Source organism: Polypterus senegalus, chromosome 8 (genome assembly GCF_016835505.1).
Source record: "Polypterus senegalus isolate Bchr_013 chromosome 8, ASM1683550v1, whole genome shotgun sequence".
In the NCBI taxonomy this organism is placed as follows: Eukaryota; Metazoa; Chordata; class Cladistia; order Polypteriformes; family Polypteridae; genus Polypterus; species Polypterus senegalus.
Window position 1 is genome coordinate 189,176,391 of NC_053161.1, and position 72,089 is coordinate 189,248,479.

The 72,089-nt window shown below is 40.8% G+C and overlaps 1 protein-coding gene across 4 annotated transcripts; it reads right to left on the bottom strand.

Moving 5' to 3' along the window:
* Nucleotides 1–9,044: 9,044 nt before the first annotated feature.
* Nucleotides 9,045–36,924, bottom strand: LOC120534533 (ribonuclease inhibitor-like). 4 transcript variants are annotated; one of them, XR_005634783.1, is made up of 6 exons: nt 36,884–36,924; nt 32,716–32,889; nt 13,683–13,796; nt 12,373–12,654; nt 10,004–10,201; nt 9,045–9,657 (listed from the first exon to the last, which is right to left on the bottom strand). XR_005634783.1 is itself a non-coding variant. In XM_039762135.1 (3 exons), the coding sequence occupies exons 1-3, from the start codon at nt 36,886–36,888 to the stop codon at nt 31,120–31,122; spliced, it is 282 nt and encodes a 93-aa protein (XP_039618069.1). In that variant the 5' UTR covers nt 36,889–36,918; the 3' UTR covers nt 30,987–31,119. The 4 variants fall into 4 exon arrangements, 1 of the variants encoding a protein (XP_039618069.1); XR_005634785.1 differs by lacking the exons at nt 32,716–32,889; nt 36,884–36,924 and adding an exon at nt 14,182–14,310; XR_005634784.1 differs by lacking the exons at nt 32,716–32,889; nt 36,884–36,924 and adding an exon at nt 13,982–14,310.
* Between the last annotated feature and the right edge of the window lie 35,165 nt (nt 36,925–72,089).

The following is a 72,089-nucleotide window of genomic DNA, read 5'->3' on the forward strand; positions in this document are numbered from 1 at the left end:
ATACATCAATACCAAGCAATACATTGCTAGCATCTTACAAGGTGGCACATAGAATCGCGCTGACTTCTCTCATTCATGCAGGCTGGCTGGCTGGCTCGTCCTCTTTTTTCATCCCAATGCTGCACTCTCCTTCTCCAAGCCTTTTTCCTTTCTTTTTCATCTCCTTTTTTTTCCCTCTTCTTCTGTGCCAGCCCGTTCTAATATGGTTCCGTGGGTGCAGTGTCTCAATCACGAACTGCAGGAAGCCAATTAAGAAACTGAGAACGATCACACCCTCATGTGTAGGTGTGACTCGCCCCAATTACTCCATCAACTCATCGCGGCTGTACGATCGCGCCCACGGAGACTGACACGGCAAATGGATTATTTAAAAGCCACCAATCTTTTGTAGCCACAGACCTGCTACACCACAGTCCCACTAATTATAACTAGTTGAATTTGTTCAATTACATTTTTTTGTGATCTTAAATATGTATTTTATGTATTTTTACTTAACCCTTAATTTAAAAAACAATATTTGCTATTTTGCAAACTAGAATTTGAATGGTTTGGTAAGTGCCCCGAGAATCAAAAAAGTTTGGGAACCAGTGCCCTATACATTAAGTCATGAAGAAAAGAATATTGTAATTGTAATTTAATGACAAGATTTCAAGACATTTCAAAATCACTTTCTATAAAATTGCCTATTCTTTCAAAGTGACATTCTGTCTGTTATAAGATATCTTGAAATATATTTAAGGTATCTGAAAATGGAAAGGAAGCTGTTTTGGAAACATCTGGAAATGTATTTCACATGTCTTAAATTGTATTGTAGACCACTGAAAAAGCTATTCAGACAGCTTAAAGTAAGTTAACTTCTTTTTAAAGCTATCTCAAAATGCATTTGAGATATATTGAAACACATTCTAAGATACTGTATCTAAAGTGGAGTAGAGACCCATTTAAAGATATCATGAAATGAACTTGAGATCTCTAAAAATGTATTTTAGGTCTTTCAAATAAAAGTGAATTTCAAGATATCTTAAAATAACTTCCCATATGGTGGGCCAAATGAACACTTAGAGATATCTGGAAGTGCATTTTAGATATCTCACAGTGAATTAAAGATATATGAAAATGCATCTATTTCAAGATATCTGAAATGCATTTGATTTAATTATTTTCATCATATCTTGAAATGATATGCTGTACATTTAGAGATATCAGAAACACTTTTTAAGATATGTGAAATGCAATTTGAGATATCCTGAAATAAGTTCCTTTCAATTTTGAGATCTCCTAAATACATTTTGAGAAAAAAAAATTAGGGTTAGTGTTATTAACCCTAACCCTAAAATACATCCACAGGCATGTTAATATATCTAAAATGAATTTTATGATATCACAAAATAACCTTCTGCGTATTTCAAGATATCTCAAATACATTTAAAGATCTTACGAAATCACCTCCTGTAAAATTACTTATTCTTTCAATAGGACTTCCTGTCTATGTTAAGATATTTCATAATGTATTTGAGATATTGTGAATTGCACAGGAAGTTATTTCAAGATATCTTGAATTGTATTTGAGAAATATTCAAATGAGTGGGAAGTTATTTTAAGATATCTCAAAATATAATTATGATCTAATTAACAACTGATATACGACAACTTCAGAAATCTGAAATACATTTCAAGATATCTCAAAATAAATTTCTGCACATTCCAGAATATCTGAAACACATTTTAAGACCTCTCAACTAACTTCCTGTGCATTTCAAGATATATCAGATATATTTTGAGATATCTTAAAATAGACTGGATGTCCCATTGAAAGAATAAGACATTTTACAGGAAGTGATTTCCATATTGGATCATTCGAGGCCCAGGTTAACAATGACCACCACCAGTACTGTTAGCTAACAGGGTGCTGGCGGAAATTGGGCTACTGTTGGCCAAAGAAGAACAAGAAGAAGAAGAGGGGGAGATGTGTCTGGAGGAAGGAGGAGAGGAGGAAAGTAAAGAGAGTGGCACAGAGGGTAGGAACTTTGAATGTTGGCAGTATGACTGGTAAGGGGAGAGAGTTAGCAGATATGATGAAGAGAAGGAAGGTTGATATATTGTGAGTGCAAGAGACTAAATGAAAGGGGATTAAGGAGAGGTGGATTGGAGGTGGGTTCAAATTGTTCCATCATGGTGTGGATGGGAGGAGAAATGGGGTAGGGGTTATTCTGAAGGAACAGCATGTCAGGATGGTTTTGGAGGTAAAAAGAGTGTCAGACAGAGTGATGATTATGAAGCTGGAAATTGAAGGTGTGATGATGAATGTTGTTAATGCATATGCACTGCAAGTCGGGTGTGCAATGGATGAGAAAGAAGATTTTTGGAGTGAATTGGATGAAGTGATGAACAGCATACCCAAGAGACAGAAAGTGGTGATTGGAGTGGATTTCAATGGTCATGTTGGTGAAGGGAACAGAGGAGACAAGGAGGTGATGGGTAGGTATGGTGTCAAGGAGAGGAATGAAGAAGGTCAGAGGATAGTGGATTTTGCCAAAAGGATGGACATGGCTGTGGTGAATACATATTTTAAGAAGAGGGAGGAACATAGGGTTACATACAAGACTGGAGGAAGATGCACACAGGTAGATTACATCCTATGCAGAAGAGTCAGTCTGAAGGAGATTGAAGACTGAAAAGTGGTGGCAGGGGAAAGTGTAGTTAAGCAGCATAGGATGGTGGTCTGTAGGATGATGTTGGAGATCAAGAAGAGGAAGAGAGTGAGGGCAGAGCCAAGGATCAAATGGTGGAATTTGAAAAAGGAAGACTACAAGGTTGAGTTTAGGGAGAAGGTGAGACAGGCACTGGGTGGTAGTGAAGAGTTACCAGACGGTTGGAAAACTACAGTAGATGTAGTAAGGGTGACAGCAAGAAGGGTACTTGGTGTGACATCTGGACAGAGGAAGGAGGAAAAGGAAACCTGGTGGTGGAATGGGGAAGTACAGGTGAGTATACAGAGGAAGAAGATGGCAAAGAAGAAGAAAGTAGACAAGAGTACAAGAAGATAAGGTGCAAGTTGAGAGAGAGGTGGTGAAGGCTAAAGAAAAGGCATATGATGTGTTGCATGAGAGGTTGGACACTAAGGAGGGAGAAAAGGACCTGTACCGACTAGATAGACAGACGGACTGAGCTGGGAAAGATGTGCAGCAGGTTAGGGTGATAAAGGATAAAGATGGAAGCGTACTCACAAGTGATGAGAGTGTGTTGAGCAGATGGAAAGAGTACTTTGAGAGGCTGATGAATGAAGAGAATGATAGAGAGAAGAGTTTGGATGATGTGGAGATAGTGAATCAGGAAGTGCAATGGATTAGCAAGGAGGAAGTGAGGACAGCTATGAAGAGGATGAAGAATGGAAAAGCCGTTGGTCCAGATGACATACCTATGGAAGCATGGAGGTGTTTAGGAGAGATGGCAGTGGAGTTTTTAACCAGATTGTTTAATGGAATCTTGGAAAGTGAGAGGATGATGAGGAGTGGAGAAGAAGTGGACTGATGGGCCGATATTTAAGAATAAGACGGTTGGGAGACAGAGTCAGAGAGGCGAGATTGCACTGGTTTGGACATGTGTAGAGGAGAGATGCTGAGTATATTGGAAGAAGGGTGCTAAGGATAGAGCTGCCAGGCAGGAGGAAAAGAGGAAGGCCTAAGAGAAGGTTGATGGATGTGTTGAGAGAGGACATGCAGGTGATGGGTGTAACGGAACAAGATGACGAGGACAGAAAGATATGGAAGAAGATTATCCGCTGTGGCAACCCCTAATGGGAGCAGCTGAAAGAAGAGGAAGAAGACAGGAAATGATTTTAAGATATCTTGAAAGGGTTTTGATATGTCATGAAATGCACAAGGAGTTATTTTAAGATATTTTAACATGTATTTTGGATATCTTGAAAGGCATGTGAGATATTTTAAATTTTATTTCAGATATCTTATAATGTTAGAGAAATTATTTTAAGATATATCAGAATGAATTTTAGATATCTTAGAAAATAAATTGCATTTTAAGATATCTGAAATTAATTTTCAGATATCTTTAAATGTTAATTTGGCTTGCCATAAGTAGATGTATTTTAAGATATCTCTAAATGTATTTGAGGTTTCTCAAAATACACAGGATCTTATTTCAACCTATATTGAATTGCATTTCATATACCTCATTTGCCAACTCACTTAGTCCTGAAAAGGGTTACAGGAAGTTCTGGATCCTATCCCAGCTTGCACAGGGTACAAGGCAGGAACAAATCATGAACAGGATGCCAGTCTATTGCAGGTTTAACACACACACACCCCAACCACACACACGAGCCAATTTAGTATCACCATTGCACCTAACATGCACATCTTTGGACTGGGCGTGAGAACCAGAGCACTTAAAGGAAAGCCACACAGACACAGGAAGAGCATGCAAACTGCATGCAGGGAGGATCCCGGATTAGAACCCTGGTCTCCACACTGAGAGACAACAGTATTGCCACTGTGTTACCATGCTACACATATCTTGAAATGCATTTCAGATATCTCAAAATACACAGTGTATTATTTCAGGATATCTTGAAATCTGTCTGAGATATCATAAAATGCATTTCAGATATCATAAAAAACATTTATAGTTATTTCTAAATGTTAATTTGGCTTGCCACAGTAGTTGCATGCATTACCCAGGTTGGTGAATCTCCAGTTCTCTGACACAAGGATACTTGTCCCTCAACACCCCATTGTGCACATTACTGGGTTTTCTCAGTAAACTCAGAACATGGAAAGTTATTGATTAAACAAGAACCCTCTCCACCATCATCACCCACCTAGCTGAGGATATGCAAACTTCATTTTTTTAGAGATTTTTAATTAAATAGTAAATGGCATGCAGAAAAATTCAAAATGAATGCAAGAAAAGGTAAACAGTTAAACTAAACCTATTTCTTCTTGTATGAATGGAGTGAATTTAGCTGAAAGCAAAACACAATTTATTTATTTTTTTGTTATAAGTGAAACATTGAGATTTTCTTGAAATTCAATTGTTCACATCATTTCACTCCTCACTATTTGACACTAATGTCAAAATGTGTCTGAAATCCTCATGAATAAAGAGAGGTTTGGGAACTCAAAGTGCCAACTGCTGATTGTGAGCTCAATGGCTCGATGGACTCTCAGGAACTGGAGGGCCTGTCGATGTCACACATGCTCTGTTGTCCCGCCAGCAGAGAGGACATTGAATTTCACAATGTAGTCTGCTCTGTACCACAGATGTGTGTTGTTACATGACATTACATGACAACTGGACTGGATGTAATGCTGAGACTGAGACGTACTGACGTCATGTTTGAAAATGGATGAGAAGCGGCTGAGAAATTTGTGCTCTGAGGTGTGAGAGTTAATTAGCAGTACATTTTGATCCTAAAAATTGTGTTTTGGTTTCCACTAAGTAGCCATACAGGAATTTTAAAATAGTTTTTTCCCTGTTAAAAGGTTTATTTATGCCTTTCATTCTCGCGCACAGGAGTAAAAAGTGCCGAGAGTATGGGGGAGGATTTGGAAAAGTTACTTATTGTTGTTCTTGTTATTTGTATTCCAACTTCTGTCGCCAAGGCAGGGCAGTAAGCAGCAGTAGCTGACACTGACATCTCTGTATGTAAATGACCGGCATCACATAAATAACAGAAGAAAACAATTCATTAGTGGGAAATAAAGGCAATGGCTGACTTGAAAGCAATAAAGAGAAGGGCTCAGCTGACAGGCGAGTAGCAGTAAGACGTCGATCAGACACAAGTGGTTGTAGGAGTAGACGAAACAATAAGAAATGAACCAGCAGTGGATATTCAGTAAATGTGTTTTTACATACAATAACGCCAGTGCAGTGAGAATTGTGCAAATAATACTACCATCAAAGTGACGTGTGGCACATAATATTAAACATAATTTGACAAATACTAAATTGAGATAACATTAAAGTAAAATAAAATAAAGTGACATGCCTTATGCTGATAGAGTAACATGTTTGAAGTGACCTATAAAAAATGAAAACAACAAAAAAAGGTCATACAGTAGTGACCAAGATGTGAGATATCAGATGTGGTGCCCAGCTAATACAGTCAATACAGCTTAGGAGGAGAGAAGGAGCGTCAGGCCCAGAACTCAACCACCACCCCTTGTTATGAAGAGTTAAAGAGTCTAATGGCTCTGAGGACTAAAGATCTCTGGAATCTGTCCATATTGCAGTTCTGTGATAGCAGGTTACCACCAAACAAACTCCTCTGTTTAATTATGGTGGTGTATAGTGGGTGATGTTCATTGTCTATGACAGATAGCAGCCTGGACAGTGTCCTTCTCTCTGCCACCGTCACCAGAGAGTCCATTTCCATGTCAGCCACAGATCCTGCTCACCTGATCAGCTTGTCAATACACTCAGCATCTTTCTTCTTCAAGCTACATGCAGCACACCACAGCATAGAAGAGAGTACTGGCAACCATTGACTGATGGAACATCTGTAGGAGTTTATTACATTCATATGTTAAAGGAGCTCAGCCTCCTTAGAAAACAGAGCCAGCTTTGCTCTTCCTGCACAGAGCCTTTGTGCCCTCTGACCAGTCCAGCCTGTCATCCAACTGCACTCCAATGTATTTATAGGTCTTGTTGGAGAAGGTTTATGGATGTGGTGAGAGAGGACATGCAGGTGATAGGTGTAACAGAGCAGGATGCAGAAGACAGGAAGATATGGAAAAAGATAATCCACTGTGGTGACCCCTAATGGGAGCAGCCAAAAGAAAAAGGAGGAGAAGAAGAAGACCCACTCCACATCAACCTCTTCATTGCAGGCAGGTCTCAGTGGTGGTCTAGACCTGCAGTAGTTCACAACCATCTCCTTAGTTTTGGAAGTGTTCAACCATATTTGGTTTGATCAACATCATCCCACAAAGTCATTCACCAGACCCCTATACTCCTCCTCCTGTCCACCCCAACACACCATACAATGCAGTGTCATCTGAGAACCTCTGCATGTTGCATATCCATGAGTTGTAACTAAAGTCCAGTATGTATAGGGTGAAGAGAAGAGGGGAAAGAACTGTCCACTGTGGAGCTTCAGTGCTACTGATTACAGTCTGTAATGTGCAGTTCCCCAGCTGAGGTCTACCGTTGAGGTAATCTGTAATCCAGTTCACTAGTTGTGAGTCCAATCCAATCCTGGATAGTTTGGCCCTCAGTAGGATGGCCTGGATGGTGTTGAAGATGAAGGAAAAGTCAAAGAACATGATCCTCACAACACTACATCCTTTGTCCACATTCAAGTGGGACCAGTGGAGAAGGTAGAGAATGGTATCATCCACACCCACTTTCTCTTGATTGGCAAACTGCAGGGGGATTGTGCATGATTCACCTGTGGTCTGAGGAGATAAAGAAGTAGTCGCTCCAGGGTCTTTATGGTATGGGATGTTAAGGCCACTGTTGTGGAGTCATTGGGTTCACTGGATTTCACTTTCTTGGGAACGGGGATGAGACATGAGGTCTTCCACAGTGTGGAGACCCTGCTCAGTCACAGGCTCAAGTTGAAGATCTACTTAAGGGGTTCTTCCAGTTCAGCAGCACAGGCCTTTAGAAGTCTTGGGCACACTTTATCTGGGCCAGCTGCCTTCCTGGGACGCAGCCTTCATAGTTCTCCTCTAACCTCATTAACAGTTTTGGTGTGAGAGACAGGAGACCGAGAAACAGGGGGGCTATTGGCATCTTCTGATATGCTGCCATGCTGGTGGGAGGAGAGGGCTATACAGTCTATATTGGCATCTTGGGGTGGGGTGGGTGAGTAGCTCTACATGGTCCTCTGCTGTACAGCTGCTCCTTTGATTATAAACTGTAATGGTCTTCATACCATCCCACATCTCCCTGATGTTATTTTGCTGAAGCTTATGCTCTTCCTTCATCCTATAGGACTTCTTAGCCTTCATTAGTTGAACCTTAAGTTCCTTCTGTAAACTCCTCAACTCTACCTGGTCCTTCTTTATGAAAGCTCTCTTCTTCTTGGTAAGAAGGTACTTAACATCACTGGTAATCCAGGACTTATTATTAGCAAAGCAACACACAGTTTTAACAGGAGTAATAGTGTCACCCATAAAGAAGTTCAGGTAGTCTGTCATGCAGTTTGTAATTCATATTCTCTCCATGTGGTTCCTGCTGAACACTCCAAGTCGGTTGACTCAACACAATACCTAAAGACCATTTTCAGTTTCAGATGACCATTTCCTGAAGGGATGTGTAGTTGTGGGTTGTCTTTGAACCTTTGACTTGTACTGAAGCTGTAGGTACACCAGATTGTGGTTGGGGGAGGAGAGTCTCTTGGTAAGCATCCTTCACATTTGCATACAGAAGGTAAATTGTCCTGTTCTTTCTGGTGGGACAATCAACATACTGAAAGAAGGAAGTCAGAGTCGAGTCCAGTGTAGTATGATTTAAATCATCAGAAATGGCAAAGAAAGATTCTTGGTGTTTTATCTGAAATCTCACGAAGATTGCGAGTATGATGTCACACGCCATCTTTGTGTCGCCTGTGGTGGAATGTAAACAATGACTATGACAGCATGAGAAGACTCCCTGGGCATGTAGAGTAGATGGACACCCAACCACTTACAGTTCAATGTCCAGACAGCAGATTGTTTCCTTAACTGTTACATGTTCTGTGATACACCGTTTAATATTATTAAATACTGCGAGTCCCCCTCCTTTGCCTTTGCCACAGCGTTTAGCGTCCCTGTCAGCTCTTTCAATTCTGACCCTAGAATGTCCAAACTTGCATCAGGAATGTTGTTGGTTAGCCACGTCTCCATCAGACACCACAAACTCAGTGGGAAATTTGGCAATAGAGATAATTATTAAATATAACATAAGAGGAATTACAGTAATAATATTTGAAAATAATACATGATAACACACACTTCTAGCATAATAAAATGTAAAGAATAATTTAACATAACTACAAATAAAAGTAATACAACAAAAAGCATATATAAAGCATACATTTTTGGGGCTCTGAAGCTTAAACTTTAATTTTAAGTAATATTTTGTATTGAATGCCACTATTTAATTGTTATTATAATGTTTTAAACCCCCTTTTTCAAACAGCAGACACCCAATCTTTTTATTCAAGTGTCTAAAGTCCCATCTGAGCCCTGAAGATTAAACTTCATTACTTTCATAAAAGATCTGCACCTGTATGTAATAGAAATTAATTTTCAAAGCATAATTTATACAAATATAAAGAAATAATTAATAATTTTAAAGTGATGATGAAGAGAATTAAAATAGGTAAAAAGTATACAGTGTAATAAAGGACACAGAAACAGATAAAGGTTTGGGGTTTCCGGCCCTGTATACTTTGCAGATTTTCAAAAAAACAATAAACACAGTCAGTGCTATGACTTGAGGTCATTACAAGAACAACATTGCATGGGATGGAGGGAACTTATATGAGGAGGGAGCGGAAACTGATGACTGGATTGCTGGGAAGAAACCGAGGTGTTGAATGGGAGTCATGACGACATCAAGATAGGACCAGAGGAAGGGATGGAATGCGGAAGTAGCAGCGCGTGGTTTAGTGAGTCCGGGGAAAGTTATGGTGGTGTTGTTTCTGTCTTTCTGTGGGAACAAAAGAAAAAAAGGTTAGTACCCCGCCTTGATCCCCTGGCACGATATGTTACGCTGCTCGTCGGGTCTTTTTGCGGCTCCCCATGTGTGCGTGCATGACAACAGTTATAATAAACTATAAAATGAAAGATAATTACAACAGTGAACAGATAAAATGGACATAATTAAGGACAATACACACAATCCAAACAGACAATATTGGTCTGCTGATGTGTTGACTGGAGGACAGACCTGCACAAGTTGCTTTGTAATGTCGGGGCACCAACTGGGTGTCCCCCTTTAATGAAGTCAAATGAAACAAAACAAAAGTGGACGTGATGGCCCCAACAAAACACACCTTTTCAGCCCAATAGACAAATTTACTGTACAGTTGTGTGAACACGATGGCGCTTGCTTCATGTTATGTTTCTGGGTCCAACAGCAGACTCCATCCACTGGGGGGCCGGCAGCTTTTCAAGAGTCCCACCCAGAAGGACAAGGGCAGCTCTGGGCACTGCGGCTGAGTCAGTTCCCCTCATTTGGTTTCTTCTCAGAGCTGCATGTGGATAAGGAGAGACAGTCAGTGTGAGCGCCCCCTCTCGTCTCAGAGTGGTATCACTTACCTCACAGAGACAGGAAGGTCATCTCCAGGTGGGCACACATGTGTGACAATACATAGAACTGGCCTGCTCATTTGGTTGCACTGCTTGTATTGTTGTATTCAGCAGCACTTTGAGAATTGATTCTCATTACATGTTTATTTGCACTTCATTTTTGTTCATCTTTGTATTAACATGGAGTTCATAGTTTGGAAATGTAACAATAAATGTAATAAATGATTCCTGTAAATTTAAGAAATAGCAAATGTACATTTGGTGTTAAACACATTATGACTTCTTTGGGACTTGAAATTTAAGACTTGACTCAAAACCTGCCTGACTTGACTTGGAAATTGGGTGTGAAGAGGAAAAGAAAAAGGAGAAGAAGTGAGAGATGGAAATAAATAGAAGGAGAGCAGTGACCGGGCGTCACCACCAGAGGGCAGAGCTGAGCAGAGCAGAGGACTTGGGGACCTGCAGGTTTGGTGACGTCTGTGTGACTGATGGCCTTTGGTGTGCACTCATAATTTGAACTCAAGTCCATTGATTTTACATTTTTAACATTTTGTTTGAATATTTCTGATATTATTTTTAAAAGCTTGTAAAGACCCCACCATCTTTATTCCACCCCCTTATTGTCCACTGGCCTGTCCTGACTTTTACAAACAGTCATCATTGAAAAGGCAGGACATAAAGAAATGAGCTGCTGTTGTGACAAATTTAAACTGTGATGACACAAACATGTCACTCCTGTGACCCCCACACGTCCTGTGAAGTCAGCTGATAAAGTGCTGTGGATTTCCTTTGCTGTCATTTTGATCAAATCACTTATTGGCAGAGCTGGGAATGGACAACAGTGGTCAGCAGTCATGGGGGTCTCTTCACAGTCCACTCAGACCACCTCTGTGCCCACTGGACTGGACTTTGGGACACTGACAGTCCATTTGAAGCTCGTCCTCCTGCTTTATTACAAATTAGTAGAAGGAATAAGAAAACTGAGCTCAGCACCACTGAGGTGTTTAGTGGACAAAAGTCAGCTGGTCAATGTCACCAGTCAGTATGTGAGGTCTGAGTGGCCGGGGACAGAAGTGTCACATGTCAGTCTTGTCCTCCATGTCCATTATGTCATCACTCCTAAAGTCAGGCCCAGTGTTTGTCCTTTTAAGGTGTGTCCACTCCAGCAGGGGCGCTAAAATTATTTCATAATTGTGGTGTGTTACATAACCCGAATCTTGATAGATATAACATATAAGGTGATACCCCTCCCTAGTGATACACTGGTAAGAAATCACATAGGAGTAATAAACGCCTTGTTTTATGTCGGCTTTCACTGTATATCAGACAAATGAAGTCAGTGATAAAACCCAGTTCGGGAGTGGCAGCCTGAGGCGTAGAGTCTGCCTGTGTCGTCGGTGCAGTGGAAGGCATTTTCAGGAACAGGTGGTGGTATCTTATATCCATTCGTTGGCTCCATTCGTAGGTGTGTTTGGCACTGTTCCAAGGCTTTATACTGTTTTTTCCACATGCAGACCCCACTTAGGCGAACATGCAATTACAAAAAAGGCAACGAAGCTTAAAACAGGATACAATTCCATACACTTAACAGATAGAAACAGCACACAGCATCTCACAGTCTGACTGCACTCTGTCCTTCTGTTCTAATCTGTCTTATGTCATATTACTGGCCTAGCAGTTCTGTGTAATCCCCTGTGCTTAATTTGTCTCTGTGTCTGCTGTGCATGTGAGCAGAAAAAAGCAGATTTAATATATATATTTGCACAGAACACAGTGACATATTAAACTTATGCCTACATAAGCCAACAGAGTGTCATCGTCATCATCTAATTACTGTAACGTGAGGAGTGTCCATCATGACAAACAGCTGAGTGTTAAGCTCTGCAGTGACCAGAATGTCTCACAGTTGTCTTTCCATGATGTCCTACAAATCAGACAAAATGTTTACACATCCTGAGTTCTGAATGACACAAAGAAATCCCACTTTGTCAACCCCCATTGTCATCTTTTACAAGTCGTTGTAGCCTCTCAAGTGCAGGATGCTGTCAGTCTCATTTCTTTGAGGTTCATGTCCAATATTAATGTCCGTGTGTCCGTTTCAATGACTTCTCACCTGTCAGTACAGCATGAAGGCAGGAGACCCTCTCAGGTGTTTGGTGCCTTACTTATAAGAACAGCGGTGGTCTCGGGTTCAAACAGACTCAGTAAAAAGTAAAAATGCCAGCAGTCATTGAGCCTTTGAGCTCTGTGGCCTTCTGTCTGTCTGTCCCTCCTCATGTCCTCACTTCTCTTTCATTATCTCCACAGCCTGTCTGATTGTGGTCTCACCTCCAGATGTTCCTCATCTCTCTCTTCAGTCTTCTCTTCTCCACACTCACAGCTGACTAAACTGGACCTGAGAAACAACAAACTGGGATATTCAGGAACTCATCAACTGTGTGAGGGTCTGCAAACCACCAGCTATAAATTAAAGACACTGTGGTGAGTAAACAGGGTGAGATGTGTGGGGTTATGAAGTCACAGCTGACCACCTGATGGACAGACTGATCACAGGACACCACATGGACTGACTGAAGGAAGGAGAAGGACAGGCAGTGGGACAAGAAGGACAAAGAGCAGTGGACAAGTAGAGCGGGACAGATGTGATAGAAAGGAAGGACAACAAAGAGGAGTAGTATGAGATGAGCTGAGAAAAGGAAGAGGAGAAAAGGTGGACAGGAGCTGTAGAAAAAAGGGGACAGGATCAGGACAGCAGGCAGAGTGGACAGGGTTATGGGGGTCACTTGGAACTAACAAGACAGAGAAGAACCAATGTCAGTGGACAGGGTGGTGAGGGGACAACAAGAAGAAACAATAAGACAGAAAATGAGAGAAGACATGAGAGTGAGGAGGAGTGCGAAAGAAAATAATAAAGAAAGAGAGAGACTGAACATTAACTAAGAGAGCAGGACACAGGAAGTGACCACAGAGGGGTCAACACCATGTCACCTGGACAGACCACCTTCTGTTGTGATTGCTCTACCAGTACAATATAACAAAGGGGTGAGGCCTCTAGAAAAGCCCACCAAACAAATGTCACCCCCAGACAGGCCCACCTCAGGCAAACAGGAGGCTTCAGGCCTGACTAGGCCTCAGAAAGGAGCTCAGGCTTTTAAAATCAAAATAAAATCAAAAAGAGTCTCAGAGGCGTGAAGTGAGTCAGACCAGAGGGAGAACCATGAAAACTCCAGCTGGAGCAGAGACAAGTCCACAAGTGGTCTTCATAAAAGACGAGGTTTATTAACAAAAGAGCCAAAGGGGCTGGCAAAGGCAATCCAAAGCTAACAACATTTAAAAAGCACAAACTGTAAGAGAATCTGAACTCAAGAGCCAAAGGTTCAAAGACAATAATCAGAATTAAGAACAAAAGAGCAAAATACTCACAAAGACCACCAATAACCAGAGCGCAGTCAGATGAGCCACAGCCTTTAGAGAGTTGGGGGGCAGGGGGTCTTGCATCTTGGGTTCAAACCACAAAATACGAGGAACGTGAGAGAACTGCAAGAAACACACAGAGATACTCAATAATAACTAAATAGAATGAGAATAACAGATAATACAGAATTAAACAAATTATAAATGAACAGAACAATGTTATAAAACAATGGAAAACAATGAAGGAGAATTAACAAAATAAAACTGTCACTAGGAGCCACGGAAGACCCCCTGTCTGACTAGAACACCTTCACTGAGATGAGATGAAACCAAAAGGCCTTCAGAGGACGGTGACCTGACTGGACAGTAAACTGAGTGACCGGCAGGGTGACACACATCTCATGTGACTTAGGGACACTGTGGAGAATTCTGGGAAGTTGACCTAAGTGGGCGTGTCACTGTGATAGTACAATGTGTGAGGTGGGGTTCTCTTATGTTTTTAACTCACACTTGTGTCCTTCACAGGCTGCAGTTAAATGACATCAGTGAGAGTGAGAAGAAAAACCTGAGGACACTACAGGCAAAGATGAACAGGACTGGATGGCAAGTGAATTTAAAGATATGAGAAGACTGAACATGCTGATTAACTGACCACTCCCTCTAAATTCTTCTCTTTATTCTTTTATAATGTCCTTAGGTCTTCTCCACATTTAATGAACTCTCCGTGTCTTCTTTTCAGCCTGTGTGCTTCTTATTTAAACTCACTTGTGTTTCTCCACCCTGTGACTCTGAAGTGGTCACCGAACCACAAATTCAGACCAGAAACCCCTAAGTTTCTCCAGCCAGAGAACCACAGTGAGAACTGTCCTCTGAAACCAATGGGGGTCACAAAGCCCACTGAGTGGATCAGCGAGAGCAAACATGGGTGGACAGTCCAGTTGTAGGGTGATGGAGAGTGAGGCTAATCCTTGCATTGGTGACAAATTCTGGATAGATACCGGGCTATCACAGGTCAAGATGATGGTGGTCTGATCAGAAACCTCATAAACCTACTGCTCCTCAACATCATGTAGTGTTGTTTGAACCCGTGTCTGCTCCACTCCTTGTTCACTGCCTCGTTTGCACACAATTCATGTCATCTTCTGTTTGTATTCTTGACTCATCATTAGATACGGGGGTCTTCCCAAACGGTCTTAAGACTGCTGTAGTTAAACCCCTGCTCAAGAAAAAATAAGCTTGACTCCTCTACTTTTGAAAATTTTAGCCCTATTTCAAATCTGCCTTTCTTAAGTAAAATCCTAGAGAAGACAGTCATTACGCAGCTAAATGACCACATGAATAAACTTGCTGTTCTTGATAAGTTTCAGTTGTGTTTTAGAACAAATCACAGCACAGAAACTGAGCTAGTTAAAGCACCAAGGAGTGCAAACGAGAATCTGAATGATTCCATGTACAGCGCATCCTTTACATTTATTCTTGGGAGATATGACCTCGTGTGTTCCTATTGCTGTGACTTTTTTGGAGCAATTCAAAGACTTTATACGATATTTTCTCCGTCAGTGGACAGATGGTCAATTCTCACTAAACATTTCCCAGAATTAACGCAAAATAACAACTAGATGGGAATGTAAATTTTGTGAAGCAGATTCATTTTCATTTAAGTCAAATTTGTAAAACATTTGAAGAAATCAGTGAATCGACCAAAGATCCAAAAATTAGACATGAGCCCCATTCTTTGATTCAATATGAATTAAATTACGAATTTGTTTTAGCAACAGTTCTATGGTACGAAATACTCATCGCTGTTAATAAAGTTAACAAAATTTTACAAAATATGGATGCTGATTTAAAGACTTAAACAACGCATTTAAAAGGTTATAAACGATTATTTAATTTAATATTGAGATAACGGATTTGAATCAATAAAAGAAAAGGCCAAACTAAGACGCTTTTATGATATGAATTAAAGGATGAATCTATAAAAGATCCTAAGAAGAAATGTTATACTGGTTATTTTTTTTTAAGAATCATTGATCAACCAACGATGTCAACTGAATAAAGATTTCAGCAATTAAACATATATAAGAATTACTTTGGATTTCTGTACAATATTCTAAAATTAAAATTTATGGCAAATGAAGAACTTTAAAAATATTTCTTGGATTTAGATATTTTATATTAACAGATGGAAATAGTCGTGATATCAATTAGAATTATTTGAAGAAATAAAATTATTCTGTCAAATTATGAATACACCAACGAACTGTAAACCCCCAGATTGCCTAAAAATATTCCAAAATGTAAACGTGTCTTATCACAATTTAGTTACTTGCTTGTGAATATTATTAACTATTCATGTAACGACAGCTACAGCTGAGAGAAGTTTTTCGAAGCTGAAAATAATTAAAAATTATCTACGAGCCACACTAGGACAGGAGAGATTGTCAAGTTTAACACAACTCTCAATAGAAAACGAATTATGTGAAATCATTGGATTTGATGATATAATAAATGATTTCGCGGAAAAGAAAGCTCTAACACTAAATTACAAATAAGGTTTTAAAACCCAATTTGTTGTACTGTAGTTTTGTATTTCTTCCTGCATTGTATTTTTCGTATTGTAATTTTTCGTAATTATTCATTAAATAAAGTTTTAATGAAATTTTATGTGTGTCGTTTTCTTAATTCTTAGCTAATATAGTATATATGATTAATTTCTATTATTAATATTTTTTTTAATATCCAGAGCCGTAGCAGGGTGGTGCTAACTGTACACCCGCACCATCGACAACGTGGTGGTTTCGGGTTAAAAAAGAAGAAAATAATCAAAAATAAAATACATTAATGTCACTGAAAATGAGTAAAACTTTTACCGACATTTCCCTTTACTTTTTATGATTTTGTTAACAACTTGCACATGGAAATATGTTTATATTGTATTTTACAATCACAGCCGAATTATTGGAAATAAAAGTGGAATTCTAAGTAAAATAACAATGAGAATGACGCAATGCTTGAAAACCGCCACGCCCACTAATATGTAAACGAACAGCTGAGCGGTGCGCGCCTTTACTGTCGGAAGCACGAGGCCCAGCCAGTCAGTAGGCTCTCCTAGTGATCCTCTGTCTACGCTCTCGGTGTATTTCTGCTGTTATTTAAGGTAAGTTAATTTTGTGTAGTGTATTACTTTTTATCGTTTTAAAGATTTGAATTTTGTTCTCTCCCGAATCTTTATTTTTATATATTCTGTTAACTTTATCAAAAGTATTGTATTTTGTTTATGTAACTAAATAAAATTCAAAAATAATATATATATATATTTTTGTTTTCTTTGTGGATATTGCTTTATCCATTTTCAATGAAGAAGGACGCTCATTCTCCCTATCGGCATCATTTTGCCACGCTACGGCTCTGGTAATATCTCCTTCAAGTCAGATGTCAATTGTAAATTAAATTAGGGACCCCATATTAGGTTTTGTACCGGGCCCTGCGCATGCTAACGGCGGTCCTGTCCCTTCGTATTTCCATCCATGTTTCTAGAGCGCTTATCCTGAGCGGGGTGGCGGGCAGCTGGAGCTTCTCCGAAGAAGCATCAGGCGCAGGGCAGGCCAGTCCATCACAGGGTGCGCCGCTTATCTTCGAAACGGAATTGCTAATGATAACAAAGCAAATTATGAACGATTCATATTTTATAACATTTTGTTCACAAGCGTTTTTAATCTCCAAAAATTGTTATTTTTTGTAAAAATGAAAAGTCGCTTTCAAAACGCAGTAAACACCGAAATCGCATCAGACTTAAAAGTTTATTCACAGCTATTAAACTTGTGTTACTGTAGCCAAATATTTAATATTATTATTATTATTATTATTATTATTATTATTATTATTATTATTATTATTATTATTATTTATTAACGTAAACGTCAAGTCTTGTACAGAAGGTCTACAGACAGCAATTCACAGATTTCCTCTTTTAAGGTCAACACCCAATGTGCCTTTTACGGCTCAGATTTTATGTTGTATTCAAATTCAGCTCCTTAAAAATCGTTGAAATGTGTCAGTCCTGCAGGGTTTGATTCCTTTCCCAATCCTCATCGCAGTTCTGTGTGGCATATTTTCATGCTGTCATTGGGAGGATTTTTTTTTTTTTTTGCATACCTGCCATTTGAGATGCGAGGCTGTAGCGGCAGAATCATAGATTTAGTAAAAAAGTAAATGCGCATCAAGCATTGACCTAAGGCATTGTAGACCTAACATAGTTAGGCACTTAAAAAAATAAAGAGTTATAAAAATATATCAGAATGAACGAATGTCTTATTGTTACTCACTTTATGTGTAATTTGATCCATTATTTATTTATTTAATTATTTATTTATTTATTTATTTTAGGACCATTTTGGAAAAAAGAACGCTTGTGAACAAAATGTTGCAAATTTGAATTAATGTGCAGTTGGTTTTGATGATATTATGATTTGCCTTTAGGAAATACGGAGCTTCAAAGTGCGTGTCAAACGAATGTCGAACGTCAGACTAAATTAATTCGGTGATTAACCTTCACTTTTTAGAAACTTTATTTGTTAAGCATGCTATAAATTGGTAAATGAGATTTAAGAAATGTAGAAGAGGTAGGGGAAGTGATGGCGAAGTTGGTAGGGATGAGAATGACGCCCATATACATGCGCAGCACGGCCGCCCTATACTGACCACTGCCGAAAGTTGATTCTACAATAAAATAAAAAATAAATAATAAGAGGAATAACCTTGGGGGTCAATCATCACCCGAGAGTGGACAGTAGACGTCACTTAATATATGTCTGCTAAATTTCAGGTCAGTATGGCAAAAGGTTTGCGAGATACAGGTGATTTAAAATCATGGACAGACAAACAAAAAGCCACGGCAACATATTCTATACGATTTATTTATTTATTAATTATTTGTATTCAGTAAGATGTATTTTAGGTTGCTCGTTCGTTTTCTCATCTTGGCACTTGAGAGGATTTGTATTAATGCTGTCACATTTTACTCATTCTCATTGTGCAGTATGTGTGTTGTGTAATTTGTATAAGACATCACTGTACATTGTGTTGATTATTTCATGTCTCGTTAAACTCAAATGCTTGTTTTAATATCTGATCGCTAAACGGCACTTCCCTCTTAGGACAATTCGCTATAAACAGTTTCAGCCAATCAGCGCCTTCCAAACATGCAGCAGGACAGCGTGAGCCTTCATTGTTAGCGACGTCAGACGAGCTCTTCGTTTCATTGTCTTATATTGAGTTGTTAGACTATTTACTGTTAAGTGCTGTTTGAGTTACCATTTAGTACAACAGGTGGCTTACTTAGTTTTTAAATCGATACTGAAATACACACACAAGCCTCCTAAACTATTTATTGAAATGCCTACGTTTCCAGTATCTGTTGTAGGATGTTGTAGTTTTTACTTGTTCCCGTTATTATGAATTATAATTCCTCAGTGTCACATATTATTCGTTACTAATCATGAGTCCCGCTCCATTGAGATTCTGTTTTATACTCATGAAAACATTTTAAATGGAACGTTTAATGAACTGACTATAGAAGACTTGTCATCTTCATTTCTATGATATTGACAATTAATAATAAGGTCGATTTTGGTCTCATGCGTTGCGAGAGATGGATGTCTGAAGCTGAGCTCTGCTAGCAGTGGTATTTTTCATTTTATCTTCTTATTATCCTGAGATATCCTGTATTTATCCAACCTGATGGTACTACTACAGTATATGCACGCATATATAAACATGGCCAACAAGAAAGGGGGTCAGAAAGAAATGAAAGAAATGAAAACTAAAGCTACATCCAAGCTCAGACCAACAAGTCCAAGTTCAAGCTCAAGGTACAGCCTTTCAGAGACTGACCTGGATCAGATGGGCGAAAGCCCAGACTCCTCGGGACCACGGTCCACAACATCATCTCTGGCTGAGAGCGAATATACGAGTGCGAGTGACGCAGGTCACGATAGCTCGCCGATTGGAGAAGATCATCTGAAACTGGAAAAGGCCTTGCAGTCCATGCTTTCAACTACTCCATGAGAGCTGGGAACACCGGCTGCAGCAGAGCCCACCACCTCACCTACGGTGCATGAAAGCAGAATTGATCTGTCTGAACTGAAGGTGATGATCGCTGAGCTCATGCAAGAGATAAAGAAAAGCGAGAAGGCAAATGAGAAGGTAATGGGAAAGGCAAATGAGAAGCTGCGACAGGAGCGGCAGCAGGATAATAAAGAATTGGAGAAATGTATATGTGTTCGGTTTGAGGCAGTCTTTAAAGATATGCTGGGTAAATTTGAAGAGCACATTCAGGAAACCTCGTTTAAACTGAGCACACTTGCTGATCAACTGGAGGATCTCAAGGAGACATTCATGATTCGGATTGAAACAGCTGAAAATCTAGCTGCCAGTGCTGAAGAAAAAGCAACAGCTGAGAGCTCTGAATACAAAAAACTCAGAGACAGACTTGAAGATGGGAGTAGAAGGAATAATATCAGAAATGAAGGTCTGCCTGAGAATCGAGAAAGTCCAAACCCAGTGAAATTCACAGCTGAACTATTTTCTAAAGTGATTGGAGAGGACTTTAAAGCAGATTCTGAGATAGCAGCAGCTTATCGCGTACGCAGATCAAATACCGTTAGACCTAGATCTTTTATTATTCGCTTTGAGAGATTATTATTTAAGCTAGAGGTGATGGCACTCCTCAGACACAAGCAAGAGATTATGTATGAAAATAACCACATTTGTATCTTCCCTAATTTCTCTCCAGCAACAGCTACTAAACGCGCAGCCTTCTACAACATTAAACAGCGGTTATGGCAAGCCAGTGTCAAATACAGCCTCTTGTATCTGGCCACTGAAAGTGGAATTGCAAGGTTAATTCTTTGTCTTCGCCAGCAAAGAAGAAGCAGAAAAGGAATTAAGAAAGCTGATCCCGGGACTATTCTGAAACACAATAGTGAGTCATAGCCTGTCATGATATGGCAAGGATAAATAACCTACTGCTTGATCTATTTGTTAAGATACGGGTTTTTATAATTATATATCCTCATTGTTATTCGGACACTGTCTGTTTATGTTTTAATTACAGTTATAGACGTTTGTGCCTAATTTTTATTTTTTTTAATCATATTTTAATCTTTATTTATTTATTTATTTTTTTTACCCTAAAGGAGACTGTTTAACATTATACCCTAAGTTTATTGTTATTGTTATTGTTATTATTGCATTAAGACTTACTGTGCTTATTCTGGACCACTTTCTAACACTATTGCCGGGGTTTATTATCTCAATACATTAAGATTGCTGAAGATTAAATATATTTTAGGTTCATAGTTTGTTAATGATTATATTTTAGGCATATAGTATTTAGACTATATTGGTAATAGATATCTCTATTTTTTAATCCTAAAACGCCGCTGCATGGGGGCTTGTTTTGCTTTGGACGTGCTCTGTCTCTGGGTATGTCAGAGGACCGGGACTGTGTGAAGTGGGGTCCAGCCTCACTTGGGGAGGCAAAATGGAAGGGTGGGGGTTAAGGGGGGAAAGAGTGCAGGCTATATCTATACCTAATCTATCCTTTTAATCTTTATAATTATAACTGCCAACGTAATAATAAACTGCATGGCAACAACTCTTGGGGAAATAGGAAATTAAGGTTAAAGCTGTGTCACTTCCAGTTAAGACTATAAAATGACATCAAAAACTCAGAATCAGTGTCTTCATGTTGGGACAGTTAACTTTGTGAGCTGGAATGCTAAAGGCCTGAATCACGAATTAAAAAGAAAAAAAAGTACTTTCTCACCTAACAGGTCTAAATGCTAAAATAGTATTTTTACAGGAAACCCACTTACTAAGTAAGGACCAGTTCCGGCTGCAAAAGACTGGACTGGCCAAATGTTCCATTCTAGTTTTACAAAGAAAACTCGAGGTGTGGGAATTCTCATACATAGAACAGTACCATTTGTAGCATCAGATATAGTATTGGATCCTGAAGGGAGATATGTGATGGTCATGGGAGACTTATCTAACTGTAAAATGATTTTGATAAATGCTTATGCACCTAATGTCGATGATAAGGAATTTATACAAAATTTATTTGCATCCATTCCCAATCTGAACACTCATAAAATTATAATGGCTGGGGACTTTAATTGTGTTTTAAATCCACTCTTAGATAGGACTTCTATCATAGGGGGGGCGACATCTAACACTGCAAACATAATTACAAAGTTTATAACTGATCACAACTTATCAGACCCCTGGAGGTTTCTAAACCCAAATTCAAGAACATATTCTTTCTACTCACCAGTACATCATTGCTACTCAAAGATTGATTATTTCTTTATAGATAATAATTTCTTGCCAATGATTAAATATTGCAAACATGATGCTATTGTTATTTCTGACCATGCACCTCTGATCTTGGAGCTAAAGTTACTAAGCCCCACACCCTCACCTTGCAGATGGCGTCTCAACCCGCTTCTATTAGCAGACGAGAATTGTACAGAATTTATATCCAAACAAATCATTTTCTTCCTAGAGACAAATACATCCTCAGAGATTTCTGCAGGAATACTCTGGGAAACTCTTAAGGCCTTCTTAAGAGGACAGATTATCTCATATCTTTCCCACAGAAATAAATTAGAAACCAAGAAAGTAGCAGAGATAAAAAGTGAAATTACTAGAATAGATGAAGAACATCATGCCAGACTACCAAGCGAGACTCTACATAGGAAAAGGCAGACTCTGCATTCAGAACTCAACCTCTTGACAACTAAAGAAACTGAACTACTAATTTATAAATCCAGACATCATTACTATGAACATGGAGAGAAAGCTAATAAGCTTTTAGCTCAACAAATCCACATGCAAGAAGTCAACAATAAGGTCAAAAATCGAAGGAGGCTATGAGGTTGTATGGACTGTGCTGTATTTTTGTATTCATGACATCGTCTCAGTAGAGAGTGAGTGACGTTAACAGTACATTCTGTCCAAAATGACAGCGCATAAGCTTTCTGATATTTCCTATTATTGGATAAGGCCAATGTGTCTCAGTTTGTTCATTAATATATATTTGACTGTGTTTTATTTAAATTTAATATGAATTATCATAACCATACTACCCATATTTGTTTCCCGGATTGGTGAGAAAAAATAAAAAAGTAGCAACACATACAGTAGTTATGGTGCATTGTTTATAATTAACAGAACTCATCATTTGTCAGAAATGTTGTACTTTGTATTTTTACGTTTGTCAATGAAATGCTTCAGTGTACAGTCAATTTATTCCATTTCTGAAGGTGTACATTGTCAGTATTTACTGATTCCCACTGAAAGCCTTTGGCAAGATGACTTCACAAGAGAAGGACAAAATCAGGTACTTTTTTGAAAGTTTGGCTCCAGATGTGCTTATCCAGCTGTTCGTTCTTGTCAGTACTTGAGTGATCTTTATGTCCTCCTCTGGATGAATTCACAAAGTTTCTTTCAACTCTTTTTTTCTCATTAATGCGGAAGTCCTGAGGTTTTCCCTAAATTGCAGAAGACGCTGTCAATGGCACTGATTCTGTTTTAAAGACAGTTGTAATTAGTTATGCACCACTCGCTTTTACTGACATTGCTTTTTGGAAATCAATAATACAAATCAGCTACCAATCTATTATCTACTGAGGGAATTCACTGCTGTGTTTTTGGCCGCTGTTTACATCGCATCGTGAGCTAACTCCACGGCAGCGCTCGGCAAACTCGATGACGTCATCAGCGCCTTAGAGACGGCTCATCCCGAAGCTGTTTTTATCGAAGCTGGCGACCTTAATCAATTCAATTTATGGACAGTACTTCCTAAATACCACCAAAACGTGAACATTCCCTTATAAGTGGCCAAATAGGCCATAAATCATATATTTATGTGTGTAATCTATTGGTTTACGTGTGAACACTATTGGTTCATGAATATTTACTATTGATTTGCATGCATACTTAATTGGTTTGCCTGCGTACAATACTGGTTTCATTCATATGAACTATATTGGTTCGTGTCCGTATATTATCGGTTTGTGCATGAACTATATCCGTTTGTACGTGCATATCACTGGTTTGCTTATGAACTATATTGATTTGCATGTGTATATCACTGGTTCCAGTAAGTTTGTTATTGGTTTGTGAGTGAACTGCATTGATTTTCGGTTGCATGTTATCGGTTTGCGTGTGAACTATATTGGTTGTTCACGTGATCGTCAAAGGAAATGGGCGGGGCAAGAAACAGGAACTCAAGGGCCGGTAGAGTCACGGAGTATAAAGAGAAGTGTCTAGGAGATGCATCTGCGTTTAAACGGCACTGTATATTTTTTTCTGCACCATACGTTTGCGAAATGACTTGGTGGTAATTATTACTATTTAACAGAATCTACCCTTGAGTCTGTAATGAACACAAGGCTTAAGTTGGGTATCTATTCGGCCATCTTCTTATTCGGTCCCATCTACATGCTTGCTTGCAACCCACAGCTGTACTTGTTCACACAGTATTTGCAAAACTGTTACTTATTCTAAAGGCAAAATATTCAACATTTATGATTGACGTCTTTATGCAACATAACATTTAGTTACTACTAGTTAGATTTATTATGCCTGGCGACCCGCACCGCACCACACAGACAGGTTAAGTGATTTGCTCAGGGTCACACAGTGTAAATCTCGGGACTTGAACCCACGAACAAAGGGTTGAAAGTGCAAAGCCCTAACCGCAATGCTTGCACATCTATAACATGTATATTAATTGACTGAACATGCCAGTTCTTTGAAAAGCTAAACATTTAACATTTAGGACCTGCATGGGTCAGTTACATCATATTGGGCTACCTTACCTTTCACAGTTTTGTGAAAAGACAGATGCGTTTTTTTAAGATGCTGCGGAGTTTTGCTCTGCCCAGCTGCTTTGAAGGTCCCAATGAGCACAGTGGCCTCCATCATCCATAAGTGGAAGAAGTTTGAAACCACCAGGACTCTTCCTAGAGCTGGCCGGCCATCTAAACTGATCGATCGGGGGAGAAGGGCCTTAGTCAGGGAGGTGACCAAGAACCCGATGGTCACTCTGTCAGAGCTCCAGAGGTCCTCTGTGGAGAGAGGAAAACCTTCCAGAAGGACAACCATCTCTGCAGCAATCCACCAATCAGGCCTGTATGGTAGAGTGGCCAGACGGAAGCCACTCCTTAGTAAAGGCACATGGAAGCCCGCCTGGAGTTTGCCAAAAGGCACCTGAAGGACTCTCAGACCATGAGAAAAAGAATTCTCTGGTCTGATGAGACAAAGATTGAACTCTTTGGTGTGAATGCCAGGCATCACGTTTGGAGGAAACCAGGCACCGCTCATCACCAGGCCAATACCATCATTACAGTGAAGCATGGTGGTGGCAGCATCATGCTGTGGGGGGCAGGAACTGGGAGACTAGTCAGGATAAAGGGAAAGATGACTGCAGCAACGTACAGAGACATCCTGGATGAAAACCTGCTCCAGAGCGCTCTTGACCCCAGACTGGAGCGATGGTTCATCTTTCAGCAGGACAATGACCCTAAGCACACAGCCAAGATATCAAAGGAGTGGCTTCAGGACAACTCTGTGAATGTCCTTGAGTGGCCCAGCCACAGCCCAGACTTGAATCTGATTGAACATCTCTGGAGAGATCTTAAAATGGCTGAGCACCGACACTTCCCATCCAACCTGATGGAGCTTGAGAGGTGCTGCAAAGAGGAATGGGCGAAACTGGCCAAGGATAGGTGTGCCAAGCTTGTGGCATCATATTCAAAAAGACTTGAGGCTGGAATTGCTGCCAAAGGTGCATCGACAAAGTATTGAGCAAAGGCTGTGAATACTTATGTACATGGGATTTCTCAGTTTTTTTATTTTTAATAAATTTGCAAAAACCTCAAGTAAACTTTTTTCACGTTGTCATTATGGGGTGTTGTGTGTAGAATTCTGAGGAAAAAAATGAATTTAATCCATTTTGGAATAAGGCTGTAACATAACAATATGTGGAAAAAGTGATGAAGCGCTGTGAATACTTTCTGGATGCACTGTAACTTCAGCCTTTTGATCATTTCAGAAAAATACTGGTAAAAAGAATTACCACCAAGCCCTTTCACAAACATACAGTAACGTGCAAAAGTATTCAATCCCTTTAAAAGTCATCCTAATTTTCTGCATGACAAAAGATTTGTCCACATATTTATCTTTTTGATATTTTTAATGTGAACTCTTGTGCTGTAATAAAACGTTATCAAACTCCAAAGAAAAACTCCAAAGTGATTGTTTGCCTCTAAGTATTCAAGCCCAACATATTCATACTTTGTCAAGAACCTTTTTGCTGCAGTAACAGCCTTCATTCTTTTGGGGTATGTAAATACGCTCCAGTTCTGCACATTGTTCAGGTGCGATTCTTCTCTATTCTTCTTGGCATGATTTCTTGGTACCCTCTATGTTGGTGGGATGGTATCTCTGAACAGCAGTTTTCAAACAGTTCCCCAGATTCTCAACAAGGTTAAGATCAGGGCTTTGACTTGGCCATTCTGAAACATTCACCTGTCTGTTTTTGAGCCATCCCAGAGTCACTTTGGTCTAATGCTTAGGGTCATTGTCATCTTGAAAGATGAATCTTCTCCCGAGCTTTAAATTCATAGCAGACTGGAACGAGTTCTCCTGCAGTATTGTGTGGTATTTGGGCCCATCTATTGTCCCTTCAACTCTGACAAGATTCTCAGTCCCAGCACATGAAAAATATCCCTATATTGCTGCCACCACCCATATTCCACTGTAGGTCTGGTGTTTCTTGTGGCATGGGCAGTGTTTGTTTTATGCCACACATTCTGTACCTCTTTGAAGTCTGAGAAAAAAAGTTCTATTTTGATTTCATTTGACCATAAACCCTTCGTCCCACATCTTAAATGGGAAAATGCGATATGTGTTTTTATGTGGACCATCTTAAGGAATGGCTTCTTTCTTGCCACCCTCTTGTAGAGGCCTGTATAATGGAGAGCTCTTGAAATTGTGGACCCCTGCACCTTCACTCCAGTTTCAGCCAAAAAGCATTGCAAACATCTGAGAGTGACGGTTGGATTTCTAGTCTCCTCTCTCACCAGTTGATGTCTAACTCTGATGTTCAGTCTTGCGGGACGGCCTGTTCTAGTAAAATTCTGGGTGCTGTGATGAACCTTCCACTTTCTGATGATGGATCCAGCAGTGCACAATGGGACATCAGACTCTTGATATTTTTATAATTATTTCCTGCCACCTTGTGCATTTCAATAACTTTGTTTCTCACATCAGCAGAATGCTCCTCTGTCTTCATTTTTTTCAGTGACTGTCCACCAAAGACTACAGCCGCTATGAAGGGGTCTTTTTATATCCAGAGAGAAAGTAGCAGCTCATTATGTTTAATATGACTGTCAAATGTCTGCCACCTTTGTAATTAATTTGTCATTGGTGTAAACCTGGAGCTTCCAAAGCACAACTGCAGAGGTTTAAACACTAGCTTTGGAGATTTTCTTCTTCTTCAATGAAATGTCTACATAAAATAGTTTATTTTGAATTTGGAAATGTTTTGTTACAGCATAAGTAAAAATACAGAATGAATAAATGTGTACAAATATTTTGTCTTGCATACAATTATGAGAACTTTTAAGGGGATTGAATACTTTTACACGTCACTGTATATTTGTGAAAGGGTTTGGTGGTAATTATTTTTAAGTTAGGTGCGCATTCAGCTGCCTTTTTATTCACTTCTAGCTACATCCAGTATAAGTTTACAGTCAGCTACTTATTCACAAACCTTCTTCTATATTAACAGCAAGGCAAAATATTCTACAGTGTGTATATTAATCCGCAAACTGATCCATTATTTGAAAAAATAAATATTCCAGATTTTCAACCAAAATTTGAATGGGTTGAAAATGTTAAACTCAACTTTAACAATGGAATCTGTCCTGGACAAGTTTATATTATGCCAATTAATATACACGTTGTAGACGTGCAAGCATTGTGGCGTAGTGTTTTAAGACTGCACTTTCAAACTGAGTTCGTGGGTTCAAATCCTGATAATGACACTATGTGACCATAAACAAGTCACTTCACCTGTCTGTGCGGCACTGGGCAAATCTAACCAGTAGTATCTAAATGTTGTATGCTGGATAAAGGCGTTAATAAATGTAGAATATTTAGCCTTCAGAAGAAATAACTGGTTTCAAAAGTTGTGTGAAAAAGTACTGTGGCTGGGTGCGAGCAAACATGATCCAGGAAGCGAATAAGAAGACGGCCCGATGCGTACCTAACTTCAGCCTTGTGTTCATTACAGACTCAAGGGTAGATTCTGTTAAATAGTAATAATTACCACCAAGTCATTTCGCAAATGTATGCGGAAAAAAATATATAGTGCTGTTTAAACGCAGATGCGTCTCCTTGCCACTTCTCTTTACACTCCATGACTCTACCGGCCCTTGAGTTCCTCTTTCTTGCGCCCATTTCCTCTGAAGATCACGTGAACAACCAATATAGTTCACACGCAGAACCGATATAGTTCATACACTGAGTTGCGATAGGGTGCGCACGATAACCAATATGTCTCATACGCGAAACCGACATAGTGCACACATACAACCAATCGAGTTCAAGCGCAAAATCGACAGGTTACCCACATGAAACCAGTATAAGATGTGCATGAAACCAATATAGTGCATACGCAAATCCATTGTTAGACCGACACAGAACACAAGCCAATATAATTCATACGCAAACCGATAACATGCAAGCGTAAACCAATGCAGTTCACTCACAAACCAATAACAAACGTACTGGAACCAGTGATATACACACGCAAATCAATATAGTTCATATGCAAAACAGTGATATGCACGTACAAACGGATATAGTTCACGCACAAACCGATAATATACGGACACGAACCAATATAGTTCATGTAAATGAAACCAGTATTGTACGCATGCAAACCAATTAAGTATGCATGCAAATCAATAGTAAATATTCATAAACCAATAGTGTTCCCACGTAAACCAATAGATTACACACAGAAATATATGATTTATGGCCTGTTTGGCCCCTCATACCAAAGTAGTGGTGAGAACTAATTAACTAAAAGCCGTCAATCTTTAACAGCTCAGGATTAGGGAGGAGTGATTAGGTGACGCTCACCTCAAAGAGGCAAATACGTGTTTTGAGCCAAAGGGATGTTAATTAAGAAACAGATAGTGAAGGGTAAATTGTTATGAGAAAGTTTGTGAAGGCAGGATATTGTCATGAGAAAGTTGGCAACATCTGGTGATTGTTATGAGAAAAGGTGCTGAGCGAGGTCATCATCATGAGAAACCCTGGAAAGCAGATGATGGGAATCTGTGTGAAGGGGGGATATTTTGTGATGAGAATTGTAATAAATCTGAAGCTCACAGAATGCTCGGTCTCAAGTCATCTGAGCTGAGTTTGTATGTGCACCGTACAATAAAGTCTGATTCTGCTACCAGTCCCGAGACTCTGAGTGCCTTCTTTTGGGCTGAGGGTGCCCGAGCTGCCTGATCTGCTTCAACACTTTATGCAAATATTGTGCAAGACTGTGTCTACTAATGTAGCATCAAAAAAATGCCTGCTGTCCTCGGCACATTGTCTGAGAGCATATCTAGCATAGCTTGGTGAGGAGGTGGCACCAAACAATGGCACTTGCATTCCTTTAATGTAACTATCTGGCCACCATAAGAATCGGAGTAAATCAGCATCCTCTGAAGGAACACTAACCTGGAGGAACATGGCTATCACATCAGCCATTAATGCCATAGATTCTTGGCGGACCCTCATAATGACACCAATCAGTGTGCTAGTAAGGTCTGGCCTCTGAAGAAGCTGCTCATTTAGTGTGGTCCTTTGAAAAGAAGCTGCACAATCAAATACCACACACACCTTGTGTTTCTTGGGCTGGTATACCCCATGATGCAGAATGCACCACACATTTCCATCTCTGCGACTGCAGTCTTTATTTGGATCTTTTTACTGCATAACCTTTAATGGCTATTAAATGTCATGGATTTGCTTGAATCACAACTGAGGCAGAGCAGAGTCTTCTTGTCCACAAAGATCTTCAGCCTTCTCAGCACAGAAGAGGGTGCAGATGGCCATCATGTCTACTTCAAGGCTGCGGACCTTGGAAATCAAACTCTGCTCCATTCTGATGTGACTCAGCTTTTCCTTTGTTTCACTTTAAATGGCCTCTTCCTTCTCTCCTCCATTTGTTGTCCCCCTCTGTCCTATTTGACTCTCCCCTTCTGTCCCATCTCTCTAACCATCTTTCTCTTTGTAGCTCTTCTTCTTGAACCATTGTTCGTCTCTCTGTCTCCTCCTCTGTCATACTCAAAAGTCCATCTGTTCACACTCTGCTCCATGTCCAGCTGTCCAGGAGAAGCCCGCCTTCAAGCTGAGGTCTCACACTCCATCATCCAGGCCCTCAGTAATTGGACTCTCATCCCAGTTCCACTCTTATTTCTTATTATGTGTTTGGTGTCCTCCATCACCCCATTTTCTGAACCCACTCAGTCCAGTTCAAGGTCAACATCAGGTTCAGTGCATGAGATCCAACCCTGGGTGGGCCGCCAGTCCTTCACACTTTCTTCACCAACAGGCCTGAGTTGTCCTTGTCTTGTGTTTTTGCTCTCATTTCTTTTTAAATGGCTCACTTGTTCAGGCCACTGCTCTCTAAAGAGAACACAAGTGGAGGTGACAGGACAGCGAGGTGACAATTAGGGAATTACAAAGAAGACAAAGAGCACTGAACCTTGTGTGTGTTAAAGTATCAAAGAAGTCCAAACCAGCACATAGTAGAGTCTGTTCAGTCACCAACAGAAGATAACATGAATTGTGTGCAAATGAGGCAGTGAACTAGTGGAGCAGACACAGGTTCAAACAACACCACATGATGTTGAGGAGCAGCAGGTTTATGAGGTTTCTACTCAGACCACCATCAGCTTGACCTGTGATGGCTCAGTGCCTGTCCAGAATTTGTCACTAATGCCAGGATTGGCCTCACTCTCCATCACCATAAAACTGGAGTGTTCACCCATGTTTGCTCCTGCTGCTCCCCTCGGTGGGCTTTGAGACCTCAGCTGGTTTTAGAGGACAATTCTCACTGTGGTTCTCTGGCTGGTGAAACTAGCCTCTGATCTGAACTTGTGGAGTTTAGTGACAAGTTCAGGATCACAGGGTGGAGAAGCACAAGTGAGTTTAAAGAAGAAGCACAGAGGGTGAGAAGAAGACATGGAGAGTTTATTAAATGTGGAGGAGAGCTGAGGGGATTATAAAAGAATAAAGAGAAGAATTCAGAGAGAGTGGACAGGGGGCACCATCACTGGGTTCAGCTGATCAGCATGTCCAGTCTTCACCATATGCTGATATACATCTGCCGTCCAGTCCTGTTCAGCTCCTCTTGTAGTGACCACAGGTTTATCTCCTCACTCTCAGTGATCTCATTATCAACCAGCCTGTGAAGGACACAAGTCTGAGTTACAAACATAAGAGGACTCCACCTCACACACTGCACTATCACAGTGACGCGCCCACTCAGGTCAACTTCCCAGAATTTTCCTCAGTGTTCCTAAGTCACATGACATGTGTGTCACCCTGCCGGTCACTCAGTTTACTGTCCAGTCAGGTCACCGTCCTCTGAAGGCCTTTTGGTTTCATCTCATCTCAGTGAAGGTGTTCTAGTCAGGCCGGGGGTCCTCCATGCCTCCTGCTGACAGTTTTATTTTTTTAATTCTCTGTCATTGTTTTCTATTTGTTTCAATAATATTGTTCTGTTCATTTATTATTTGTTTAATTCTGTATTATCTGTAATTTTTATTCTATCCAGTTATTATTGAGTATCTCTTTGTGTGTCTTGCAGTTCTCTCACATTCCTTGTATTTTGTGGTTTAATCCCAAGACGTATTACCACCTGCCCCCCAACTCTCTAAAGGCTGCGGCTCATTTGACTGCGCTCTGGTGATTGGTGGTCTTTGTGATTATTTTGCTCTTTTGTGTTTTATTCTGATTATTGTCTTTGAACCTTTGGCTCTTGAGTTCAGATTCTCTCACAGTTTGTGCTTTTTGAATGTTGTTAGCTTTGGATTGCCTTTGGCAGCCCCTTTGGCTCTTTTCTTAATAAACCTCGTCTTTTATAAAGACCACTTGTGGACTTGTCTCTGCTCCAGCTGGAGTTTTCACGGTTCTCCCTCTGGTCAGACTCACTTCATGCCTCTGAGACTCTTTTTGATTTTATTTTGAATTTAAAAGCCTGAGCTCCTTTCTGAGGCCTAGTCAGGCCTGAAGTCTCCTGTTTGCCGTGGGTGGGCCTGCCTGGGGGTGACATTTGTTTGGTGGGCTATTCTAGAGGCCTCACCCCTTTGTTATATTGTTCTGTTAGAGCAATCACAACAGAAGGTGGTCTGTCCAGGTGACATGGTGTGGACCCCTCTGTGGTCACTTCCTGTGTCCTGCTCTCTTCATTAATGTTCAGTATCTCTTTATTATTTTCTTTCTCACTCCTCCTCATTCTCATATCTTCTCTGATTTTCTGTCCCCTCACCACCCTGTCCACTTACATTGGCTCTTCTTTTTCTTGTTAGTTCCAAGTGACCCCCATAACCCTGCCCACCCTCTCCTCCTGTCCACTCTGCCTGCTGTCCTGATCCTGTCACCTCTCCTCCCTGTGTCCTTGTCCCTCTGTCTGTCCCCCTTTTCTGTTCTTCCTTTTCTCAGCTCATCTCACACTCCTCTTTGTTGTTCTCCTTCTGTCGTCTCTCATTATTTTTGTTGTCCTCCCTGTCTGTCACCTCCATCCAGCTCCACTTGTCTAGTGCTATTTGTCCTTCTCATCCCACTGCCTGTCCTTCTCCTTCCTTCAGTCAGTCCATGTGTTGTTCTGTGATCAGTCCGTCCATCAGGTGGTCAGCTGTGACTTCATAACCCCACACACCTCACCCTGTTTACTCACCTCAGTGTCTTTAATTTACAGTTTGGGGTCCGTAGACCCTCACACAGCTGATGAGCTCCTGAATCTCCCAGGTTGTTGCTGCTCAGGTCCAGCTCAGTCAGCTGTGAGTGTAGTGAAGAGAGGACTAAGGAGAGAGATGAGGAACATCTGGAGCTGAGACAACAATAAGACAGGCTGTGGAGATAAAGAGAGAGAAGTGAGGACATAAGGAGGAACAGACAGACACATAGAAGGCCACAGAGCTCAAAGGCTCAATGACTGCTGGCATTTTTACTTTTTACTGAGCCTGTTTGAACCTGAGACAACCGCTGTTCTTATAAGTAAGGCACCAAACACCTGAGAGGGTCTCCTGCCTTCATGCTGTACTGACAGGTGAGAAGTCATTGAAATGGACACACGGACATCATTAATATTGTAGATGAGCCTCAAAGAAATGAGACTGACAGCGTCCTGCACTTGAGTGGACACATGGACTTGTAGTAGGTGACAATGGGGGGTTGGGGGGATGGAATCTGACAAAGTGGGATTTCTTTGTGTCATTCAGGACTCAGGATGTGCAGACATTTTGTCTGATTTGTAGAACATCATAAAAAGACAACTGTTAGACATTCTGGTCACTGTAGAGCTTAACACACGATGGACTCTACTTGTGTCACAGTAACTAGATGATGACGATGACACTCTGTTGGTTTTAAAGGACACACACTGAGTGATGACATAATGGACATGGGGGACAAGACTGACATGTGACACTTCTGTCCTCGGCCACTCAGACCTCACATACTAACCGGTGACACTGACCAGCTGACCTTTGTCCACTAAACATCTCAGTGGTGTTGAGCTCAGTTTTCTTATTCCTTCTACTAATTTGTAAAAAAGCAGGAGGACGAGCTTCAAATGTACTGTCAGTGTCACAAAGTCCAGTCCAGTGGGCACAGAGGTGTTCTGAGTGGACTGTGAAGAGACCCCCATGACTGCTGACCACTGCTGTCCATTCCCAGCTCTGCCCAAAAGTGATTTGATCAAAATGACAGCAAAGGAAATCCACAGCTCTCCTTCTATTTATTTCCAGCTCTCACTTATTCTCCTTTTTCTTCTCCTCTTCACTTCCAAGTCCCGAGTGAAGTCATGCAGGTTTTTGAGTCAAGTTTTAAATTTCAACTCCCAAAGAAGTCTTAAATTTACAGGAGTCATTTATTACATTTATTGTTACATTTCCAAACTATCAACTCCATGTTAACACAAAGATGAACACAAATGAAGTGCAAATAAACATGTAATGAGAATCAATTCTCAAAGTGCTGCTGAATTCAACAATACAAGCAGTGCAAACAAATGAGCAGGCCAGTTCTATGTATTGTCACACATGTGTGCCCACCTGGAGATGACCTTCCTGTCTCTGTGAGGTAAGTGATACCACTCTGAGACGAGAGGGGGCGCTCACACTGACTGTCTCTCCTTATCCACCTGCAGCTCTGAGAAGAAACCAAATGAGGGGAACTGACTCAGCCGCAGTGCCCAGAGCTGCCCATGTCCTTCTGGGTGGGACTCTTGAAAAGCTGCTGACCCCCAGAGGATGGAGTCTACTGTTGGACCCGGAAACTCAACATGAAGAAAGCGCCATCATGTTCTCACAACTGCAAAGTAAATTCGTCTATTGGGCTGAAAAGGTGTGTTTTGTTGGGGCCATCGCATCCACTTTTGTTTTGTTTGATTTGACTTTATTAAAGTGGGCCACCCAGTTGGTGCCCCGACATTACATAGCAACCTATGCAGGTCTGTCCTCCAGTCGCCATATCAGCAGACCAATATTGTCTGTTTGGATTATGTGTATTGTCCTTAATTATGTTCATTATATCTGTTCCCCGTTGTAATTATCACTTTAGATTTAGTGAGTAAGTGGGGTAGCTTGAAGAAGAGAGATGGTGAGTGTATTGACAAGCTGATCTGTGGCTGGCATGGAAATGGACTCTCTGGTGATGGTGGCAGAGAGAAGGACACTGTGCAAGCTGCTATCTGTTATGGACAATGAACATCACCCACTATACACCACCATCATTTATCAGAGGAGTTTGTTTAGTGGTAGGCTGCTATCACAGAACTGCAGTATGGACAGATACCAGAGATCTTTAGTCCTCAGAGCCATTAGACTCTTTAACTCTTCATAACAGGGGGTGGTGGTTGAGATCTGGGCCTGACGCTCCTTCTCTCCTTCTGAGCTGTATGTACTACTTTGATAGTAGTATTATTTGAACAATTCTCACTGCACTGACATTATTGTATATAAAAACAACAAGAGTTTCTGTGCTAACTAAAACTGACATCTCCTCTGCTTACCATTTAGGTTCTCCTCAGCAAGCCAAGAGACCACCGGCAAGGGCAGTCATCCTTCACATTGGCTTCTGCCCCAGCCACCTTAGCTGGTCACCGCTGAGGACCCCAAACTCAGCTTGTGTTCCCACCACAATCCCATGGCCTTCAGCAGGGTGTCTTGTGAGACCTTCTCCTTTCTCCTAATGCCATCCATCAGCCTTCAGCAGAAGCCCACTTGGTGCAGTTTGTCACTCTTGCTCCTTAGGCACTCAGCAGGTTTTGACCTTTCCCCTTGAGTGCCGTGTGCTCACTCGTATCACAGCCACTTCTTGACCTCCACTCCACGCCTTCAGCTCAGCCATAATTCTCATTTAACCTCCATCTCCATGTTTTCATTTTTCTTTCCTGTTCAGTTTTGTTCTTGACTATCCTGCTCAGGCTCATTTTAAACTCACTGGGGTGCAGGTGTCTAATTACAGACCCCAGAACACTAATGAGGACACTGCCTGAACCACACGTTTCTGCAGGTGTAAAGTGCGCTCCGCCAATTCACCACCAACACTCAAGGGCTGCTCTGCTCCCCCACACTACCACATCCACCTACGCCCCTCTGAGTCCACCATTGTAATTTAAAAACCTGCAGATAACCACAGACCCCTGACATGTGTCACCACACAGCTTTGTATTTAGTAGTAAAGAGAATCTCTCAGTGACCAGAGTGACCAGTGGAGCACAGGACTAGTGTGACAGGTGTCCTTAGTGACAGTCAAGTTATTCACATCTCCAATTGACTGTTTGATTGTCTGCTGGTATTGAGAAAGACCCTGGCTGACTGAAATGATCAAAGATTTGTGAGGCAGAGGGTCTGGACCTGTGATGACATCAGTGAAGACAATGTGTGTATAAAAATATCCCAGAATCCTCTCAGGGTCTCTGACGTCTACTGCACATGATGTATGTGTCCACCTGTCGGTCACTAAGCCCACTGACAGATATATGTCGATGTCCTGTGTAGACCTGGGGGTCATGTCTTGTAGAATGATGTCGGCCTGTTCAGTCCACTTGGTTTAATGGCGGTCACTTCCTGTGTCTCCCACCTTACTGTCCACACTGCCTTCAGTCCTAATCCTCTCCTCCCTGTCACCTTCTCTTTCTGTGTATGGCTGGCTGGTCATTTCAACTGCTGCTGTCCACATTTCCTCCTGTTCCTCTGTCTGTCCTCCTCTCTCTCCTTCTCCTTATCCTCAGTCTTGACCCCCTCTTTTATTCATCCTTTTCTTCTTTCTGTTCATCACCTTCTCTTGTCTCTCCTTATCTTTGCTATTCTTTTCTCATTGTCCTTATCTGTCACTCCAGTCCAGCTCTAGCTGTCCACTCCTCCTTCTCTTCTGTCACTTTAGTCAGCTCTTCTCCTCACCCTGACTGTTTTTCTCCTCCTTATTCTATTTTAGTGATTTTTAACAAACTTTAGTGAGGACATCAGAGGAGTGTAAGGGGGAAAGTGACAATGGAGAACAGGAACAAGTACGAGATTAAAATAAATAATGGACAGCCTGGGCTTGTGGGACAAGAAATAAAACAACAGTCTGGACAGAGAGGATGAGGAGAGTGACCAGTGTGGTGGAGGGGCTCAGGGTCACAATGCTGTCTTTATGAATTGAATTATTAAAAGGGAAATCTGCAGTTTTGTCACCTCACGTACATCTGTCTGTCCATAAGGGACACTGCAGTCTGTCCTGATTAAACGCAACATTTGTGTTGAGGGAGTGGAACAGTCAGAGCGATAATGTGACAAGAAATAAAATTCACGAGAAACACACACACACACACAGACACACACTTGTTGTTCACTTACCTCATTTTCTCTAATTTGCAGTTTTCACTCCTCAGCCCCTCACACAGCTGATCCACTCCTGAATCCTCCATGATGTTGCTGGTTAAGTTCAGTTCAGTCAGTCGTGAGTGTGGAGCAGAAAGAGCTGAGGAGAGAGCTGAGCAACATCTGGAGGTGAGACGACAAATAGACAGGCTGTGGAGAAGAAGAGAGAGAAGTGAGGACATGAGGGGAAACAGACAGACAGACAGACAGAAGGACAAACAACACAAAGGTTCAATGGCCACTTGTATTTGGACTTGTCACTGAAGTGCAGTGTGAACACGAGACCACTGCCATTCTTATAAAGTAAGGCGCTATATACCTGACAGGGTCTCCTGCCTTCACGCTGGACTGACTGGTGCCAACGTCATTCAGACTGACATGTGGACATCAACACTGGATAAGAACATCACAGACATGAGACTGACAGCGTCCTGCACTCATGTGACCAGACGGACTTGTCACAGGTGACCATGGGGTGAGGATGACAAACTGGAATTCTTGTCTGTCATTTACACTCAGGATTGGCAGCTCTAGTGGTGATGAGCAGCAGGTCTGTTTGTTTCCGTCATTGTTGAAGTTTTTTTTTAATTTTTTGATTAATTTTTATATTGAGTTCATTTTCTGAACAGGAATAAAGGAATATATGTGTCTCTGAAGTGTTATGGAGTCTCCTCTTTTATTTGTTTGTATTATTTTGTGATACTTTTTCGCTTCACTTGCTGTCATCCCGATGCGTCTTCTATTCACCTGTGTGATTCAGTTCAGCCAAATATAAATACAAAATGGGAGACACTGAGCTACAGGAGGAGACCTCTGAAAAGCATTTAGTGGTTTATGTTGACACAACATTTTCATTGACTAAGTAATGTACAGAAGCAATTAAAAAGATAATATAAAATGTGAGGGTATATCATAAAAACTGTTGAATTAAAATCAAGTGACATTATACTCTTACTTTATAATACACGAGTGAGAGCACATCTGGAGTACTGAGTGCAGTTCTGGTCTCCTCAGTACAAGAAAGACATAACAGCACTTGAAGATATGAAGAGCAGAGCAACCAAGTGCATTATGGGACGTCATCATCAAGTTCTTCATGTGAACCCTGAATACCACGAGGACTGACTGAGGTCATTGATGTAAGGTAGAATGCCGAGAGGGGGCTGGGTGGTCTCGTGGCCTCGGACCCCCAGCAGATTTTATTTTTTCTCCAGCCGTCTGGATTTTTTTTTTTTTTGCTTTTTCTGTCCTCTCTGGCTGTCAGACCTTACTTTTATTAATGTCAATTAGTGTTCCCTAATTTTAATTCTTATTTATTTGTCTTTTTTCTCTTTTTTCATTATGTAAAGCACTTTGAGCTCCATTATTTGTATGAAAATATGTTCTATAAATAAATGTTGTTAGGCAGGTTTTGAGTCAAGTCTTAAATTTCAAGTCTCAAAGAAGTCATAATGCGTTTTTCACCAGATTTACATTTGCCATTTCTTAAATTTACAGGAATCATTTATTACATTTATTGTTACATTTCCAAACTATCAACTTTATGTTAATACAAAGATGAACAAAAATGAAGTGCAAATAAACAAGTAATGAGAATCAATTCTCAAAGTGTTGCTGAATACAACAATACAAGCAGTGCAAACAAATGAGCAGGCCAGTTCTATGTATTGTCACACATGTGTGCCCACCTGGAGATGACCTTCCTGTCTCTGTGAGGTAAGTGATACCACTCTGAGATGAGAGGGGGCGCTCACACTGACTGTCTCTCCTTATCCACCTGCAGCTCTGAGAAGAAACCAAATGAGGGAAACTGACTCAGCCCCAGTGCCCAGAGCTGCCCCTGTCCTTCTGGGTGGGACTCTTGAAAACCTGCCAGACCCCAAGAGGATGGAGTCTGCTGTTGGACCCAGAAACTCAACATGAAGCAAGCGCCATTGTGTTCATACAACTGAAAAGTCAATTTGTCTATTGTGCTTAAAAGGTGTGTTTTGTTGGGGCCATCACGTCCACTTTTGTTTTGTTTCATTTGACTTCATTAAAGGGGGACACCCTGTTGGTGCCCCGACATTACGAAGCAACTTGTGCAGGTCTGTCCTCCAGTCACCATATCAGCAGACCAATATTGTCTGTTTGGATTATGTGTATTGTCCTTAATGATGTCCATTATATCTGTTCACCGTTGTAATTATCTATCACTTTATATTTAGTGATCAAGTGGGGTAGCTTGAAGAAGAGAGATGATGAGTGTATTGACAAGCTGATCAGGTGAGCAGGATCTGTGGCTGGCATGGAAATGGACTCTCTGGTGACAGTGGCAGAGAGAAGGACACTGTGCAAGCTGCTATCTGTTATGGACAATGAACATCACCCACTATACACCACCATAATTAATCAGAGGAGTTTGTTTAGTGGTAGGCTGCTATCACAGAACTGCAATATGGACAGATACCAGAGATCTTTAGTCCTCAGAGCCATTAGACTCTTTAACTCTTCATAACAGGGGGTGGTGGTTGAGTTCTGGGCCTGACGCTCCTTCTCTCCTCCTAAGCAGTATTGAGTGTATTAGCTGGCACCACATCTGATATCTCACTATTAGCTCACTGCTCTAGAAGTTTTATTTTGTTTTTTTTGTTATGGGTCACTTCAAACATTTTATTCTATCAGCATAAGTCAAATCACTTTATTTTATTTGACTTTAATTATATGTCACTTTAGTATTTGTCACATTAATATTTTTTTTAATATCATGTGCCACCTGTTACTTTGACAGTAGTATTATCTGCGCTACCCTCACTGCACTGGCATTATTGTATGTAAAAACAACAAGAGTTTCTGTGCCAGGTAAAACTGACATCGCCTCTGCTTACCATTTAAGTTCTCCTCAGCAAGCCATGAGACCACCGGCAAGGGCAGTCATCCTTCACATCGGCTTCTGCCCCAGCCACCTTAGCTGGTCACCGCTGAGGACCCCACACTCAGATTGTGTTCCCACCACAATCCCATGGCCTTTAGCAGGGTGCCTCGTGAGATGTTCTCCTTTCTCCTAACGCCATCCCTCAGCCTTAAGCAGAAGCCCACTCAGTGCAGTTGGTCACTCTTGCTCCTTGGGCACACAGCAGGTTTTGACCTTCCCCTTGAGTGCCGTGTGCTCACTCCTCTCATGGCCACTTCTTGACCTCCACTCCACTCCTTCAGCTCAGCCATAATTCTGCATTTACTTTATTTCTCATTTAACCTCCGTCTCCATCTTTTCATTTTTCTTTCCTGTTCAGTTTTGTTCTTGACTCTCCTGCTCAGGCTCATTTTAAACTCACTGGGGTGCAGGTGTCTAATTACAGACCCCAGAACACTAATGAGGACACTGGCTGAACCACACGTGTCTGCAGGTGTAAAGTGCGCCCCGCCAATTCACCACCAACACCCCAGGGCTGCTCTGCTCCCCCACACTACCACATCCACCTGCGCCCCTCTGAGTCCACCATTTTAATTTAAAAACCTGCACACAACCATTGACCCTGACATGTGTCACCACACTGCTTTGTATTTAGTAGTAAAGAGAATCACGCAGTGACCAGAGTGACCAGTGGAGCACAGGACTAGTGTGACAGGTGTCCTTAGTAACGTCAAATTATTCACATCTCCAATCGACCATTTGATTGTCTGCTAGCATTGAGGAAGACTCTGACTGACTGAAATGACAAAAGAAGGATTTGTGAGGCAGAGAATCTGGACCTGTGATGACATCAGAGAAGACCATGTGTGTATAAAAATATCAAAAAGGCGCTATACAGTAATCCCTCACTATATCGCGCTTCGACTTTCGCGGCTTCACTCTATCGCGGATTTTATATGAAAGCATAACTAAATATATAACGTAGATTTTTTTCCGCTTCGCGGGTTCTGCGGACAATGTGTCTTTTTACTTCCTGTACATGCTTCCTCAGTTGGTTTGCCCAGTTGATTTCATATAAGGGACGCTATTGGCGGATGACCGAGAAGCTAACCAATCAGAGCACGCAGTTAAGTTCCTGCGTGGTGAATGCAGTGCTAACCAGGAAGTCTCGTCTCGCTCATTCAGCATCAACGTGTTTCGCTGTGTAAAGAGTTGTGCTCTTTTGTGTTTATCTTTGTATATAGTCAAGCCCTTCATTATGGCTCCAAAACGATCTGCTACTGCTTCAGGGGCCGTGCCCAAGCGCAAACGGAAGATGTTAATGATTGCCAAAAAGGTAAACGTTTTGGATTTGTTGAAGGCTATTCTTTTTATTTAAAAAGTAGGAAAGGAATATAAGATCTACGGCTACAGTGTCCTTTTAACCAGGGTGCAAAACAAGTTGTAAGTGGATGTAATAAGGCAGTAGTCTGGATGGAATCTGCTTTAGGGATTTGGATTGAAGACTGCCAGAAGAAGAACAACGGCAGTGCTACACAATCGCCTGAAGTGGCTCCTTTACAAGGGCTGTAACGCTCTCCTTTGTTGTGCAATAAAATTAAACTCATTGTTATCGGACAAGTCATCGTGTCATTGTTGGTGAGTAACCATAATTAATTTTCTACTTACAGTACTTAGTACATGTACGCACGTTTATTGTCACTGTACACACATTTACTGTATACTATTTTTGTTGCATTGTACGTATTTATTGCTGGTGGCCTGTCTATCGTAATGGCTGTAACATATGTGATATTGGAGACACTCAATATCTTTAAAATAATATTTAGGTTTTACTGTATATAAACAGTGTGTTTATATACATAATTTCAATGAATACAAAGGGATTATTCTGTATAACTCTGCGGGGAATATTTATAAACAGTGTGGGAGAGTTTATAAGGGCTTAAAATATATAAAAATAACCATACAAACATATGGTTTCTACTTCGCAGATTTTCACCTATCGCGGGGGTTTGTGGGGGTCTGGAACGCAACCCCCGCGATTGAGGAGGGATTACTGTATACTGGATTATTGAGAAAGTCATGTGACAGCCTACACTGATCATGTGGTGGATTCTTTTTTTAATGTCCCACAAGAGACACAAGTGTGAGTTACAAACACAAGAGGGCGCCACACCTCACACTGGAGTATCTCACTGACACGCCCACTGAGGTCACCTTCCCAGAATCCTCTCAGTGTCTCTGACGTCTACTGCACATGATGTGTGTGTCCACCTGTTGGTCACTAAGCCCACTGACAGATATATGTCGATGTCCTGTGTAGACCTGGGGGTCATGTCTTGTAGAATGATGTCGGCCTGTTCAGTCCACTTGGCTATAATGGCGGACACTTCCTGTGTCTCCCACCTTACTGTCCACACTGCCTTCAGTCCTAATCCTCTCCTTCCTGTGACCTTCTCTTTCTGTGTATGGCTGGCTGGTCATTTCTACTGCTGCTGTCCACCTTTCCTCCTGTTCCTCTGTCTGTCCTCCTCTCTCTCCTTCTCCTTATTCTCTGCCTTGTCCTCCTCTTTTATTCGTCCTTTTCTTCATTCTGTTCATCTCCTTCTTTCCTCTCTCCTTATCCTTGCTGTTCTATTCTCCTTGTCCTTATCTGTCACTGCAGTCCAGCTCTAGATGTCCACTCCTCTTTGTCTTCTGTCACTTTAGTCGTCTCTTCTCCTCACACTGACTGTGTTTCTCCTCCTTATTCTATTTTAGTGATTTTTAACAAACTTTAGTGAGGACATCAGAGGAGTGTAAGGGGGAAAGTGACAATGGAGGACAGGAACAAGTATGAGATTAAAATAAAGAATGGACAGCGTGGGCTTGTGGGACAAGAAATTAAACAACAGTCTGGACAGAGAGGATGAGTAGAGTGACCAGTGTGGTGGAGGGGCTTAGGGTCAAATGCTGTCTTTATGAATTGAATTATTAAAGGAAGTCTGCAGTTGTGTCACCTCACGTCCATCTGTCTGTCCATAAGGGACACTGCAGTCTGTCCTGATTAAAAAGTCAGAGCGATAATGTGACAAGAAATAAAATTCATGAAACACACACACACACACACTTTGTTGTTCACTTACTTCAGTTTCTCTACTTTGCAGTTTTCACTCCTCAGCCCCTCACACAGCTGATCCACTCCTGAATCCTCCATGTTGTTGTTATTGCTCAGGTTCAGTTCAGTCAGTCGTGAGTGTGGAGAAGAAAGAGCTGAGGAGAGAGCTGAGCAACATCTGGAGGTGAGACAACATGACACGAGGCTGTGGAGAAGAAGAGAGAAAAGTGAGGACATGAGGACGGACAGAGAGACAGACAGAAGGACAAACAACACAAAGGTTCAATGGCTACTTGTATTCTGACTTTCCACTGAAGTACAGTGTGAACACAAGACCACTGCCATTCTTATAAAGTAAGGCGCTATATACCTGTCAGGGTCTCCTGACTTCACACTGGACTGACTGGTGCCAAGTCATTCAGACTGACATGTGGACATCAACACTGGATAAGAACGTCACAGACATGAGACTGACGGCATCCTGCACTCATGTGACCAGATGGACTTGTCACAGGTGACCACGGGGTGAAGATGACAAGCTGGAATTCTTGTCTGTCATTTACCACTCAGGACTGGCAGCTCTAGTGGTGACCAGCAGCAGGTCAGTTTGTCTCTGTCTTTGTTGAAGTTTTTTTTTTTTTTAATTTTTGATCATGAGTTCATTTTCTGAACAGGAATAAAGGAATATATGCGTCACTGAACTGTTATGGAGTCTCCGTTTTTATTGGTTTGTATTATTTTGGTGATATTTTTTCACTTTACTTGCTGTCGACCCGATGCATCTTCTATTCACCTGAGTGATTCAGTTCAGTCAAATATAAATACAAAATGGGAGACACTGAGCTACAGGAAGAGACCTCTGAAAAGCATTTATGGATTTATGTTGACACAACATTTTTATTTACTAAGTAATGTACAGAAGCAATTAAAAAGTTAATATAAAAAGTGAGGTTATATCATAAAAAATGTTGAATTTAAATCAAGTGACATTATACTCTTACTTTATAATACACGAGTGAGAGCACATCTGGAGTACTGAGTGCAGTTCTGGTCTCCTCAGTACAAGAAAGACATAACAGCACTTGAAGATATGAAGAGCAGAGCAACCAAGTGCATTATGGGACCATCATCATCAAGTTCTCCCATGTGAACACTGAATAGCACAAGGATTGACTGAGGTCATTGATGTTAGGTAGAATGCCTAGAGTGGGCTGAGTGGGTTGGTGGCCTCAGACCCCCTGCAGATTTTATTTTTTCTCCAGCAGTGTGGAGTTTTTTTGTTTTTTTTCTGTCCTCCCTGGCCATTGGACCTTACTTGAATTAATGTTAATTAGTGTTCCCTAATTTAAATTTTGTCTTTTTTCTCTTTATTCATTATGTAAAGCACCTTGAGCTCAATTATTTGTATGAAAATATGCTATATAAATAAATGTTGTTATTGTGTTAAGGAAATGTCCTACTGTGACAGACTCAGAGACTTAAACCTGCTTAGTCTGAGCTGAGGAGACTGTGTGGGGACCTCATCCAGGTATTTAAAATCCTCAAAGGAATTGATAAACGATATCTAGCAGAATTCTTTCAAGTTAAGTGTAATCACTTACTCGAGGACATTAGTGGGAATTAACAGAAAGTGCATTTAAAATTGAAGCAAGAAAGCCAAAAGAGTTGAGTGACTCTGGAACAAACTGCCAAGACATGGAGTTGAAGCAGAAACCTTGATGACCTTTCAGAAGAATCTACATGAGATATCGGAATAGCTCAGTTATTAGCTAAACAAACTGGCCTGATGGACTGAATGGTCTCCTCTCGTTTGTCGAATGTCTAATGTTTTAATGTCACTTTGCTTCATCTCTTGTATGATCCCTTGTAGATCACCAAGACTCATGTGAGGCTCCTGTTTGTTGACTTCTCTTCAGCCTTTTAACACCTTTCAGCCTCACCTTCTTGAATAGAAACTTACTAAAGAATTTAATTTCAACTTTAGTTTGGTAGGATGGCTGATTGAAATTTTAAGAGACAGGACTTGAAGAGTAAAAGCCAATGGCTGTCTGTCTGTCATGCTGTCTTCATCCACAGGTCCCCTCATGTCAGTTCTTTCACCTCTTTTGTACTCCTACAGTAACGGTAGTCTCAGTAAATTTGAGGACAGGTTCATCTTAATACAGTGGAACCTCAGTTCACAACCATAATTCGTTCCAAAACTCTGGTCGTACACCGATTTGGTTGTGAACCGAAGCAATTTCCCCTATAGGATTGTATGTAAATACAATTAATCCGTTCCAGACCGTACGAACTGTATGTAAATATATATTTTTTTAATTTTTAAGCACAAATATAGTTAATTATGCCATAGAATGCACCGTGTAATAGTATACTAAATGTAAAAACATTGAACAACACTGAGAAAACCAACACTGCAATAGTTCACGATGTAGTGCTAGGAACCGCTCACTAAAAACACTTATTTTTAATGAGTTTTAAGCACAGGGAAAAAAATGAACATTTAAAAAATCCGTAATTTAATAAACCACCAAGAAAAGTAACGTTGCAATAATGCACACTACGAACCGATCACTGTAAACAGAACTGAAAACAAAAACAAGCCTTCTCTACCTTATGCATCTCGCTCTCTCACTCACTCGCTCGCTCTCTCTCTCTTTCGTGTGTGCGTCTGTCTCTCTTGTGTGTGTGTCTCTTTCACTAGCCTGGAGCACCTGTGTATGAGTGTGTGTCTTTCTCGTGCTCTCCTGTTTGTGTGCGCCTCTCTCTTGTGCGCTCCTGTGTGTGTGTGTGTGTGTGTGTCGCGCTCTCTTTCTCTTGCTTGTTCGCTTGATGCACAGGAAATGCACAGGGAGAGACTGAACATATACAAACCGAAAGGGAAACTGGCTTGTTCGTATACCGAGTGTGTGGTCGTGAACAGAGGCAAAAGTTTGGCGAACTTTTTGGTCGTAAACTGATTTGTATGTGTACCGAGACGTTCGTGAACCGAGGTTCCACTGTATGTGCTGATGACTCAGTGATTGTTAGCCTACTGAGTGCGAATCAAACCAGTCCTGGTCCAGTGAGAGATGACTTGGTCTGATGAGTCTTTACTACACCAAACTAATAATCAAACATAGCAGCAGCAACAGTCAACAACAAGAAACAATCACCAAAGAGCAGGCAGTGGAGATCATGGACAGTTATAAATATCTGAGGACAATCAAAGACTCACAGCTGACTTTTAAGGGAAGTACAGAAGCCATCGGTAAAAAGGGACAGCAGCCGCTCAACTGTTAAAGGAAGCCGAGTCTTTGTATTAGGAGTCCTTCCATGATGACACTCTTTTATAAATCTTGCATTGAGTTTGTTTGTATTTATAAACTCCTAACCTGGTTTGGAAATCTTAATGTCAAAAACAAAAACACATTAAACCAAACTGCAAAATGGAGCCATGAAATAACAAGGACTGAACAGTCCAATCTCACAGACCTTCCATAAAGCTATGTGTCTCTGCTGACCAGTCAATCATTTGTTCATTCAGGTGAGTGAAGTTTCTGATGTTTAACTCAAATGAACATTGAAATAAACATTCATTTACACACCTGGTTATTCTGAGCTGAGTTTCAGGGCAGCAATGAGCGCTCATCACACACCATGTCAGCCTTTCCTTATGAGCTCCACATTCTTATTTACGTATTTTATTCACTTAAAAAGCTGCAGCTTAGATATAATATCCAACATTAAGACTCCACACATATTTAGATATTAAACATCTCACAACCACATCATAGACAAAGTGTTATTGTAACAGAGACCCTGTGTGTCCAGCGGGTGAGAGGCCTGTGGGAGTGCAGGAGTGAGTGTTAGTGCAAATACAAAGGGACATGGCCACTGATGGAGTGCAGATCTGAGTAACATCAGTGCGAAGTCCTCAAAGACATATGTGCAAGTAGATCCTCAGGGGACACTTTATTAGACTCTCCAATGTGATTTCCTCACCCTTTAGCTCTGTGCCAGCTGGAATTCACGGAAGGTGTGGATCCAGCAGGATGTCTGAATGACTCTTTATGGATTTTGGGACAAGTCACTGATTGTCAAGTAACAAGCAAGTCTCAAATCAAGAAGGGCAAGTTACGAGTCAAGTCTTAAATGTCAAGTCCCAAACAAGTCATAATGTGTTTTACACCAAATTTAATGCTATTTCTGAAATTTACAGGAATCATAAATAGTTTTTTTAAAATTTGTTACATTTATAATTACATTTCCAGACTATCAACTCCATGTTATTACAAAGATGAAGTAAAATGAAGTGCAAATACGCATGTAATGAGAAACAATTCTCAAACAGTGCAAACAAATTAGCAGGCCTGTCTACTTCACATGAAATTAAATAGATTTCTGTTCAAAAAGTATGAATATAAGAAGACCACCCAACACATTCAAATACAAACACTGACCTAAAAAAAAAAAAAAGAAACATCTATAAGTGTGTTAACATAAATATATGTGTAATAAGTCTGATATACACAACACAAATCATATGATTGTGCGATCAGAGATCTGTCTATCCATCTGTCAGTATGTCTGTCTGTTCTTTCAACCTGCTTATCCAGAGCAAGGCAGCCGAGGTGTTTATTTTTTTTTAATCATTTTATTGAATTTATGAAAATCAAACAACATTCCATACAAGCAAGTCAAATTTTACAAAACTACATTCAAGTCAAGTCGACCGCCATCAATGAGAAAGAGAGCTACGCCAACAGAGTGAAACTTTAAAAGTAGAAAAGATAAGTAAATAAATAGAATAAAAAGGGGAAGAGAATCTGCTTCCTCAAATAAAATGCTAAATCAAATGTTATTGATTAGATCCTGCCAGGTTTAAAAAGGTTCTGCACAGATCCTCTAAGTGAGAATTAGATTTGTTCCAGTTTCTAATAATATAAAACATCAGTTACCCACTGACTGAAAAGAGGAGAATTAGGATTCTTCCATTTGAGCGAGATAAGTCTACGTGCCAATAGTGTAGTAAAGGTGATTACAGTTTGTTTGTTCTTCTCCACTTGAAGCCCCTCTGTGAGCCCACCAAGCACAGCTGTTAGTGGGTTAGGAGGGATTGTGACACCAAGGCTGTCTGAGAGGCATTTAAAGATTTTGGTCCAGAATGATGTTAATTTGGAGCAGGCCCAAAACATGTGACCCAGTGAGGCTGGAACTTGATTGCAACTTTCGCAGGTTGGATCTTTTTAGACAATTTTAAAAAGACAGATGCAGTTGATATATAATTTTAAGTTGAATAATTGTATGCTTTGCGCATATGGAGCTTGAGTGAATTCTGTACATTGCTGCCTTCTACTCCTTTTCTGAGATGTTGAGTGAGAGATCCTTTTCCTACTGTACTCTGGGATCTTTGAAAGGGAGGGACTGTAAAATGTTTTGATATATTAAAGAAATGCTGTCTGTGCCCCACAAGACTGATTAATATTTTTTCTGGATTAGAAGTAAGTGGGGGGTGAGGTAGATAGATAGATAGATAGATAGATAGATAGATAGATAGATAGATAGATAGATAGATAGATAGATAGATAGATAGATAGATAGATAGATAGATAGATAGATAGATCGATTGATACTTTATTAATCCCAAGGGGAAATTCATATAATCCAGCAGCATCATACTGATACAAAAAAACCAAAAAACAATATTAAATTAAAGAGTAATAAAAATGCATGTAAAAATAGACAATAACTTTGAATAATGTTAGCATTTACTCCCCCGAGTGGAATTGAAGAGTCGCATAGTGTAGAGGAGCAAGACAGTGACAAAAGTCTGTCACTGAAGCTACTCCTCTGCCGGGAGATGACACTGTTAATTGGGCAGGTTCTGTTTAACAAAGTTTCTAATTTGAAGGTAGTGAAAGAAATGTGTTGCTGCAAGGTTAAAGTTGGAGTGTAATTGTTCATAGGATGCAAAGACATTGTCTATGTACAGATCTCTAAGTGAATTAATCCTGAATAAGTTCCAGACATTAAAAACTGCGTACATTTGAGAGGGTGGAAAAAGGTGGTCATCGTGCAGAAGTGCCACAGATAAAAGCTTCTCTATTTTAAAATGCTTCCTACATTGGTTCCATTTTCTGACTGAGTGAAGAACAATTGGGTTGTTAGTATTGTAAGCTGGAGGGCTGATCGCACCCTCAGAGGACACAGATGCCCCTGGGTAAACCCCTGAAACAGCTGACAGTCTACCTTCACATTGCTCCTTACCCTTCTTTCTTGCACTATAACCGCTTATTTAAAAGCCTTGTACAGCGTCTGTCAGTTTTGGAGTTGATTGTTTTGCTTCTCTCTCTCTGACATTCTCTGCTAATGGCGGAACTGTCATCTCTGACTTGTCATGGAGCATGTTTAAACTTTTGAAAAGAGACAAATGTTTGTTTGCAGTGCTTTGAATAAAGTTCCTTTTTTTTCTACAACCTCCTGTGTCTCTGTGCAAATCTGTGACCCAAGCGTGGCAAGTGGTACCAGGAGTGTTATGTCCAGATGATTGGAAGGTTCTCAGACTGCTTGGAGAAAGAGCAGTGGATTTGGTGCTGTTTCACAACCTACGAACGAGCGTCCAGGATATTCTCATCACTTTGATCGACAGCTAGAGCAAAGACAAGCTGCAGGACCTGACAATCGAATGGGGTCAGGAAGGCCTCCTGGGAATCTGGTTGTTCAGGAGGTGCCCATATCTGGGGAGACAGGAGCAGGCCGTGGAGGCTGTGGACAACGCAGGGGATATTTCAGCAGTGGAGCTGACCGATGATGTTTCTGTTGTGATCAACCCGGTCACTTGGCGAGAGAATGTCGCTTGTCTCCAGCTCAATCAATGAAAATTGGATTGGCCGAGGTTTGTTGCTCAAATATACCCTATTCTCCAGATAAAAAAGATGGCTTGTTAATCTCGGTGAAGTTGGGGAACTGAGAGATCTCAGCATTATTTGACTTGGGCAGTGACCTTTGTGTTGTCAGATGGGACTGTCTTGATGACAGATGCCTTAGTGACACTTTGACTGTAGATACGTTGTGTACATGGTGATGTTAAAGACTATCAGACATTGCTTCTTCCTTTGACTTATAAGGGTCACCACTTTAAAGTTTGGTCTGCCATTTCGGACTCCTGCCCCTGCCCATTACTCATAGGAAGGAGGAATGCCCTTTTTCCTAAGCTAATTAATAAATGTCGAGCACCGGTCATTGAGTCGCCTGTTGAGCTTAGTGGGGGGGAAGAAGAAGGAGAACTAGTGGCGGTCAGGTATAATCTAGAGCCCCAATTAGATATTGAACCCGATCTCTCCAGCGAGACTGAGGGAGACAAAACCCAATTTCCCAGAGTGTCAGGCAGGCCCATCTACATCTTCTCAGATTGCAAATGCCTCCGATCACAAACCGAGCATTAGTGAACAGTCAGATTTTGTGCGTTTGCAGCATACTGATAGCTCATTAGAATATGCATTTATACAGGCTCGCTCTGCCAATGACAATTATTACCAAGAGCATGATACTGGGGGGCTTGAAAACCCCACACTTTCTAGAAAAAGACGGTTGCCTTTTCAGAGTGATTTCAAACCATTTAATGGGGGAATTTATTGAACAACTAGTTGTACCTGAAGTGCATAGGGAAATTCTTTTGCAGCGGGCCCACTCTCACATCTTGGGAGGGCACCTGGGGGCTGATAAGACCAGAGAGCGGCTATCAAAACGATTTTATTGGATGAATATAGGAAAAGATGTTGAACGGTTCTGTACTTCATGTCCTGACTGTCAGATCGTCTCTGCTTATACACCTCCTCGGGCTCCCCTTTGTCCTATGCCTATTTTGGAAATCCCCTTTCATCGGGTGGGATTAGATATTGTAGGCCCTTTACCTAAGACTAAAAATGAGTACCAATATTTGCTGGTTTTGGTTGACTATGCAACACGATTTCCAGAGGTGGCTGCTTTAAAAAAGGTCAACTCCTCCGCTGAAGCCAAAGCTCTGTGCGGGATTTTTACTCGTGTTGGCATCCCTAGAGAAATTTTAACTGATCAAGGCACACCTTTTACTTCTCGCGTGATGAAACAATTGTGTGCCAGCTTTGCTATTAAAAAAATTGAGCACCACTGTTTACCATCCACAGACTAATGGTTTGACTGAAAGGTTTAACAAGACTTTAAAACAAATGATCAGGCGAGTCGCTCATAATGATCCTACAACCTGGGACTCCATCCTGCCTTTTGTTATGTTCGCAGTGCGGGAATTGCCATAGGTGTCCACTGGCTTGAGTCCGTTCGAGCTGTTATTTGGCAGGCGCCCGAGAGGCATCCTGGATGTTGTATGTGAGGAATGGATAGGAAATGAGTCAACAGCTCTTGGGCCGAGCTTTGCAGTTTGGGTAGTTTCGTTGCTAGATAGAATTTCTAAGTTTTCTTATATTTCTGTGTAGCATCAACAACATGAGCAGGAAACTCAGAAACGTCTTTACGACAGGCGCAGTAAGCTCCATGAATTCAAACCTGGTGATTGTGTTTTGGTACTGGTTCCGTCTGACCCGCACAAATTCCTAGCTAAATGGCAGGGCCCTGCCATTATTGAGGAGCGTATGGGTCCGGTAAATTACAAGGTTAGAATATCAGGCCGGCACAAACCATTCCAGATTATACACATTAACCTCTTGAAGGAATGGCACGACCGACAAGAGGTTTACACTTGCTTAGCTGCTGTTTCTCAGACCGATATTGCCATTGGTAACGATTTGACTGACTCACAGAAGACAGAACTGTTATCTTTGATCAAACGGAACACTGATGTCTTTTCAGACTTGCCAGGCAAGACTAACCCTTGCAGAACATAAAATCACTACTGAACCCAATGTTCGCGTACAGATGCGGCCGTATTGGATTCCGGAAGCACGACGAAATATTGTGCGCAAAGGAGTCAAGAAGATGCTGGCATTAGGTGTAATATGTGAAAGTAAAAGTGACTGGTGCAGTCCGGTCATATTAGTCCTAAAGCAAGACGGTTCGGTTCGCTTCTGTATCGATTTCAGGCGCTTGAATAAGGTCTCTAAATTTGATGCTTATAAGATGCCCCATGTTGATGAGCTGTTGGAAAAACTGGGTCAGGTGACCTATATCTCCACACTAGATCTCACAAAGGGTTATTGGCAGGTGCCTCTAGAGGCTGGCAGTTGTGAGAAAACAGCATTCTCGACTCCTGACGGACTTTATGAATTTACGAGACTCCCGTTTGGTCTTCATGGGGCACCTCTAACTTTACAGCATATGATGGATCAGATCCTGCGTCCTCATTCTGAATATTCCGGGGCGTACCTTGATGATGTTGTGATTTTCAGCAATGATTGGCAAACGCATTTAGAGCGTCTTCAAACTGTTCTTGAAAGCTTGAGACAGGCTGGCTTGACTGCTAACCCTAAGAAATGTAAACTGGGTATGTCTGAGACTCATTACTTACAGTAGGGTATTCTAAGGGCAGGGGTTTACTTCGGCCACAGTTCAGGAAAGTGGAAGAGATGCTTGCTTACCCGTGACCAAAAACACTGAAACAGATACGCGTCTTTCTAGGGCTTGCTGGTTACTACAGAAGGTTCATCCCTAACTTTGCACATAGGGCTGCTCCTCTTTCAGAACTTACTAGAGGCAGGAGAAACCGCCCTATTTTATGGACAGAAATTTGTGAATGTTCTTTCTGTGATTTGAAAACTGCTTTGTCTACTTATCCAGTTCTGCGGAATCCCAATTTCTCAAAGGATTTTGTCTTACCAACAGACGCAAGTGAGTTTGGTGTAGGCGCAGTCCTGTCACAGATTTTTGATGGAGAAGAGCACCCTACCACATATATGAGTAGGAAATTACTTCCCAGGGAATGCAATTATTCGACAATTGAAAAGGAATGCTTGGTGATTAGATGGACTGTAGAAGCGCTTTGTTATTACTTATGGGGTCAACATTTCACTTTGGTAACTGATCATGCTCCACTTCAATGGTTATACCATCACAAAGATACAAACTCTCATCTCATGAGACGGTTTCTGGGCTTACAACCTTACAGTTTTACGGTAAAGCATCAACCAGACTCTGAGCACGTAAACGCAGACGTATTATCACGGCTGAATGAACCTGAGAAGAGAAGAGAGAATGTGAATAAAGCTGAGGAGGAGGGTGTAAGCTGGAGTAAACCCCTGAAACAGCTGACAGTCTACCTTCACATTGCTCCTTACCCTTCTTTCTTGCGTTATAACCGCTTATTTAAATACTAGACTAGAGGAAACAGAGTCTAAGTTAATATACTTAATATTACGGAAAGACGTGAGACGGGAAAGCTTAATGTTGGAAAGTGCAAGTTTAACATTAAATGAAATTAGAAAGTGAACAGTTATGGGGAGTTTATCTGCAGTACAATCAAGCGGGGTAACTCCAGAACAGCAAATCATTTTATTTTAGAGAATAGTTCAGCTACAAATTTCACTGGGATTGTACTTTCACGATTCTCAGGGAGACCTTCGAGTCTGATATTATTACTTCTGCATCCATCTTCCAGTGCAGTGAGTTTGTCTCCAAGCACCCTGCATTTGGAATTTGCAGCTGCTGCTTTTTTGTCAGGTCAGATGCTAGTTATTCCGCTATTTCGAGTCGTGAACGTTTGCTTAACATCTTCCAACTGAGCACCAAATGCTCTAAGTCAGTCAGTCAGTCATTGTCCATCCCATTATATACTAACACAGGGTCACGGGGTCTGCTTTATGTTTATTCTCAAATTCAGACGCATTTTCCTGTATTTTTTCCTTCGTTTTTTCTAGCATACCCTTAAAGGCTGCCTCAAAGTGGTTATTTAAACGAGTTTCCTGGCCTTTAATATCCTACAGCAGCTTCTTGTTAGTCTTCTGTATGTCCTTTATTTCTTTTCTTATATCCTTCTTTATATTATCCTTGAGGTACTTTATGTCTTGAGCGGTGGCCATTTTGTTGATCATTGCCATCAACTCGGACAGATCGTTTTGGTCTTCCCTGAATTCTGCGGGTGAAGTAGCAAGTCCAGTTGTAGCCGATGTTATTGGCTCACGAGGGATAGATGAGAATGCAAAAAGTAATGCCATTTTCAGTTTTACTGAGCCTTCCAAAATCTATGAGTTCTCCTGGCCCGATTCACTTGCACATTCACTCCCACTTTCGCTCTCGGCTGGGGATGATGCAGCAGTGTCAAGTCCTGGGAAATTTGCGTTTTCGCCTATCCATTCCAGATCAGTGTCTGACAGGATGTACCTTGAGCTGAATTTGATGTCTGTTTAGATTTGGATGAAGCTTTAGCTGTCTTTTCCATTTTTTTTAGAGTCTTTTTCCTGCCACTCATGTTTATATATGCTTGTATATACTATAACTGAACGCCCCCCGGGTTGAGTAAATACGGTATACCTAGGAATTATTAAAAAAAAATATATTGAAAAAATAACACCGCTTCTAATGGATTCTGGCTCAGACATCCATCTCCCGTAGTGGACAAGGTTTGTCATATCAGTCATTGGGTACAAAGTAGGATCAACACCTGGACATGGTGCCAGTCCATCACCGAGTGAACACACACACACAAACACACACAGGTCTACTTCAAAAACACCAAGTCCCATAACCTGCATGTTCTTTGACTGTAGAAGAAAACCAAGCAGGAGTTGGTCTCGTCCGATGCGAGAGATGGACGTCTGAAGTGGAGCTCCGCTAGCAGCGGTGTTATTTTTCATATTATTTGCTTATTATCCTGAGATATCCTGCATTTATTCAACCCAAGGACACTGCTACATTATATATGTAAGCATATATAAATATGGCCAGCAAGAAAGGGGGTTGGAAAGAAAAGAAAACTAAAGCTGCACCCAAGCCAAGATCAGCAAGCCCTAGCTCAAGATACGGCCTTTCAGAGAGAGAGCTGGAACAGCTGGGCGAAAGTACAGACTCTTCGGGACCAAGGTCCGCTACATTGTCGCCGGCTGAGAGTGAAAAGGGGAGCGAATGTAAGATCGGGAGTGCAGATCTCGATAGCTCGCTGATCGGAGAACACCTGAAACAGTCCGCGATCTCAATTACTCCACGCGAGCCGGGAATAGTGGGAGCACTGGCTACAGTAAAGTCTGACGCTTCACCCGCGGTACAAGAAGGCACAATTAAAATGTCTAAACTGGAGGTGATGCTCGCTGAGATCGTACAAGATATAAAGAAAACCGAGAAGGCAAATGAGAAAGCAAGGGCAAAGGCACATGAGAGGCTGAAACAAGAGTTGCTGGAATTGAAACAGGAATGGCAGCAAGCAAACGAAACGCAACGGCTGATGCTGCAACAGGCAAATGAAATGCAAGTGGAAATCCAACAGGTGCTGGGTAAAATTGAAACGCTTACTGATTAATTGGAGGATCTTAAGGAGACATTCACGACTAGGATTGAATTAGCCGAAAATTTAGCCACCAGTGCTGAAGAAAAAGCAGAAAATGTCAGCTCCGAATGCAAAAAACTCGGAGAAAGACTGGCTGCTTTGGAAGATGGAAGTAGAAGGTATAATGTCAGAATTGAAGGTCTGCCTGAGAATCGAGAAAGTTCAAACCCGGTGAAATTCGCTGCTGAACTTTTTTCTAAAATAATCGGGGACGACTTTAAAGCAGAATCTGAGATAGCAGCAGCTTACCGCGTACGCGGATCAAACACCGTTAGACCCAGACCAAGATCTTTTATAGTTCGTTTTGAACGATTATCATTTAAGCTAGAGGTGATGGCACTCCTCAGAAACAAGGAAGATATTATATATGAAAATAACCACATTCGTATCTTCCCTGACTTCTCTCCAGCAACAGCTACTAAACGCGCAGCCTTCTACAACATTAAACAGCAGTTACGGCAAGCCAGTGTCAAATACAGCCTCTTGTATCCAGCAAAACTGAAAGTGGAATGGCAGGTCATTTCTATGTCTTCGCTAGCAAGGAAGAAGCAGAAAAGGAATTAAGAAAGCTGATCCCGGACTATTCTGATACATAATAGTGAGTCATGGCGGTTAATAATCTACTGTCTGATCTATTCGTTTTAAAATAAGGGTTTTATCAGCATATATTCTCATTTTCTCATTATTACTTAGTATTACTAGGGCTATCTGTTTATGTTTTATTGTGCTTAATTACTTTTTTTTTTTTTTTTTTCTTTTCTAATTATTTCATCTCTACCCTAAACAAGACTGTTCAATATCATACCCTTGGTTTATTGTTATTGCTATTACTGCATTAAGACTTGTTATGCTTATTTTGGACACATCTTTAACACCATCACCGGGTTTATTATCTGGGTGTATCATCTTAATGCACTAAAATTGCTGAAGACTATATATATATTTTAAGTGCAAAATTTTTTTTTTTTTTCTCTTTTAAAGACTATATTGGTAACAGATATCTCTATCTTTTAACCCTAAAAGCCGCTGCATGGGGCTTGTTTTGCTTTGGACGTGCTCTGTCTCTGGGTATGTCAGAGGACTGGGACTGTGAAGTGGGTTTTAGCCTCACTTGGGGAGGCAAAAGGGAGGGTGGGGGTTAAGGGGAGAGAAAGAGAGCAGGCTTGATCTATACCTAATCTATCCTATTAATCTTTATAATTATAACTATCAACGTAATAATAAGCTGCATGGCAACAACTCTAGGGGAAATAGGAAATTAAGACCTAAACTGTCTCACTTCCAGTTAAGACTATAAAATGACATCAAAAACTCAGAATCAGTGTCTCCATGATGGGACAGTTAACTTCGTAAGCTGGAATGTTAAAGGCCTGAATCACGAATTAAAGAGAAAGAAAGTACTTCTCACCTAACAGGTCTAAATGCTAAAATAGTATTTTTACAGGAAACCCACTTACTAAGCAAGGATCAGTTCCGGCTGCAAAAAGACTGGACTGGCCAAATGTTCCATTCTAGTTTTACAAAGAAAACTAGAGGTGTGGGAATTCTCATACATAGAACAGTACCATTTGTAGCATCAGATGTAGTATTGGATCCTGAAGGGAGATATGTAATGGTCATGGGAGACTTATCTAACTGTAAAATGATTTTGATAAATGTTTATGCACCTAATGTTGATGATAAGGAATTTATACAAAATTTATTTGCATCCATTCCCAATCTGAACACTCATAAAGTTATAATGGCTGGGGACTTTAATTGTGTTCTAAATCCACTTTTAGATAGGACTTCCTCCACAGGGGGAACGGCATCTAACACCGCAAAGATAATTACAAAGTTTATAACTGATCACAACTTATCAGATCCCTGGAGGTTTTTAAACCCAAATTCAAGAACATATTCTTTCTACTCACCAGTACATCATTGCTACTCAAGGATTGATTACTTCTTTATAGACAATAACTTCTTGCCTAAGATTAAATCTTGTAAATACGATGCTATTGTTATTTCTGACCATGCACCTATGATCTTGGAGCTAAAATTACTAAGCCCCATACACTCACCCCAAGATGGCCTCAACCCGCTTCTATTAGCTGACGAGAATTGTACTGAATTTATACCCAAACAAATCAAATTCTTTCTAGAGACAAATACATCCCTGAGATCTCTGCAGGAATACTCTGGGAAACTCTTAAGGCCTTCTTAAGAGGACAGATTATCTCATATCTTTCCCACAGAAATAAATCCGAAGCCAAGAAAGTAGCAGAGATAAAAAGCGAAATTACTAAAATAGATGAAGAACATGCCAGACTACCAAGCGAGACTCTACATAGGAGGAGGCAGGCTCTACATTCAGAATTAAACCTCTTGACAACTAAAGAAACTGAACAACTAATTTACAAATCCAGACATCATTATTATGAACATGGAGAGAAAGCTAATAAGCTTTTAGCTCAACAAATTCACAAGCAAGAAGTGCAACGCAATCTCGTAATCACTAACACGAACGGAGATAAAATCATCGAACACAAAAATATAATGCACACTTTCACAGACTACTATAAATCCCTATATACTACTGAGTTTAAAGAAGACAATACACAATCGAATGCATTTCTGGATACATTACAGATACCACAAATAGACGCTTTTAGTGTGGAGGAACTTGATAAACCTCTGCATTATCAGAATTACTAGATGCTATAAAGTCACTCCAAGGTGGAAAAGCAGCAGGCCCTGATGGCTACCCTGCAGAGTTTTACAAGAAATTCTCCGCTCAGCTAGCTCCCTCCTATTAGCAACATTTACAGAAGCCAGAGATAACCAATCTCTTCCACAAACCTTTCGCCAAGCACTAATCACTGTCTTTCCAAAACAAAATAAGGACTTATTACAATGTGCATCATACAGACCAATTTCACTTCTGAATAACGACGTTAAAATACTCTCTAAAATCATAGCTAGAAGGATGGAGAAAGTGCTCCCTCGTAATATCACAAGACCAAACTGGATTTATTAGGGGCCGACACTTATCTTCAAATCTTCGACGCCTGTTTAATGTAATATACTCACCAACTAAATCAAACACCCCAGAAATATTATTATCATTGGATGCAGAAAAAGCATTCGACATGATTGAATGGAAATACCTTTTACTACATTGGAGAAGTTTGGGTTTGGCCCAACATTTGTGCATGGATTAAATTACTGTATACTAACCCAGAAGCTTCAGTTTGCATCAATAACATTTGCTCAGACTACTTTAAACTAGAACGTGGCACTAGACAAGGATGCCCTTGTCACCACTGCTGTTTGCATTGCCATTGAACCACTGGCAATACATTGTCGAAATACTGATCAGATAAAGGGGATTAGCAGAGAAGGACTGGAACAGAAAATCTCATTATATGCAGATGACATGGTACTGTATATATGGACCCAGAAAATTCTGTGCCTGCAGTCTTAGCAGCACTCACAGAATTTCAAAAGATCTCTGGTCTCAGAATTAATCTGAATAAAAGTGTACTCTTTCCAGTGAATTCTCAAGCATATAATATTAGATTAGACACCCTACCTTTTATCATTGCAGAACAGTTTAAATACCTCGGGTAAACATCACAAGTAAACATAAAGCTCTTTATCAACAAAATTTCGCGTCTGCATGGAAAAAATTAAACAAGACTTGCATAGATGGTCAACCCTTCATCTCACACTAGCTGGAAGAATTAACACTGTTAAGATGAATATTCTTCCTAAGCTCCTTTTTATTTCAAAACATCCCAATATACATTAATAAATCATTCTTTAAGCAATTAGATTCAACAATAACCTCATTTATTTGGAATTCAAAACATCCACGCATCAAAAGAGCGACCCTACAAAGACAAAAGGCAGAAGGTGGCATGGCTCTACCTAACTTCCAGTTTTATTACTGGGCAGCAAATATACAGGCGATAAGAACCTGGACACAAATAGAAGAACATACACAGGCTTGGACCGCAATAGAAGTAAAATCCTGCAGTACTTCTTTGTATTCCTTGCTCTGTGCTCCAATAAACACACGTTATCGGCAATACACTAATAACCCAATTGTGCTCCACTCACTTAGAATCTGGAACCAATGTAGAAAGCATTTTAAGACGGAGAAGCTTCTATCTGTGGCACCTCTGCAAGAGAACCACCTCTTTCAACCTTCACAAACATATGCAGTTTTAATATCTGGAAGAAATTTGGAATTAACTTGCTTAGAGATCTTTATATAGACAACGTCTTTGCATCCTATGAACAATTACATTCCAAATTTAACATTCCAGCTACACATTTCTTTCACTATCTTCAAATCAGGAACTTTGTTAAACAGAACCTTCCAGATTTTCCTCATCTTGCACCCTCATCCATGCTGGAAAAATATTGCTCAATCTCAAGGACTTAGACTCCATCTCTACAATATATAAAATCATTTTACAATCCCTCCTTTCAAAGATCCAAGAGGACACTGGGAAAAGATCTCTCAATTAATATATCAGAAAAGGAGTGGAAAGTAGCAATGCAGAGAATTCACTCGAGCTCCATATGCGCAAAGCATACAATTATACAACTCAAAATTATATATCGAGCACATCTGTCTCGACTAAAACTCTCCAAAATGTTTCCAGGGCATGATCCAACCTGTGAACGCTGCAAACCAACCAGCCTCACTAGGTCACATGTTCTGGGCCTGCACCAAATTAACATTATTCTGGACAAAAATTTTTAATTACCTTCAGACAGCCTTGGACTCACAATCCCTCCTAACCCATTAACAGCTGTGTTTGGGGTTCTTCCAGAGGGCTTAAAGTGGAGAAAGACAAACAAATTGTGATTGCATTCACTACACTGTTGGCACGCAGACTTATTCTGATAAACTGGAAGAACCCAAACTCTCCTCTTTTAAGTCAGTGGGAAACTGATGTGTTATATTATTTGAAATTGGAAAAAATCAAATACTCAGTTAGAGGATCTGTACAGACTTTTTCAAAACATGGCAGGATCTAATCAGTAATATTTTAAAATAAGTTCATAAAGCACAGAGAATTTATTAATTTAGGTATGTTTAAAGCCTTAAATTTTACCTTTGGCTTGCTCTCTCTCTCAGGGTGGGGATCGATCTGTTCTTAACTCTATTTTTCTTTTTGTAAAAACTTGATTGCTTTGTATGGAGTGAAATAAAATTAATAAAAATAATAAAAAAAAGAAAACCAAGCAGAGAACACGTGAGCTCCACACAAAGAGCACTAGGCTTGAACCGTCATACTCCAGTCTGCAAGGCACCAGCACTGGTACTGTGTCACCAAGCGACAGACAGAATAAGTGAAATGAACACAAAGGAAATTATAATAAAATGCAGTGGTATCATAGCAAAATTATAAAGAGTAATAAATAAAATAGCAAAAAACATAAAATAGATATTAATTATTAAGGAGAATGTATACACAAGTAAAGAAATAATAAACTAAAAAGAATACAATATAAACAATCATGAATATTTTTTAAATAATGAAGAACACAGTTACATCATAACAAAAACTTTCAGATAAATGCAACAATAAATAAAAATATATATAATGAAAAAAATTATGAAGAATATGTGTAAAATATCAGACAGTTAATTATATTGTCACACATGCGTGCCTGGAGATTACCTTCCTGTCTCTGTGAGGTAAGTGATACCACTCTGAGATGAGAGGGGGCGCTCATGCTGACTGTATCTCCTTATTCACCTGCAACTCTGAGAAGAAACCAAATGAGGTGATCTGACTCAGCCTCAGTGCCCAGAATTGAACCTGTCCTTCTGGTGAGGCTCTTAAAAACCTGCCAACCCCCCAGAGGATGGAGTCTGCTGCTGGACCCGTAAACTCGACATGAACCAAGTGACATCGTGTCGGCACAACTGCAAAGAAAATTTGTCTATTGGGCTGAAAAGCTGTTTTTGGGGCCATCATGTCCAGTTTTGTTTTGTTTTTGATCGCCTACTAATCCCAGGTAACTCAAAGAAATGCCTCCAAAGTTCTTCCAGTAAAACCTGTGAGGCTGTCGCTGTATTTTTCAATCAAAAAATTAATGATATTAGAAATAACATAGTATATCCCTCCAACACTAAGGATCCTCCTAAACCCCAGCATCCTGTTATAAACAAATTAAACTCTTTCACTAGGATAGATTTACCTGATTTAAAGAAAATAATCTCTCAATTAAAACCCTCCACCTCCGTCCTTGACCCGATACCAACAAGGTTTTTCAAAGAAGTATCAGGCGTGCTAATTGATAATGTTCTGGACATAGTAAACTCGTCACTAGATACTTGGGTCTTCCCAGACTGTCTTAAGACTGCTGTAGTTAAACCCCTACTTAAGAAACATAATCTCGACCCCTCAGCTCTTGATAATTTTAGACCCATCTCTAACCTGCCTTTCTTAAGTAAAGTTCTGGAGAAGGCAGTCATTATGCAGTTAAATGACCACCTAAGTAAACATGCTATTCTTGATAAATTTCAGTTGGGTTTTAGAACAAATCACAGCACAGAAACTGCACTCGTTAAAGTAGTAAATGATTTGCGAGTGAATGCAGACAGAGGCCATTTATCTGTTCTCATCCTCTTAGATCTGAGTGCCGCATTTGACACCATTGATCACAACATTCTTAGAAATCGCCTTAGTCAATGGGTGGGCCTCTCTGGCACGGTCTTAAATTGGATTGAATCCTACCCGACAGGGAGAAAAATTTTTGTTAGTTGTGGGAATCACAACTCGAAGACACATGATATCCAATATTTTGTTCCACAAGGCTCTATCCTGGTCCGCTGCTCTTCTCAATCTACATGCTTCCATTAGGTCAGATTATCTCAGGGCACAACGTGAGCTACCACAGCTATGCTGATGACACACAGCTGTATTTATCAATAGCACCTGATGACCCCGACTCTCTTGATTCACTAACAAAATGTCTGACTTGTATCTCAGAATGGTTGAATAGTAACTTTCTCAAGTTAAATAAAGAGAAAACTGAAATCTTAGTGATTGGCAATAATGGATACAATGAGGCTATTAGAAATAAACTGGATACCTTAGGATTAAAAGTCAAGACGGAGGTAAAAAGCTTAGGGGTAATTGTTGACTGTAATCTGAATTTTAAATCACATATTAATCAGATCATTAGGACAGCATTTTTTCACTTAAGAAACATAAGTAAAGTTAGACCGCTTATATCACTGAAAGACGCTGAGAAATTAGTTCACGCGTTTGTTTTCAGTCGACTAGATTACTGTAACGCACTCCTCTCAGGACTACCCAAAAAAGACATAAATCGTTTGCAACTAGTGCAGAATGCAGCTGCTAGAATCCTAACTAGGAAAAGAAAATCTGAACACATTTCTCCAGTTTTAATGTCACTACACTGGTTACCTGTGCCATTCAGGATTGACTTTAAAATTCTGTTTATGGTTTATAAAGCCTTAAATAATCTCGCCCCACCTTATATATCGGAATGTCTGACACCTTATATTCCAAATTGTAACCTCAGATCTTCAAATGAGTGTCTCCTTAGAATTCCAAGAACAAAACTTAAAAGAAGCTGCTTTGCACCTAAAATCTGGAATAGCCTGCCAATAGGAATATCGCCAGGCTGATACAGTAGAGCAGTTTAAAACACTGCTGAAAACACATTACTTTAACATGGCCTTTCTATAACTTCAATTTAACTTAATTTAACTTAATCCTAATACTCTGTATGTTTCAATTCTTCATGATAACTATTCATGGTGGCTTTAAAATCCGTACTGACCCCCACTCTCTTTTCTGTTTCTTTTTCCGGTTTCTTTGTGGTGGTGGCCTGCGCCACCTCCACCTACTCAAAGCATCATGATGCTCCAACATTGATGGATGGATTAAAAGGCAGAATTCTGCGTGACCATCATCATCATCAAGCCCTTCCGTGAGAACCCTAAATCCAAAGAGGACTGTTTTCATTTATGTGAGGTAGATTGCTCAGAGGGGACTGGCCAGTCTTATGGTCTGGAATCCCTACAGATTTTATTTTTTCTCCAGCCGTCTGGAGTTTTTTTGTTTTTTCTGTCCCCCTTGAACCTTACTCTTATTCGATGTTAATTAATGTTGATTTATTTTGTTTTCTTATTGTGTCTTTTATTTTTCTATTCTTTAATATATAAAGCACTTTGAGCTACTGTTTGTATGAAAATGTGCTATATAAATAAATGTTGTTGTTGTTGTTGTTTTACTTCATTAAATGGGGATCCACAGTTGGTGCCCCAACATTACAAAGCAACTTGTGCAGGTCTGTCCTCCAGTCACCATATAAGTAGACTAATATTGTCTGTTTGAAGTGCATATATTGTCCTTAAATTACATCCATTATATATCTTTACCATTACATTTATCTATCACTTTATAGAATGTTTGATATAACTTTATTTTTACCTATTTTTAGTTTTCTTCATTATTATGTTAAAAGTGTTTTCTTTCTTTTTTGCTTTGCCAATTAATTTCTATTATAAATATGTGAGGAACTACTATAAAAATAATGAAGTTTAAGCTTCCGGGCTTAGATGGGACTTTAGTCCACATTGCTTAAAATGTTTGGGTGTCTACTGTATGAGAAGGAGCTTTAAAACATTATAATAATAATTAAATTGTGACATTCAATACAAAATATTTGTTAAAATTAAAATGAATCATGTTGCTGATTGTGAAGGGTCCCCCATAATAGGGCACCAAAAATGTAGGTTTATCACTGATTATTTATGCTTCATTTATTGTATTATTTTTCCATCCATCCATTATCCATCCATCGTCCAACCCGCTGAATCCAAACACAGGGTCACTGGGGTCTGCTGGAGCCAATCCCAGCCAGCACAGGGTGCAATGCAGGAAACAAACCCCAGGCAGGGTGCACACACACACACACCAAGCACACACTAGGGACAATTTAGGATCACCTAACGTGATGTCATTGGACTATGGGAAAAAACCGGAGTACCCGGAGAAAACCCACGCAGACACAGGGAGAACATGCAAACTCCACGCAGGGGGGACCTGGGAAGTGAACCCAGGTCTCCTTGCTGTGAGGCAGCAGCGTTACCACTGCGCCAACGTGCCGCCCTGTATTACTTTTGTTTTATCTAATTACTCTTTACATTTTAATATACTAGAAGTATGTGTTGTCATTTAATATTTTCACATATTATTAATGTAATTCCCCTTGTGTTATATTCAATCATCTCTATTGCCAAATGTCCCCCTGGGGACAAGCAAAGTTCTATCTATCCATCCATCCATGATGGATACATACTTTACAACAGACTTCAGCAGGAATAAAACCCAAAACACAGCAAAGTGGCCAGAGACTCTGAGGAAGAAGATAGAAATGGGCTGAAAAGTGATTCAGCGACAAGTTCATCCGAACCTCTCCATGTTGTTTTAGCTGTCCTCTGTCAAAGACAATGGAGAGACATTGTGTTGGGAAAAACTGTGGAGGCTCAGATGTGTGTGATCCCATTGATATGCCACTTTACTGGTATAATAAAGTCAAGGAGATCATGCTGAAAACGGGTGGAAATGTTGCAGAAGTGGATCCTGTAGTTTTTTACTGTGTCACACACGTGCGCATGGGAAACATCTGAAGAGCCTAAACACTAGTAATTCTACGCCAGGGCAGGGGAGGAAATCCCGCCTGTTGCCGGCCCCAAGAATGACCTCACTTCTGGGCATGAGGACGCCACTCCCAGTTCCTGCACTGACGACGTTATTTCCTTTACGGACTGTTAAAATTGCCATCTTGTCTCCATACAGACAGTTTTGTTCTGGACCTAAGCACATCGTGCTACAAAGAAAAGCAACTTTAACAGCCAAGAAAATGATATATGGGTGGCTGCACCAACTCTTTATGATGTCTCAGACTCATTCTTATCACACTGGCGTAGCCGGCAGGATAAGGCTTTCCCACAAGAAACCGGGAAGGAACCGTGGATATACTCAGGTAGAAGAGTACCGGGGCCGTGTTTCTGGGTGGGGGGCGCGCTCAGCAGGCTTCGCTACCACCAAGGGAAAATGAGCCGCTAGTCCTACACAGGGAGAATGTGGAGGAGACCCACCGATGTGGGCTAGTTCCTGGGGGGAAAACCAAAAGGGATTATTATGTTCTCTCAGAGGAGAGGACTGAGCCGCCCTTTGGAACCAAGGTCCCAGAGACATATGGGCTCTTCTCAGATCAGCAGGTAAAAGCCTTATAAACTTGGAAATATGATCATTAGAGATCAACCCAGAAGCAAGCTTACGATCTCTGGGAGCTAGTGGCTCAATGGCTGAAGCCATTTGAATTTAACACCCTACAAACTGCGCAGCAGGTGGCCTGCTTTATTCTACTTAAAGGTTTTCCCATTAGTTTTGCTCAGCTGGTCTGGGGAGACTTTCATTCCCTGGACGAATTAATAAAACAATTAAGAACAACTAAGCCAGCCTCACAATCTGTGAGAGCAGAACGGTCCTCTAGTGGACTCTGTAGGGGTTATGTCCCACTGTATAAGTCCCTTCCATATAAACCGAAGCCTATCCCAATGTCCCTGGGACGCGGGATAGGCCGCTTGCGCGGGAACATGGAGGAATGCGGGTGGAGGTGGGGAGGATGGTTATATGCACTTACAGTGCATCTGGAAAGTATTCACAAAAGTAAACTTTTTTGACATTGTCATTATGGGGTGTTTTGTGTAGAAATCTGAGGAAAAAAATGAATTTAATCCATTTTGGAATAAGGCTGTAACATAACAAAATGTGGAAAAAGTGATGCGCTGTGAATACTTTCCGGATGCACTGTACGAATTCCCTGGCTGTTGGTCATACAGGAGTAGTAATTATAAATGGATTTCGAGTTACAGCCCTTTTAGTCTCTGGCAGCAACATCTCTATTATTGATTGCCATTACGTACTACTGCGGCAGTAGACGAGAAAAAAGACCAGTATCTGGTGCATACATGGGGAAACACGTGTATATAAAACCGCCCTGTGTGTTATCAGCTATGAAGGGTTGGTAAAATAGTTCTCGGTGGCGGTCCACCCACACCCACCTTCTCTTGTGATCCTAGGGCGGGACTGGTCTGACAGTAAATATGGGTGCTGATAACTACTCCCCTTACTCCTGTAGGCCTAGTCATGGAAGGGACTAATCCGACTAAAGGCTGTTTCCACACTGTGTAACCAGCCAGAGAAGATAATTATGGAGGGCCACAAGGAGGCTCCTGGGCCATTGCACTTAAACACGTCATCAACCCGCGCCTCGACGAGTGGAGATGACTACCCGCCCCTTCAGGTCAGATCGGACCCTCTCTCCGAAATGCATTTTCAATTTAAAAAAACACTGGCATCTTTCAAGAGGGGGCAATGGAATGATGACTCCCTGAAGTTTGCAAAAAATGCAGTCTTGCTTGTCAATGGCCAACGCACTCATCAGCCCATGTCACGCGGTCCTCATTTTGTGCTAGAAAATGATCTGTTATATCGAATAGCTGAACATAGTTGTGCGGAAGTTGTTGCTAATCCCACAAATCTACCAGCAGCAGGTTTGTGAGTTGGTGCACACCCAACTCCTGGGAGGCCATTTAGGCACCGAAAAGACTTTGGAGCAGATTAAGCTCAGATTTTATTGGCCGGCAATTAACGAGGAGGTTTGCCATTTCTGCATCTCTTGTCCGGAATGTCACTTACGGCAAATTCCTAGGAGGGACTGTGCCCCTCTCGTTCCCCTTCCCCTGAATGATGTTCCCTTTGAGCGTATTGGGGTTGATATAGTAGGACCTCTGGAGCCCTCAGCCCGAAGACATAAATATATATTAGTCCTTGTGGATTATGCTACCCGATATCCAGAGGCAGTTCCGTTGCACTCTGCCACTTCTAAAGCTATCGCACAGGAACTAGAAGCGGTCTTTGTGTCAGGATCCCTAAAAAAGTCCTTACAGACCAAGGGATGCCCTTTACCTCGGAGAAGTCCAAGGAAACGGCCAAGTTACATAAAATAAAGCACTTAAAGACCACGGTGTATCATCCTCAAACCAACGGTCTTGTTGAGAGGTTCAATCAGACTCTCAAGCAAATGCTGCGCAAGTTGGCCAGCAGGGATGGGAGGAACTGGGATCAGATTATGGGGTTCCCCACTTTTGAATTGTTATATGGATGACAACCCTGAGGACTACTGGATGTTTTAAAAGAAGGATGGGAAGGAGAGGCTCTTCCCTCTATCAATATACCAGCAAAATACCCAAGCGCTTCAGAAGAGGAGAAGTAGTGTGTTAAAGAAGTAATGAAAAAGAAAAGGAAACATTTTGAAAATAACGTAACATGATTGTCAATGTAATTGTTTTTGAGTTGAGTTGAGTTTTGTGAGTGATGAGTGTTGCTGTCATATATATATATATATATATATATATATATATATACACACACATATACATACATATATACACATACATCCACATATATATATATATATATATATACATATCTACATATATATATACATATATATATATATACACATACATACATACATATATACATACATAATATATATATACACATACATACATACATATATACATACATATATATATATATACACATACATACATACATATATACATACATATATATATATATACACATACATACATACATACATACATACATACATATATATATATATACACATACATATACATATATATATATATATATATATATATATATATATATATATATATATACATATATATATATATATATATATATATATATATATATATATATATATATATATATATATACATACACTCTTTGGGGTGCGAGCAACTGTTGCTGGGGTGCCAGAATCCATCAAGGAAGAAAATGAAAACATTATTTGTACAAAATCTTAATTTATTTATCCATTCCTAAATTATTAAATGGGCAGGCTATTTCGTATCAGTGCAATACGCTGCTTGTTAAAACGGTTGACTCCCGCTCTTACATGCAAGTCTGCGTGGATATTATGAACTATCGTATCTGTTCAAGTTCTATTTAAATTTTAAATAGAAGGAATTTTTATTTAGTCGACACAAATATCTTTGGTAGGAATGTAAGTTAAATGTCGACTAAATAGAACTTGAAAAGACATATTTTTTCGAATGTGATCGCGCAATTCAGATCGAGTTGACGCACAACATCGAACCCAAGCGTGCTATTGTGGTTTCGCCTTCATGCGCCTCAATAAGTCACCCTCCTCGCTGTTACTTTTTACCGCTCATCTAATGATTACACTGAGTATGGCTTTACCAAAACAATCATTGATGGCGAATAAAGTATCCATTATTCATAAAGCTTCAACTGGTGATCTGTCTTTCTGCTTAACCGCATATTTTTTCATATGTCTCAAACCAAGGGGATGCGAGGGTAAAATGAATGGTGAAGCGCTGATATATATGTAGGTGTGTGTGTATATATATATATATATATATATATATATATATATATAGAAATAGTTTTACTGTGAAATAATACAAAGAGTATGCTGACACGTGTTTCGCCTCTGATTTTGAGGTCATCAGGCGTACATACTCAGTGCACCCCCTCTCGGGAATCGAACCTCACACGTCAGCGCTAGAGGCGAAGCCTTTTCCATTGCGCCACGGCGTGTGGTTTGTCTATTTGAGAATATGTAGATTGGGATATATATATATATATATATATATATATATATATATATATATAAATATATATATATATATACCCACGCTTAGCAGAAGAGAAGTAGTGTGTTAAAGAAGTTATGAAAAAGAAAAGGGAACATGTTAAAAATAACGTAACATGAGTGTCAATATACAGTAATTGTTTTGTGTTAGGAGTGTTGCTGTGATGAAGGATTTGATTATCATTATTTCTTTCAATCAGGTTCGTATTTGTAGGATGTATTGTGTTCAAGTTACATTCCGTGTTTGTCAATCATTGTAAAGATGACAGGTTTCATTCATCGATTCGTTTCTTACTGCATCAATAAACAGCTCGTCTTCTTCTTTATCTGAGACCACACACTGCATGCACGGTTTTTTTACACTGTCTTCCTTTAGCGGACATTGACTTTTTCCACCGTGGTGCTTTGTTTCCGCAGTAGCTGCACTTATGAATATGCTTGTATGTATCACACGCTTCATATTTTTTTGCTGCCTTCTCAATTGTGTAATTCGGTTTTTGTTCAGCACTCTTTGGAACTGTGCTGGTGTCATCTCGTGCGATGTCCACAGCTGTATTTAATGTTAGCTAAGACCCGGCACTTAAAAGTTTCTCTCGCAGTTTCGCTGAGTTTGTGCCAAACACCACCCTGACCATCTCATCTTCGTCTGCATAAGCACAGTCTTTCACCCGTGAATATTTAGCGGCAGTGTTTCTATTGGATTGCTGCTGACGGACGACCTTATATGGGCAGGCACTAAATTAAGTGGGAGGCGAATCTCCCATGGCCATCGAGCAGAAGTCTATGATAGTATATGGACGAAAAAATAGGTTCCAGTTATGACCATTACGCGTAGAATTTCAAAATAAATCCTGCCCAACTTTTGTAAGTAAGCTGTAAGGAATGAGCCTGCCAAATTTCAGCCTTCTACCTACACGGGAAGTTGGAGAATTAGTGATGAGTCAGTCAGTCAGTCAGTGAGGGCTTTGCCTTTTATTAGTATAGATTAGAGTATATCGCACAGTTATGCGATCGATTCGGGAAAATCTGACCGCTTTTAAAAAGTCACATGGAAGAGGCACAAGCAGCACAGGACCACTATTATGATCGTTGCACGGCTCTCCAGGAGTCCAACTGGGGGATTGAGTCATGGTATTGGTCTACACCTCACATTCTAAGTTGCTTACCCACTGGCAAGGTCCGTATGAAGTTAAGGAGAGGAAAGGGCTCGTTGATTATTTGGTGAGACAACCCAATCATTGGCTGAGTGAGTGCGTATATCATGTGAACGTGCTGAAGCCGTGGAAGGAGTGGGATTCTGATCCCTCCTCCTCTCAGCCCCGCTCTTTCTTTGCTCAGAGCGTCAGCCTTAACTTTGGTCCCGAGTTGAATGCTAAACAGAGACAGGAGCTCGAAGCAGCGATCCTGTCAGTTCCAGAGGTATTGAGTGAGCAACCCGGAAGGACCTCTCTGATTGCGCACGACATAGTGACAGAACCAGGAGTTGTTGTACCAGAATGCCCCTATCGTCTTCCCAAGGCAAAGAAGCCAGAGGTGGAGCTTGAGATCAAGCGCATGCTGGATCTAGGTGTGATTGAGGAACGTTATAGTCCCTGGTCCAGTCCGATTGTCTTGGTCGGTAAGCCCGACGGGAGTTGGAGGTTTTTCAATGACTTCCGTCTCCCAGTTTGATGCTTATCCAATGCCTCGCATGGATGACCTCCTTGAGAGGCTTGGACAGGCAAAGTTTTTGACCACACTTGACATGACGAAGGGGTACTGGCAGGTTCCTTTAACAGACTCCTATCAGACACTGGCAGTATCGGGTCCTCCCATTCGGGTTACATGGTGCTCCGGCAACTATCCAGCGTCTGGTGGACAGAGTGCTCCGGCCTCATAACGCATTTAGTGCTGCTTATTTGGATAACGTTGTCATCTATTCCAGCACATGGAAGGATCATGTGCGGTAAGTGAAAACGATATTGCGGACACTGGGTGAAGCCGGGCTTCAAATTAATCCAAAGAAGTGTTTCTTTGGATTAAAAGAAGCTAAATATTTAGGCTACCTGGTGGGTCGGGGTGCTGTGAAGCCACAGTGCTCCAAAGTTAATGCCATATTAAACTGGCCCCATCTGAAAACCATGCAGCAGGTGTAGGCTTTCCTCGGGTTAGTCGGGTACTACCGCCGGTTTGTACCCTGATTCTCTGAGAGCAGCACCCTTGACAGACCTAACAAAGAAGAGGGCTCTCAACCATGTGGTATGGATTGACAAGACTGCCGCTGCAAATTGTGACCTAAAACAGGCCCTTACATCAGCACCTATATTGTAAGCACCCAACTTTTTACTTCCTTTCATACTCCAGATGGACGCTTCGGACACAGGCCTGGGGGCCGTGCTCAGCCAAAGCATCAGTGGTGTTGAACACCCCACCATGTACCTGAGCTGGAAACTGCTAGATCAGGAGACCAGGTATGCAGCAGTGGAACGGGAGGCTGTTGAGATAAAATGGGCGATTACACAGTTGAGGTACTACCTCTTGGGCAGTGAATTTACTCTGGTGATGGACCATGCACCTCTCTAGTGGATGGCCCTCCACAAGGAGTTGAATCCACAGGTCACTAGGTGGTTTCTTGATCTCCAACCGTATAAGTTTTTGCTTGTTCACCATAAGGGTTCTCTCCATGCCAATGCTGATGCTCTCTCTTGATTCCACGATCTCTCGGACAGGTTCGCCCGACTCGATGGGTCTGGGCTAAGTGGGGGTGGGGGGCTTGTCACACACATATACACGGGAAACAGCTGAAGAGCCTAAACACTAGTAATTCTACGCCAGGCCAGGGGGCGGCGGAGTGTACTGACTATCTCTCTCAGTCCCTTGCAGACCTTTCCCGGGAAATCTCACCTGTTGCCGGCCCCAAGGATGATGTCACTTCCGGGCACGAGGACATCACTCCCAGTTCCTGCACCGACGACGTAATTTCCTTTATGGGTTG

Excerpts from the sequence above, each read along its gene's own strand:
- LOC120534533 (XM_039762135.1), bottom strand. Across the intron at positions 31,223-32,715 it reads TGTAAATTAAAGACACTGAG|GCTGGTTGATAATGAGATCA; the intron begins GTGAGTAAACAG and ends TGTCCTTCACAG.